The sequence below is a fragment of the Nannobrachium achirus genome (genome assembly GCF_963921795.1).
Source record: "Nannobrachium achirus genome assembly, chromosome: 15".
NCBI classification, from domain to species: domain Eukaryota; kingdom Metazoa; phylum Chordata; class Actinopteri; order Myctophiformes; family Myctophidae; genus Nannobrachium; species Nannobrachium achirus.
The window spans coordinates 47,235,562-47,302,534 of record NC_137822.1 but is presented as its reverse complement, the minus strand read 5'-3'; the positions used below and the strand labels follow the sequence as shown (position 1 = coordinate 47,302,534).

Sequence of the window (66,973 nt, the reverse complement as noted above, 5' to 3'; positions counted from 1 at the left end):
CACCTTAACGATAGTGATTTTTTTTTTCCCAATAATTCTGCAGTGGTTTGTCGTACAGACTTGTGGGTTGGTTTAATTGGGTAATAAGTGTAATATGTAATAGGTGTAATAGATGTAATAGTGTAATAGGTGTAACATGTGTAATAGGTGTAATAGTGTCGATGTAATAGGTGTAAAGTGTAGCTAATAAGTGTAATAGTGTTATAGTGTAAAAGGTGTAATAGTTTAATAGCACAATAAGTGTAATAGTATAATAGTTTAACAGTGTAATAAGTGTAATAGTGCAATAGTTTAACAGTGCAATAAGTGTAATAGTGCAATAATTGTAATAGTGTAATAGGTAGTGTAATACTGTAGGTGTAATAAGTGTAATGAGTGTAATAGTTGTAATAGTGTAATACGTATAATAGCGTTATACGTGTAATAGTGTAATACGTATAATAGTGTTATATGTGTCGTGTAATAGTGTAATACGTATAATAGTGTTATAGGTGTGATAGTGTAAAAGTGCAATAAGTGTAATAGTTGTAATAGTGCAACAGGTATAATAGTGTAATAGTGTAAAGGTGTAATATATGTATTAGGTAGGTGCAATAGTGTAATAAGTGCACAGATGCGTGAGGGCCGGTCAGTGCTGCTTGCAGCTTTAATTGAAAATAGTAATGCAAAGATTCTGCAAGCATTATCAGGGGTTGACACGAAGGTCTCAGAGGCACTTGCCCGTCGGGCAAGTACAGGTCATGTTCTACTTGCCCAAAGGTCATGCCCACTTGCCCGAAAAGTAAATTGTCCTTTAAAATGATAGGTAAGATTTGAATTACTGCTCGATTTAACACAGTCTTGTTTCTTTACTTTCTGGGGGTGATAAAAAATATCATACCTCAATACCTCCAAATCCAATACCAAATACCTACATAGCTATGATTGAATTTGTCTATGGTTTCACACTTGGTATTTTATATTTTTAAGTGTACCAACACTAACACAGCACATTATAGGTAAACAGTGCTCTTATTTTACATTCCACAGACCAGAAGACAGAGCGCTCTGGCCACATTCAGGTCTTTAGACAGATATCTCATGTTGTGTTTGTAGACGCTTGCTTCCCTTCTCAAATGAGCACTTGCCCGGTCGGGCAACCTAAAAGCAAACGTCACCTGCTCCAAAGTTGTATTTACCTGCTGGGGGCAGGTGGGCAAGCCTTAGTGTCAATGCTTGAGCATTGTTATGGCATTTCTCTTTTATGTACTGTTATCAATTATAGCAGGGGTCTTCAACAGGGGGTCCGGGACCCCTAGGGGGTCCTCAGAGTTACTACAGGGGGTCCTCCAAATCTTTGAGTGATAGAAACTTTTTTTCCTCCTTTTTTAACCACTTGAACCCTAGTGTCCATATTCAGAGAACTTTAGCCAACAATAGCAGATCTACAAGCTCACAACGCTCACAAGCTTGTAGATCGGCTATTTCTGGCAAAGAGGTTTTGGTGTAGAGTGGAAAAAAGAGCACACTAAGTACAGAGTGAAATGTCAAGTTTATTAAGTATTGACGGTTCAAGTGGTTAAATATCTGAAAATACAAATTGACATGAATCCAAAATACACTGATGATCGTGTTGTCAAACGATGAAACTATATGGAATCTCTGAAAAGTTTGTGGGGGTCCCTGCTTCATCTCTCTCTCGACTAAGGGGTCCTTGGCCTGAAAACGTTGAAAACCCCTGAATTATAGAATATATGGAAGTTGTGATTCTTCAAAATATACCAACTATTGTAATTATGCACATTTTTATTAGTATTATTTATTTCTTAGCACAGAGTTACATACATTAAGTTTGCGTGTTTTGTTTTTTTGGGTTACTGTATGTCACCACGTTGACGAATGTTTATTTTTTATCTAACTTGTGCCAACATGTTTTCCATGTCTTGGATTAGCTATAGAGAAGAGTTCTATATTCGAAACAATTATATTATTTGGTTAATGTTTTCTTTGTTAATGTATTTTACTGTCCTGCACCTGATGATGATGCTTGATCTGTGCAACATTGTTTTCGCACTCATCAGTAAACAAACCAACATACAGTTTAAGTGTATACAGGGTATCTGCACATGTCTAAACTTACAATGTAATGAACCCAACTGTCCATTTGTCCATTTGGTTGCATTTTACGCTCTCAAGAGTTAAAGATCTGTAAGGTTCCATTTGGTTACAACCGAAGCTCCATCATTTAGCTGGGGACCACCTGGAACCCCTCAAGGACCACTGGTGGTCCCCGGACCACTGGTTGAGAACCACATGCCCTACAGCAGGGTTCCCCAATAGGCGGCCCGCTGGGCCATTTGCGGCCCGCGGGGGGCTACTGTCTGGCCCCCACCAACCCCAGTAATAGTGGTGGTATAAGAGCAGCAACAACACTAGTATATATCGTCGTTGTCGGGTGGAAATCTCGTAACTCCAAATGTGTACATTCTTTCGCAAATCATACAAGGCCCTCGCACAAAAGTAGTGAAAACTGCAGATCTACAAGCACACAACGCCTCGCACCGTGAGGCGTTGTGTGCTTGTACTGTAGATCAGCTGTTTTCACTAGTTTAAATCATTTTTAAAATGATAAATTCAAAACGAACGGTTTTGGACATACAAGATTTTCACCTGACAACGACGAAAACTGACGCTGGAGTAGTGGGAACACCACCGTCGCCCCTTGCAATGTTGTGGCCCTCGGCTTGGTACCCTAGACATAATTCGGCCCTTGGGGAAAACTAATTGGGGAACCCTGCCATACTGCAATGAGTGATCATAGTTCTCCGGTAGGTTTTAATAATAATTGGGATATTTTCAACAACATGGACTGTGCCTGCCTGCTACTGCTCTGTGCACACTGCTTACACAACACTGCCCTCTGCTGACCACTGGCAGTATTATGAACTAGTCTAGTATGTTCTAATAATAATATAGTCAGCAAGGGTCTTCAACAGGGTGTCCGGGACCCCTAGGTGGTCCTCGGAGTTACTACAGGGGGTCCTCCCAATTTATGTGTGATGGAAACCTTTTTCTACTTTTTATTAAAATAACCACCTGAATGTCCATATTCTGAGAACTTTAGCCAAAAATAGCAGATCTACAAGCTCACAACGGCTCGCAGGGCGAGGTGTTGTGAGCTTGTAGATCTGCTATTTTTTGGGGGGGAAAGAGCAGATTATGTACAGAGTGAAAGGGACGTTTCTTAAGTATATGAGTGGTTAAATATCCTAAAACACAAATTGACATGAATCCAAAATGCACTGATGATTGTGCTGTCAAACGATGAAACTATGAACAGGTTGTGGGAATCTATGAACAGGTTGTGGGGGTCCCTGCTTCATCTCTCTCTCAACTAAGGGGTCCTTAATTGGACTGAAAACGTGGAAGACCCCTGATATACAGAGTAATACAAAGGATCAATATTGTAATGTGTGACACTGACACTCTGTTACAAGTAAAAATCCAGTAGTCAAAAGTATTGACATCAAAATATACTTAAAGTACCAAAAGTAAAAGTACTCATTATGCAGAATGTCCTGTTTCATGAGGTATCGCATGTATGTATTAAAATCTTTAAATAGCAGATCTAAAAGCTCACAAAGAAGCGGCCTGCTCACTCCACATGCACTGAAGGAGCATGAGCTCTGTTCGGGGCTCTCCCCAGGTTGGCAGAGGGAGAGCAGAGCCCAGGATTACAGCTTTTAGGTCAATTGGCACTGGGTGAAAAAAAAATGGGTTACAAAATTGTGGGGTACACATTTAAAGATAAAAATTATCAAAAGATTTTTTTGAAAGTGAAATATCCCTTTAAGGTCACTGCTAGAGCATATTGGTAGAACTAGGGCACCTTAGCTGCAAATTGCAACACCAGATATTTTTAAATCGGTTGAATCTAGTGTTGCAATACCTCAAATAGGCAGCCAATGCATCAAAACTGTTTTTTGCTATCTGATTGTATTAAACGACGTCAAACTCACCAATATTGGGACTGTATGGAAAGCTTGGAGGATCCTCTTTCTATCTGCAAAGTGTTTGTTTCATAAAAACCCAGTGTAGACATGTTATGAGTTATATCTGTCAAATAATCCGAGCAGACATGTTTTGTTTTCTAAGTGTTGAACTTCGGAAGCACTCGTCTTCTATAACGCCATGCCTCCTGCATTGTGACATTTAGAACCAAGTGGTACACAGGACCGCTGAGTGACTTCCCGTAAGCGCTTCCAAACTCCAGCACTTAGAACAAATAATCACCTGAACTGAATTTCTTGACAGAAAGTAGCTCATAACATGTCTACGCTGGGTTTTAATGAAACACCTGAACTGAATTTCTTGACAGAAAGTAGCTCATAACATGTCTACGCTGGGTTTTTATGAAACAAACACTTTGCAGATAGAAAGAGGATCCTCCAAGCTTTCCATACAGCCCCGATATTGGTGAGTTTGACATCGTTTAATACAATCAGATATAGCAAAAAAACTGTTTTGATGCATTGGCTGCCTATGGGAGGTATTGCAACACTAGATTCAACCGATCCCAACGACAGGTAACAGGAAAACTCGACCTCAAACAAAGTCGACCCAAACTCGTTTCCCAACTGGTCTGTGGCCTTAAGCTAGATGCAGAATAGACCGAAATATAATCTTTGCTTGCCCTCGACTGCTAGTATAGCCAAAGTACACCTATTTAAGGAGAAAAGAAAATAATAATGATGAAAAAAAAATGAATACATCTTTGTCTATAACATTGCAAAGGTAAGGTGCTTTTGCTGGCACAAAACCCAATAAATAAATAACATCTGGCAGTAAAACTGTTAAGGACCCCCAAAATGTGTTTTTGGCCGCGGACCCCCGTCTTAAAATATTTTGTTCCACGAATGGACCCCTAACGCAAAATATTTTGTTCCAGGGACCCCCAGAAGCAAAGATTAGATTTCGGTCTATTCTGCATCTAGGTTAAGGCCACATGCCTTCATCATACAATGCCGTCGCACAAAAGTAGTGAAAACAGCCGTGCGAGGCGTTGTGTGCTTGTAAATCGGCTGTTTTCACTAGTTTAAATCATTTTTAAAATGATAAATAAAAAACAAACGGTTTTCCACCTGACAACGACTAAATATAACTCATGTACAGTAATTGGCACACTGGCTTGTCACTTGTCATGATCTGAAATGGTAAATCTTTGAGTAGCAGCAGCGCTATAGAGAGAGATCTCTCTCTATAGCGCGCAATGAGGGCCTCTCCAACTCTTTTTCCCGGGCTGAATCAGGGGCCCAGCACGTCCCTGGGGACACCCCTGGTCCCGATCCTCAGTTTGGGGACCACTCAATGTACTTGTGGCTGGGCAGAATGTTTACAAGAGCATGTACTGTTCAAGATGATCAAATATAAATATAACACATAAATATAATTTACAGCTCAACTAAACGATAAAATGGTGCAGGACAGAAGAACAGGTGAAAGAGATAAAAATAGAGTCTGCCCACTGGATAATGCTCCCAACAATATTTATTGTAAAAGTCAAAACCACCAAATGTTATTCTCATTCAAACATAGAACTCTTATTCTAGCAAATCCCAGCCAGCCAAAAGTGAGAGAGAAAAGAAGGGCACAGTTCCATATTAGATGTACGGTACACGAGATTCAATGTGACAACATAAACCCAAAAAAATAAATAAATTACGCAAACATAATGCATGCAAGTCTGCAGAATCTTGGCATTCCTATTTTCAATTAAAGGTTCTATAGAAATGTTAATTACAAGACTGACAAAATGTTTTATTTAGATCAAAAATGTAAAGTTTAACTTAAATCTGCTGTAAATGCCATTAAAGCTACTCAACAAGACATTGTGGACAATTATTCTGTCTCACAGACGTGAAGGCACTCAATTTAACATAACATAGTCTTTGGCTGTAAAAACGAATTAAGTTATTGTGTTTCAATAGATTGTGTGTGTTCGAGTTCAAAGGCTTGACTGACAATGAACCTCATATCAAGAGAAACCTGTAAATGAACCTTTCTACACTCTAAAAACAAAAACTAGGCTCTACTCAATTTTATTGGTGAAACATTTTTACACTCAAAAATATTGAGTAAATATTACTGTTATGAAATCAAGTAGATGATACTCAATTAATTCGAGTAAAAGTAACCAAAACTTTTACGTACTTATTAGCAACTAAAATTGAGTACAATGACCTAAAGAAATTGAGTAGATATAATTAAATTATTCAGTCAATGCCACAAAAGACTACAAGTAAATACATTGAAATATTAAGTAGATCTAATTGAATATTAGAGTATGATTTAACAAAACAAATATGTCACATTTACTCTATTCATTTACTTTTATTGATTTAATTCATATAGTACCATTTACCCCTTTCATTTACTTTAGCTTTTAATCCAGGAGTACATGATGTCAAATGAATACACATGAAATAATTATGCAGATAATTATGTTTTTAATCAACTAATTTTGACCAGTGTAACACCACATCAAGTATGAACATTCAACATACTTTAGTATGTAAATGACATGCAACAATGCCTGCAAAAACAATATGTTTAAAGATAATGATCAGGAAAGGGGTATCCCTGACACTTTTAAAATGTTCTGTTTACTAAAGAGCAGTGTGTGTTCACAATACTGTATATAAGTACCTCTAATTGAACTGTGCATACTGTAAGTAAGCAGTCTGTCAAACATTATGCACCATAAGAACAATGAGCCCATCAAATGAACAGTAAGTCATTACCACAAAATACATTAAAGAAGACAGTCAGAGGCCATTTGGCATGAAAGAAAATCACAACTTGGAATATGAAATAATAAATAAGCATTTACAGTAGCTCAACATTTAAACATATTGACTATGCACACGTGTAATGTCTATATGCTAAATTGACCTGTTTGCATTATGACTCGAATGCACCAGAAACAAACACTTTACATTAACTAATTACTATCAGCAACAAATACCATTGCAAAAATGCTGTTTTGACAATAAATCCACTTTCAGTAGGTTATACCCACTTTCTGAGAGCATCTTGCTGAACAGTAGTCGACAAGCAGACATTTTTTCAGTCTCTGAACTTTGGCTGAAAGATGTCCAGGATCCAACTCAACTAGTACTTTTTGGAACATCTCAAGACCATATCTGAGGTTCTTGGGGTATCTCAGATTAAAGGCATAGAACAGTCCCAACAGATAGCAGCAGACCCCCAAGATTGTTGAGGGCAGTGATGCCCTTAATCACAATACCTACATCAGTAGGTTCATTCATTGAGTCCTCTTGGTTCTGCAGCAGGTAGATCTTCATCTTCATCATCACCTCCTCTGTCAACTTCTCTTCTACTCTGACAGGTGCACCAGCAGCTTCCTTCCTGCACACATTGTGAAGATAATTGTTTAGAGCTCACTTTCAGGCTAAATGTTACAAGACACACAGACACACATTGAGCAATCCTAGCTGTCTCCACACATGCAGCCCTGGGCATAATCTTGAACCAGTTGGACCAGACATGCAACGGATGCAACAGCCATTCAGCCAATGTCACAACCTCATTCTCTGGACATCACTATGCTGTTCCTTTGCATGTGATGGTCTCATCCACGATGACATTAAAACGTCAAAACATTTATTTTACTAACTTGAAAGTCCTTGATCTTGACACTATCTTCTTCCAGATGGTCGATGAGACATCGGATGATGACCTCTCGTGTTCGTTGATTGGGGATTCCTCTCTGCAGAATAGAAAAATAATTATTTGAACAATAAAGAAAAAGTATGACTGCACTTTCATAACTAACATAAACTTTGGCAATACAATTGTTTCCCCAACCCAGTTTTAGCAACGGAAGCTGGGAGACTGTCCTTTGTAGCTATTAAGACATACATTTAGAAATGAATAATCAGGAGAGAGAGTTGCAGGGGATAAAGATGAGTTTAGCATAAATTAATATAGTAATTATTGTCATTAGCCAGGTGAAATATAATTAAAGCAGTTAGAGTAAATGAAAGTTTCATACCTGAAGTACAATACTCATTTGTGCCAAAACTGCCCTTCTTGGACTGGAACATGGACAGTAGTTTGGGGGTATAGAAGTCCAACATTGCCATACATTTTGGCTCAAGATTCAGTGTGGTGATCATCCTGAACTTTGCACTAACCTGGAAGACAGAGATGAGGGGAAGAGAGTAAAAAAGAAGACATGTAGATAATAATGTAGGCCTATACCTGTGCATTTTATCTTCATTGTACACACCATTGTATGCAGCTGTGCATAGCTTGTAATAAATGCAAAAAGTCACAATGACTAGAGGGCTTGCACATTCCCCTCACTGTAACCTTAACTAGCTGCAAACCTTTGTAAAGAACATAAGTTATACCCAATACATTTGTGTAGCCTATATGCACAAAGATACAGTAAATCTACTTACCAATATTTGCAAACACTCTCCAGGTTTCTTGTTGAAGAAGATGTGTGCTGCTGCTGTTTGTTGACAGAATGTTCCAGTAGAACTTTCCCATGAACCCTTGTGTACAATTTTGAATCTTAGTTTTATCTACTCAATTGTTTAAGTTGTTGTGAGAGATGAAAGATTATTAAGTTGGAATGAATAATAATTAAGGGTCTTTTTAAATTGATCCATATAAGTACTCCATACTCAAATATTATGAAGGAAAATTACCAAAACAAATTGAGTATAATTCATGAATAAAATCAGTTGGTCAAATACTAATTTATTCTCATGAAATTAACTCAAATAATATATGTACATCTAACTCAAAAAGAACAGTTGGATTTTTACTCATTTTGTTTGGTGTGACCTACTCAAACAATCACATACATGATATTCAGTGATTTTATTGAGTAAATATAACTTTTTCTAATAGTGCTATTTACTCGGTCACAGAATTCTTTCTTAGAGTGTAGAGTCCCATGTGTTTCTCAAATGAAAACGGACCTTTCCATGTCAAGCCGAGTCTAACTAACCTGTTAGGCCGGGAGCCAATTCTGAAATTGGCACAAATTGGTACCACCCAAGGTGACCGTACGTTTTTTATATTTTCGTCTTCGTACATGTCTCTAGTTTACATTTTGGTATGATAACCCTTTCTGAGACCCAGCTTAATTGATGTTATCAGCCGCTAGAGTCGGTCTCCCATCGACTTTCTATACAGGAGGAAAATACCCAGAAAAGTTTTTTTTTTCTGGGTATTTAAGTGGGATGTGAGGGGTCTAACTAGGGGTTTGTTATGATGCTGAATCCATTGCAGGCATTTGTTTTGCACAAAAAACATTCCGTGGGCTAGAAATGGCCTCAGAAAACAATACACGTCTGCGACATTCGGGGTCGCCACAGCGGACAAATCAAGTTGGGCTCCCATCGACTTTAGTGATGAAAAGTGATGAGTCATCACTTTTCAGAGTTTTGTGGGTGCTGTGGTGACCCCGAAGGTCGCCGACTCGGGCGCCCTAGCTAAATCATTAGAGCATGCCCTGAGCTACATCTGTGCAAAATGTTGCACTTTTAGACTGATTAGCACGAGAAAAAAAACCCTAAGGCCTCCAACTAACATGAATACTCACCCATACGTGTATTGTTTTCTGAGGCCATTTCTAGCCCACAGAATGTTTTTTGTGCAAAACAAATGCCTGCAATGGATTCAGCATCATGACAAACCCCTAGTTAGACCCCTCACATCCCACTTAAATACCCAGAAAAAAAAACTTTTCTGGGTATTTTCCTCCTGTATAGAAAGTCGATGGGAGACCGACTCCAGCGGCTGATAACATCAATTAAGCTGGGTCTCAGAAAGGGTTATCATACCAAAATGTAAACTAGAGACATGTAGGAAGTAAAAAATGTAAAAACGTATGGTCACCTTGGGTGGTACCAATTTGTGCCAATTTCAGAATTGGCTCCCGGCCTATGTGTGATTGACAGGAGAGATGATCAGAGGAGCAGAGTTTTTACCGTCAGCAATAACACATGGACTGAAGTATGGGTAGAGTTTCTCAGTGAAGGAGCAGCCAGTGAAAGAGTAGAGGTGAACTCTGGCCTCCACATCATAAAAGGAGACCAGACCCTCCTCATAATCCACAAACACTCCCACTTTCTGGACCTCATCTCTTACAGCGAGGGGGACAGCAGGGTCAGCATTAGCCTGGTACTCATTTCCATTCCTCAACCTTATAGACCAGTAACCATTGTTGGGGATCAGTCTGATGCTACCCTGTAGATGGACTCTCTGGCCACTCCTAAAGTCCAGCCAATCTTCCCTCTAACCTGAACCTCATAGTAAAACCTTCCTGAGGAGAAGCTTTCTCTTCCTAAGACACAGGGACATAGAGAGAATCTCTCTTTGTTGTCAGGCAGATTCATCCTTACGTTTCCACAGCTCACTTGTTTTCCATCCTCAGACAGGATGAGGTTAGGATGTGCAGTATCAGGATCCAGAGTAACATCCACTTCGTATTGCTGCATCCTCCTCAGCTCAGCATCATGCAGGTTCTCCACCTCTTGAAGGAGTGTCATCACCAGCTGAGCCACAGCCGTCCCCACATATGAAGATCGAGGGACATTGATCTTTGTCCAGTCCTTGGTGGGTGGAGGAGTGCTGATGGATGTGGTGTTCTGGGGGAGGTGGAGGTGGTCTTCAGTGTGTGGCTGTTTCAGCTCAGAGATTCTCTTCTCTAACTGAGCGATTTCTAGTTGAAGTTCTTCAATGAAACCTTCAGCTTGCTTCTCTGTTGTTTTCTGCTCCTCTTCGATGACATTAATGAGCTCAGCCTGGCTTCTCTCAATAGAGCTGATCAGAGTAGTGAAGACCTGCACACAGCCTGCTATCTCTCTGTCTGCATCTTTCTTACTGAGCTCTATTGAGTGTTGGAACCCCTGAATCTTCATGTGTCTCTTGTGTATCATATGCTGAACTTCAGCCACAGCCTTTCTTTCATATTCTATTTTCAACTTGTGAACCCTGAACTGATCGGCCATCTCTGCGAGAACTTTATTAACAGCTAATTCAGGTCTCTTCTGGAAGGCTTTGTTACACAGTGGACACTTGCACACATCCTCAGTGTTCCAGTGCTGTGTGATGCAGGAGTTGCAGTAGTTGTGTCCACATGGAGTGGTGATTGGATCAGTGAACACATCCAGACAGATGGAACACAGGAACTGCTCTTCAGACAGGAGAACGCTGGCAGACGCCATTTCTACAAAACTGAAAATAAAAGTTAAAATAGTTTAGTTTGTTTTCCTCTCTCTCTCTCTCAAATGTATAGTTATCTCCACTTGACCAGGGAGTATGGTGTTTGTGCCCTTGTCCATCATTGTGTCTGTGTCAAGCAGCAAATCTGGGGCACCACTGGACTGACATGCATGAATGACTGTGCTTGCCAGACAAAACACTTTATTTTCCTTGGGTGTCATGGTGACAACTCGAGAAAGTTTGTTTTATAGGGCATAAAACAAACTTTCTGCTACTACTCCTCCTACAGATTTGGTCAAAAACTCACAAATTGGTACACACCAACCTCGCCTACCAGGCTTTCTGGGGGAAAGCTTGGTATTCGTTCACAACAGGCCGTTTGGTTTCCGCCTAACGCAGAAACCACTAGAAGAAGCGACGTCGCTTTGATTTGGTTCCCCCCGTTTGTTTCCCCAATCCCTATTAAAATGCTCGAGTAGCCTAGTGTAGGCTTGCCAGTCGCTACGAGTTGGACTAAAAAAAAGTTGCATATACCAAACAAAAATTTCAAAAGCAAAACTACTCTGCATCAAGGAGTTTATTAGGTAGGCCCTAAAAGTATGTCCTTGAGCGCATTTTTTGGGTTAAAACTGTTTGCGGCTGGATAGTTCCGGCCAAATTGTAGTCTTTGAGTACTACAACATGACGTGTTGTGGTTTCCGCTCCAGACCGGTTACAACCCCGAATAGTGAAGTGATCCCAGACTAGGTACACACCGTCTCTTAAGTCATGTGATCTTTTCCTTTCTGATTGGCTATGATTGACCTCAGGGACGTGCTGGGCCCCTGATTCAGCCCGGGAAAAAGAGTTGTAGAGGCCCTCATTGCTATAGCGCTGCTGCTACTCAAAGATTTGCCATTTCAGATCATGACAAGTGACAAGCCAGTGCATGGGCCAATTACATGAGTTATATTTCGTTGTTGTCGGGTGGAAACATTGTATGTCCAAAACCGTTTGTTTGTTATCAATTTAAAAATGATTTAAACTAGTGAAAACAGCCGATCTACAAGCACACAACACCTCGCGGGGTGCGAGGCGTTGTGTGCTTGTAGATCTGCTGTTTTCAGTATACTTTTGTGCGACGGCCTTGTATGATGAAGCAGGGCTTTGTGAAGAAATCTACAAATTTGAAACTTGGAGATACGAGGTTTCTGCCCAACAGTGACGAACGAAGGCCGACATTTTTTTATTTCATTTTTTTTCCTAATGGCCGGCCTGGACCGGCCGGGAATGAACCGGCCGTTCGGGAGTTGTCCCGCTTTTCCCAATGGCCAGCACGTCCCTGATTGACTTCCAACATGTGCCGGCCCTGGAAAGCCAATCTTCCTCCCCCCAAACACAGGCCAAATGTGTTGGTACAGATAACAAGATCAAGGTTCATTCTGTAGGCTAATTAATGGACAAGTCGTGGTTTTTAAGGGAAAAGGGTTGGACACGTTAGACTGAAGGGGACGAATTATCGTGTCTGGATACATTTTCAATGTAGGCAGGGGTGTCGCACCAAATTCTGGGCCCTGGGGTACAAGGATTCACTGCGGGGCCCCCGTGAATGTTCTTCATAGGGGGAGGGGGTTTAAAAGGACAACTTTAGTTTTTTACAACAAGGGTTCATATTTTAGATTGTAAGTAAAGAATATAAAAGATGAGTGTTAAAATGATTTCATTTACTTCTTTCTATTGTTTTAGAGATTCTTATTTCAGTGGTTGGGGGCATGTCATTTTACACAGAATAAGCCCATTCCCAAGATACAACGCAACCTTTTATGGTTGATGTGACTTATGGGGGCTAGAAGTGTTACTGTAAATAGCAATAAAGAAACTGCTGGCTTATTGTGTCTAAAAATACATATTTAGCCACTTGTACGCATGCCCCCATGCGTACGCATGCCCCACATTTTAGCACGGTAAATGCGATAAAACAATAGAACGAAGCAAATGAAAACATTTTAACACTCAATTTTTCTTTTCTCCAATTAAAATTTAAAATATGAACCCTTGTTGTAAAAAACCAAAGTTGTCCAACCCATTTAGACTGGGAACATACAAGCTCACAGCGCGGCACTCGGCAGCTTGTAGATCTGCTATTTTTGAAAAATCGTGAACATTTGTGAATATTTCAAATCCTTCAAAGGTTTTTTGCGCGTGTCTTGCACGCGCAAAATTTTGCACAGATGTAGCTCAGGGCTTGCTCTAATGATTTAGCTAGGGTGCCCGAGTCTGCGACATTCGGGGTCGCCACAGCGGCCAAATCAAGTTGGGCTCCCATCGACTTTAGTGATGGGAGTGAAGTTTTGTGGGTGTTGTGGTGACCCCGAAGGTCGCCGACCTAGCTAAATCATTAGAGCATGCCCTGAGCTACATCTGTGCAAAATTTTGCACTTTTAGACTGATTAGCACGAAAAAAAAACCCTAAGGCCTCCGACTAACATGAATACTCACCCATACGTGTATTGTTTTCTGAGGCTATTTCTAGCCCACGGAATGTTTTTTGTGCAAAACAAATGCCTGCAATGGATTCAGCATCATGACAAACCCCTAGTTAGACCCCTCAGATCCTCCTTAAATACCCCAAAAAATAATCTTTTTCTGGGTATTTTCCTCCTGTATAGAAAGTCAATGGGAGCCCATGTTTCAGGCATTAAGGGGTTAATAATAAAAAATGCTCAATGGATATCACTGGTCATCCTCTTGAATCCTTAAGAGGTGACCCCAAGCTACAAGAATCAGTTGAGAAAAAAACTTTTACAGGCGAATCCACGTTCACCCCCATTTTTCCCGGACTAAAGTTTAGCTGTACTTGAACAACCGTTCCGGGCTGCCATATCCAGCCGTAGAAACGGGGGGAAAGATATAATGGACTTCTTAAAATAAAGGTATCATGCCTGTTGCTAAGGTATGGCAACATGAGTGGTGTCTTGCACGCGCGCGAAGTTGCCATACCTTAGCTTTTTTCTGAACTGACACCACTGGACACAGCAGGTGAACATACTTATAGCTAATCAGCACATAGTGGCAGCAGTGGTGGAAAGTAACTAAGTACATTTACTTGAGTAATGTAACCTACTTAACCACTTTTTACCTGCATTAATGTCTAAATGATATAAAATAATATGTTCTTTGTGTTTCTGCCATCAATCAGATGCTCTATCAAGTTGAGATAGTCATAGAATTGTGCACAAACAATGAATAATAACTGGTACTTAGTTTCAACAACACTGACTGTGTGCTACTGCCCTGTGCACGCTGCTGACACAACACTGTCCTCTAGTGACAACTGGCAGTATAAGAGCTTGTTCTAATAATATCAAGATTAAGTACAGAGTGAAATGCCAGGTTTGTTAATTATATGACAGTTAAATATCTTAAAACACGAATTGACATGAATCCAAAATACACTGACGATTGTGCTGTCAAACAATTAAACTATATGGACTGAACACATTATGACGCAATATTTTATGCTTTAAATATAACAAAAATAGCAGATATACAAGCTGCGCTGCGAGCTTGTAGATCTGCTATTTTTGAAAAATCGTGAAAATTTGAATTTTGACCCGATTCTATAAGTGTCTTTTGAATCTTTCTAAGATTTTTGGAAAAAACCTATGTTTCTATGTCAGCAATCTGGCCAGCCATCGTCAAAGAAAAGGTCCTTTTCACTTCAACTGGAGCTCAGTTAGTCTGTTCTTGAGAGACTACTATGTCAGTGGTTCTCAAACCTTTTCATGTGAAGGACCCCCAAAATGATATTTATTTGGCCACGGACCCCCATTTCAAAATATCTAGTTCCAGGGACCACCCAGAAGCAAAATTTGAGTTACAAACGTTTGCTTTGAAAATACATAAATATTCAAAGATTTGCACACATTTTCACGACTTTTTCAAAAATAGCAGATCTACAAGCTTGCAGCGCGGCACTCGGTGCCGCGCTGTGAGCTTGTATATCTGCTATTTTTCACTGGTTAAAGCATTCAATAATTCTAGGTCTAAACACATTAAGGAAACAAACTGAAAACAGCTTCATGTCCATCTGTAAGGACAGACCTCAGTGAACACAACGATTGTCATGGAATTATTAAAGGTATATTCAGTGATTGTATTCCATTCAAATAAAAATATAATTGGTACATTTTCCATTCATTCTCCTCACTAGAATGTGTGCTGACCATATAAGGACTTCCACCATGGCCCGTGTTACGAGCATAGCTAGATAAGGTTTTCAGAGGTGGCCAGCCAGTCCTCGACCAATCAGGGTAGAGTATGGCCGTAGTTATGTTATGATGTTTAGTTATGATGGTCAAAATAATAAGTATTGAGAACCACAGACGCTCTGAATTAAGAACGTCTGCTAAATGCCTAGACTGTAAACTACTGAACTCATAAAATGCCACAGTCTGGTAGTAAATCAGTATCATACATATCCTGAAGCTGGAGACGTAGGCCTACCCATATTCAGTGATTGGGTCTAATGATCAAAACGAGAACATTATAATCGTGTACACAATCTATAAAAAACTAAACATTTCCACGCTGTAAGGCCAGTAAGGGACAAGATGACCCCCGGCCACTTTCACTATCACTGAATACACCTTTAATGATGAAATGACGAAGTTACAAAATTAGGTTTTATTCACAAAGTTTAAAGAGAACATTAACAGATTACAGTTGCAATAAATCAGAGGTAGGATAATACTCAGCTGTATATATCATATCAGAGGTAGTTAAGAGGATAATGGTCAGCTGAAATAAAGCCACACTTTGTTGGGCTGGTACTTATTTTGTATTGTTTATTTGGATCCCCATTAGCTACTCTTCCAGGGGTCCACACACATCTATTACATTACAACACATTAATACGCTTTACAGTACAAAAAGAAAACTGTTTAAACACTTTAAAATATAACCAAATGTAAGGAATAATACAAAATAACAATAATAATAATTCATCTAGATTATATGGTATAGTACAGGGGTCTTCAACGTTTTCAGGCCAAGGACCCCTTAGCTGAGAGAGAGATGAAGCAGGGACCCCTTAGCTGAGAGAGAGATGAAGCAGGGACCCCTTAGAGAGACAGATGAAGCAGGGATCCCTTAGCTGAGTGAGAGATGAAGCAGGGACCCCTTAGCTGAGTGAGAGATGAAGCAGGGACCCCTTAGCTGAGAGAGAGATGAAGCAGGGACCCCTTAGAGAGAGAGATGAAGCAGGGACCCCTTAGCTGAGAGAGAGATGAAGCAGGGACCCCTTAGTTGAGAGAGAGATGAAGCAGGGACCCCTTAGTTGAGAGAGAGATGAAGCAGGGACCCCTTAGCTGAGAGAGAGATGAAGCAGGGACCCCTTAGAGAGAGAGAGATGAAGCAGGGACCCCTTAGAGAGAGAGATGAAGCAGGGACCCCTTAGCTGAGAGAGAAATGAAGCAGGGACCCCTTAGTTGAGAGAGAGATGAAGCAGGGACCCCTTAGTTGAGAGAGAGATGAAGCAGGGACCCCTTAGCTGAGAGAGAGATGAAGCAGGGACCCCTTAGCTGAGAGAGAGAGAGAGAGAGAGATGAAGCAGGGACCCCTTAGCTGAGAGAGAGAGAGATGAAGCAGGGACCCCTTAGCTGAGAGAGAGAGATGAAGCAGGGACCCCTTAGCTGAGAGAGAGATGAAGCAGGGACCCCTTAGTTGAGAGAGAGAGAGAGAGAGATGAAGCAGGGACCCCTTAGCTGAGAGAGAGAGATGAAGCAGGGACCCCTTAGCTGAGAGAGAGATGAAGCAGGGACCCCTTAGTTGAGAGAGAGAGAGAGAGAGATGAAGCAGGGACCCCTTAGCTGAGAGAGAGATGAAGCAGGGACCCCTTAGCTGAGAGAGAGATGAAGCAGGGACCCCTAGCTGAGAGAGAGATGAAGCAGGGAACCCTTAGCTGAGAGAGAGATGAAGCAGGGAACCCTTAGCTGAGAGAGAGATGAAGCAGGGACCCCTTAGCTGAGAGAGAGATGAAGCAGGGAACCCTTAGCTGAGAGAGGGGGGTTGGGTTTAGATCACCATTTCTGATTCCCCAGCGCAGCACGGCTGCAGCTTCACCTCTCCAAGAGAAGGTCAAAGGTGGAGAAAACAATGTGTCTGACTGTCACCTCATACCATAATTATCTCTGTCCTCCTCTCCACATAACTCTCCATACCTCTCACTCCCGTATTTGTGTTTAATTGAGTAAATCAGAATTGCGTTGTACAGTCAAATGAATTCACCTCCATATGAGGGGAAACACAAGGACATTGTTGCCATTATTCCCCAAATACATTTGAAATATTATCAAACTAGAAGCAGTGCTCCTCTGAGCACAGGTCTCCACCAGGCCAGGCGTCCTGGTGGTGCTACTGTATAATAGGCCAATGTAAAAAGGATGGCATGTGTTCTTCACCAATCTTAGACCTTTCATGGCAGGCGGACGCTGCATGGATGATATGAGACATTGTGTTCCAAAAATGTGATTTGCTAAAGTCTACCTGCTGGTGGCGCTATAACAGGCCAATGTGAAAAGGGTGACCTTTCACTCTCTGCTCTTCTCCCCCTCCAAAGCTCTTTGCTGAAAATAGCCGATCTACAAGCTCACAACGCCTCACGCTTCGAGGCGTTGTGAGCTTGTAGATCTGCTTTTGTTGGCTGCTAGGGTTCAAGGGTATGGATATGGATGCTGTAGGGTTTAATCCTCACTGACTGACAGCTGACAAATCAACAAGGTTTAAGTGCACAGAGCAGGGCTTCCCAAACCTGTAAATATTATTTTCATCTGAGGCACCCCTTCATCATTTTCACTCCCAACAGCTTATATTTATGCCATAATTTTAGTGATTATGTTGAAAACGTTGAGATAACAGCCATTTTGGTTAGAACTGATTGAAAATAACCTTGTACTTCAAGTTTAAAATGATACTAAACATGCTCTTGTGTCCAAAATTATTATCAAATGATCTCGTGGCACCCCAGGGTGCCCCGTCACCCACTTTGAAAACCCCCTGGCATAGAGGGTAGCATCACCACTGTTGTGGTTAGAGCATGGGTATTGAACTGGCGACTCCGTGGTCAAAGGTGGAGAAAACAATGTGTCTGACTGTTACCTCATACCATAATTATCTCTGTCCAAAACCTCTCCACATAACTCTACATACCTCTCTGTCCATTCCTCTCTGCCTCTCAGCCCCCCCCCCCCCCCCCCCCTCCCCACACACACACAACCCCCCCCCCCCACACACACACACACACACACACACACACACACACACACACACACACACACACACACACACACACACACACACACACACACACACACACACACACACACACAGCTGTCAGTCAGTGAGGATGGGTTTTGATATTAACCACTTGAACCCTATAGCATCCAAATCCATATTCTTGAACCCTAGCAGCCAAAAATAGCAGATCTGCAAGCTCACAACGCCTCGCCTCGCAGGGGGGGAAGGGGGATTGTTATCATGGTAAACATGACATGTGGATCCCTAGCATCCTTTAAAATCGCCCTGAAAAACCACTTACAGGCAGCAGCCGTTCACAACTGGTAAAAAAAAACTAACCTAGCCCAGCCCTACCCTCCCCTGCCCCTTCTTTGTATATACTTACTGTTTGTTTAGACTTACTGTTTCTTTTTTGTTCTTTCATTCTAGTTTCTTTACATATCTACTGCATAGTACTGTGTTCTATCCGTCTGTCATTCAATGTTATATGAGATACTTAAATGGTTTTCTGTGGAAATAAGCTTAGTCTTTTCATGGATCTCCTTTTAGTTGACCTTGTACCAGTGAACTGTACCTTTTCCTATGCAAACTGACAATAAAGTCTTCAATCAATCAAACAAACATGTCTAGAGTTGAACACATGTGATAGCCTTGCACAAAGTGGTAGCTTTATGGGTGCTATCATGCATTTTAGTTTGGGTCTCATGCACTTACTAATACACCAGAGGTCCTCAACAGGGGGTCCTCAGAGTTACTACAGGGGGTCCTCCAAATATTTGTGTGATAGAAACTTTTTTTTCTCCCTTTTTTATATTCCCATTTGAACGCTAGTGTCCATATTCTGATTACTTTAGCCAAAAATAGCCGATCTACAAGCTCACAACGCCTGGCACTGCGAGGCGTTGTGAGCTTGTAGATCGGCTATTTTCAGCAAAGTGCTTTGGTGTAGAGGGGAAAATGAGCAGACTAAGTACAGAGTGAAAGATCAAAAGTTTGAATATTGACGGTTAAATATCTGAAAACACAAATTTAGATGAATCCAAAATACACTGATGATTGTGCTGTAAAACGATGAAATCTATGAGCAGGTTGTGGGGGTCCCTGCTTCATCTCTCTCTAAACTAAGGGGTCCTTGGCCTGAAAACGTTGAAGACCCCTTCTATACACTATACCAGGGTTCTTCAACTTTTTCAGGCCAAGGACCCCTTAGTTGAGAGAGAGATGAAGCAGGGACCCCTTAGCTGAGAGAGAGATGAAGCAGGGACCCCTTAGCTGAGAGAGAGCTGAAGCAGGGACCCCTTAGTTGAGAGAGAGATGAAGCAGGGACCCCCCACAACCTGTTCATAGATTCCATATAGTTTCATTGTTTGACAGCACAATCGTCAGTGTATTTTGGATTCATGTCAGTTTGTGTTTTCAGATTTTTAACCACTTGAACCGTCAATACTTAATAAACTTGACCTTTCACTCTCTGCTCTTCTCCCCCTCCAAAGCTCGTTGCCAAAATAGCAGATCTACAAGCTCACAACTAGGGATGGAGCTGGTTAATTTGTATTGATAACGATCACCTTATTGATCCTGCTTATTGATCCAGGCTTTTATCAGCCCACTGTTGAGCCTTTTATGATATTTTGTGCAAAGATATGAGACGACAAATTCTGAACAGAACTGGTATCTTTATATTGGCCAATTTTTGCAACTGTGAGTTTGTTGCTGACCACCATCTATGAAGATGATAATTCACAAAAGTAACACATATTATTAAGTATCATTAAAACAATCATTCATTAGTGTGCAATAAGTGTTAAATGTCTTTATATTATGAATAGTACTGTAATAATGTCTTGATGTCCTCTTGTATTGATTGTTTAAACATGACATCATGGGCCGCTATGCTCGATAACAAGCTTGATAAGCCTAAAGCTTATTGATACGGGTAATCAATAAATGTGTTATCGGGTTATCGAGCTACCCTTGTTTAGGGCTCCATCCCTACTCACAACGCCTCGCACTGCAAGGCCTTGTGAGCTTGTAGATCTGCTATTTCTGGCTGCTAGGGTTCAAGGGTATGGATATGGATGTTGTAGGGTTCAAGTGGTTAATATAAAAACCCATCCTCATTGACTGACAGCTGACAAACCAACAAGGTTTAAGTGCACAGAGCAGGGCTTCCCAAACCTTTTTGTCTCAGGGCTCCTATAAATATTATCTTCATCTGAGGCTTCATCATTTTCACTCCCAGCAGCTTATATTTATGCCATATTTTAGTGATTATGTTGAAAACGTTGAGATAACAGCCATTTTGGTTAGAACTGACTGAAAATAACCTTGTACTTCAAGTTTAAAATGATACTAAACATGCTCTTGTGTCCAAATTAATTCCAAATATAATCAAATGATCTCGCGGCACCCCAGGGTGCCCCGTCAGCCACTTTGAAAACCCCCTGGCATAGAGGGTAGCATCACCACTGTTGTGGTTAGAGCATGAGTATTGAACCGGCGACTCCGGACCCCTTGGGTTTCTGACGTTGTGACCCCCTGAACAATTTAGTTGAAATCCCCCTGGGCTAGAGTGTCCGCCCTGAGACTGGGAGGTCGGGGGTTCGATTCCCCGGTTGGGTCATAAGACCAAAGACCCGATGCCTCCCTGCTTGGCACTCAGCATCAAGGGTTGGATTGGAGGGTTTAAATCACCATTTCTGATTCCCCAGCGCAGCACGGCTGCAGCTTCACCTCTCCAAGAGAAGGTCAAAGGTGGAGAAAACAATGTGTCTGACTCTTACCTCATACCATAATTATCTCTGTCCTCCTCTCCACATAACTCTACATACCTCTCTGTCCATACCTCCCCCCCACGACCCCACCCAACAACACATTCCCAGTGAGTGAAACCACCACATTGAACACACACACACACACACACACACACACACACACACACACACACACACACACACACACACACACACACACACACACACACATCCTGTAGTGGTTAAAGTTCACGCCCAAATGCATTCGGGTCCCCTTCCGGAATCAATGGAGGTCAATTAAAATGTATTGAAATCAAATGATTGTCTTGGAATGTGACAAATACAAATAAATATAACTGAACTCAAGTCTCATCATAGGTCAGGGGTTCCCAAACTGTTCTGGCTCAGGACCCCCCCCCCCCCCCCCCCCCACACACACACACACACAAACACACACACACAACATATTCATAATTTTCACTCACAGCTTTGTGTTTGATTGAGTAAATCAGAATTGCGTTGTACATTCAAATTAATTCACCTCCATATGAGAGGAAACACAAGGACATTGTTGCCATTATTCCCCAAATAAATTATTCCCCAAACTAGAAGCAGTGCTCTTCCGAGCACAGGTCTCCACCAGGCCAGGCGTCCTGGTGGTGCTACTGTATAATAGGCCAATGTAAAAAAGGCTGGCATGTGTTCTTCACCAATCTTAGACCTTTCATGGCAGTCGGACGCTGCATGCTTGATTTGAGGCATTGTGTTCCAAAAATGTGTTTTGCTAAAGTCTGCCTGCTGGTGGCGCTATAACAGGCCAATGTGAAAAGGGTAGCATTTGTTCCTTGACGTAGTGGGAATATGTGTGGCAAATGTCACCGTAATCGCAAGCTGCGTTGATGATTTGAGGCATTGTTCAAAAACTGAGCAATCCGGCAAACTTTGGAAGCCAATATTAGCCAATCAGGATGGAATATGAAATATCAGACGGATCGGACTTGATCACATGACTATAGAGATACTGTGTACTGATTTGCATGATTGTTGGAGAACATTTGATGGAGTAATAGGAAAGAATGTGTTTTACACAAGTTGTCCTCCTGGTGGCGCTATAAAAGGCAAATATGGCAAATTTCACGAGATTGCACGCTGTGTTCATGATTTGAGTCATTTTGTTCAAAACAGAGCAATCTTGCAAATTTTGGAAGCCAATTGTAGCCAATCAGGATGGGATATGGAAAATCGGACAGATCCATGTTGATCACATGACTGTAGAGATGCTGTCTACCGATTTGTAGGATTTGTGGACAAAATCTCTAAGAGTAGTGTACAGAAATGTGTTTTGCAAACATCGACCTCGTGGTGGCGCTAGAACAGGGCCATTTGAGAAATGTGGGGCAGAGGTTCTGAACTGGCATCCAGGGATGGTGTGTGCTCAGTTTGACAGCGACCGGGCCAACGGTGCCAGAGATTAGCTGGTAACAAACTGGAGGGACGCACGGACGCACGGACAGGGGCGAAAACATACTCTCCCCCATGCCTTCAGCTGGTGGAGACAATTATCTCGCGACACCCCTGTTCCTGGACTGCCATCACAGCACCCCAGGGTGCCCCGTCACCCACTTTGAAAACCCCTGCCAGATACAACTAACTGGTCGCTAGATCATCCTTGGGATAAGAGAGTAAAATAAATGTCACTGTTAAATATTTGTCCAGCCTTGCTGAAAGACAGCCTAAAGGCCCATTCCCACTGGGCCAGATAACAGATATCTGGAGATATTTTTCCATGCAAAGTGGATGGTAGATACAGATACAAAAATGTCTACCACAGATATTTGCCACAGATACTTTTATCTGTGGCAAATTTTTTTTTATCTGTATCTACCATCCACTTTGCATGGAAAAATATCTGGAGAAATATCTCCAGATATCTGTTATCTGGCCCAGTGGGAATGGGCCTTTAGCCTGACAACACTGACAACACATTGCTACAAAACCTGAATATCCACTCATTTATGCACTGATCTAACTAATTACCATGCATGTTAAAACCTGCATTACAAACCATTGTAAACAATGTAGCGATGCTCCCAAAATATGACTTCTGTTCAACCCATTTATTTTGATCAAATCGACCAATGGGCAGATGACAACATCCCCAAAATGATTAAATAGAAGGACTGTACAGTAACTGGATTGATTAAATCCACGGTAACGATATTCAAATTAGGTTGCAACCTTACTGGGTACAAAGACTTGCTATCTGTGCAGCATAACTATTTGTTGTTAGATTGTTCCCTGATTAATATGCAAAAATCACGATACAGTAATATTAACTATATGATGGCAGAGCAAGATACTGTAGCAAGTCTTTGTACAGAGTAACAGTGTAATCTAACTACCATGAATATTCAATCAATCTACCATTTCAATCATTCTTTTTATTTATTTTTAATAATTCTTTGGGAAGAAGGAAAGAAATTAATACAATAAAAAATGACTAAAAATAATTGAAAAAGGTTATCGAAAAAACAGCCTGCTCACGTATTAGGAGAGTAGTATGAGTTACCAGAAAACATAATGGGTGTTTTTAATGAATCTATCATGGTTAGAATGGAGTTTGAAGTTACAATGGGTGTGTGTGGGGAGGGGCCCTGGGCCTGGAGGGCCTGGTAACATTTACATCAAATATCTAAATATTGAATGAAGCAAATTAAAAACTGTTCAGGGTGTTCATAAAAGCCTGATTAGATGATAAAATGACCAAAAGTTTTTTTTAAAGTGAAATATCCCTTTAAGCCCATATCTAACAAGACTTCATAATGGGAATGTCCATATATGGAGGCCACATCGGCCACATACCGCACTAACAGAATCCATATATGGCCAAGACAGATGGCCAAGACAGCCCATATCTGTGTGGCTGGTTCAACAGACAGGGATCTCCATGTATGGGCATAAAAGGGTATGATGTCAGATGTCATAGACATCATAGGACTTTCACATAACGAATGACTGATATATAAATGTCTGACATCTGATGAAGAAATGTGGTAGTACTGAATTGATTTGGACGTCTGAATATCGGTAGGCCTACGTCTCCAGCTTCAGGATATGTATGATACTGATTTACTACGAGACTGTGGCATTTTATGAGTTCAGTAGTTTACAATTGAGGCATTTAGCAGACGTTCTTAATTCAGAGCGACTGTGGTTCTCAAAACCTTTATTTTGACCATCATAACTAACCATCATAACATAACTACGGCCATACTCTACCCTGATTGGTCGAGGACTGGCTGGCCACCTATGAAAACCAAATCTAGCTATGCTCGTAACACAGGCCATGGTGGAAGTCCTTATATGGTCAGCACACATTCTAGTGAGGAGAATGAATGGAAAATGTACCAATTATATTTTTATTTGAATGAAATACAATCACTGTATATATACCTTTAACAATAAATGAGCTAAATTGTTTTTATTGTTCAATTATTATCACGATAATTACAAATATAAGTACACTAGTAAGACGCCTCAGGGCGACATGCAACCTCGCCCTTTAGGCCATGTCTTGGCCATCTGGTCAGTGATGTATATCGGACCAGTTACCCATATATGGAGACCCCTGGTACCCATATATGGAGACCCCTGGTACCCATATATGGAGATCCATGTACTGTATATGGAGATGTGCTGTGAGAGCCCAGTCATGCTTACTCAGTTATTCATGTTTATTACATGAATAAAGCCATCAAAATCATCAGTCAGTCTTCAACTCTTTAATGGTCAGCTGGTCGCTACACCGTTGCTGGGTTAGAGTCAGTGTTGGGGAAGTTAAAGTTACATGTAACTGTGTTACGTAACTAAGTTATATTTTGCTGTAACTTGGTAACTGAGTTACATTCATATTTCTGTAACCCATCAAGTAACTGAGATACGTTTTAGGTCATTTTTGGCTCAAGTTACAAGTTACAAGAAGTTACAAGCGAAGTTATAATTTTACATTTAAGTTTTGTTAAGATTGACGATCAAAATTGTCCTCAACAGATCATCATTTTCTTATTTTTTTAACTTTATTTTAGGAACACAGAAGTTTACTAAAGAAAATGTCAACCTTTTTGAAAAAAACAAACATAAAACTCAGTTGAGAGCAACTTGAGAGACATATTTCTGCTGGCATGTGACTTTTTTGGAGGATATTATATTTTGTTTCATGTACACCAAATGTACATTCTCAATTTAAGTTCTCTGTAACTTGAAACTTTATAAGTTACATTTCTCCAGGGGTATGACTTTAACTTGATCAAGTTACTGCCATGGTGAGTTATTTTTAACTGTACAAGTTACACTTTCAAAGTAACTTCCCCAACACTGGTTATAGTGCAGAACTACAGTGGGTTTTCATAGTCTCCATGAAGGACTTGCATTTTGGTCCAGTATTATGCTTCAGATAATGAATGACATCAGAAGTAGGTCACACATTGTTGTCAGCGCAGAGATTTTGTGCAGGAATTTTTTTAATGACTTTAATGACCTGAACACTCTGTTGTTAATGACTGAACCAACAGGGGGATCCAGACAAACAGCATTCCTATAACAACCATGTCACAAACACCACCAGTTTGTTTGATTGATTGAAGACTTTATTGTCAGTTTGCATAGGAAAAGGTACAGTTTCATGACGGTACAGTTCACTGGTACAAGGTCTACTAAAAGGAGATCCATGAAAAGAGATTGAATTCACATTTTAGGCATTTAGCACAGGGGTTTTCAAAGTGGGTGACGGGGCACCCTGGGGTGCCGTGACGGCAGTCCAGGGGTGCCGCGAGATCATTTGATAATATTTGGAATTTATTTGGACACTTGAAAAAATATTTAGTATCATTTTAAAGTACAAAGTTATTTCCAGTCAGTTCTAACCAAAATGTCTGTTATCTCAACGTTTTCCTCGCAACTTGTCACTGTCAGGCAGAAACCTCATATATCCAAGTTTCAAATGTGTATGTGTGTCTTTTGGTAAAGCAAAGCCCTGCTTCATCATACAAGACTGAAAACAACCGATCTACAAGCAAGGCGTTGTGTGCTTGTAGATCGTCTGTTTTCACTAGTTTAGTGCATTTTATAGATGATAAATAGAAAACGAACGGTTTTGGACATACAAGGTTTCCACCTGATAACGACCATATGCTATAAATATAAGGTGCTGGGAGTGAAAATTATAATGTCGGGTTGCCTCGGATTAAAACAAAATATTTATGGGGTGCCCTGAGACAAAAAAAAGTTTGGGAAGCGCTGATTTAGCAGAGGCTCTTAATAATACAGAGTGACTTTACAATAAGCAAGGACATCACATGATAAAACATCAAATACATGGAAGTAGGAAACTAAAAAGGTAGCTAATCCAAGAACCTATTGGATAAAATCAATAAAATATAAACACCGATAATCTCTACATCCAAGCTATGCACAAAATGGGCTGTATTTTGATTGATGTAAGTACCAGCTCTTATGCCTTAACATTATATACGATAGAGAGTAAACTACAGTCTATCTAGGTCGTCCTCAGACGAGCCCTCCATCGTTGTTTCCAGTCATCTCGGTTCTCCATACATCTGGCCAGCTCATTGGTGTTCTGTGTCCCTACGTCTTCCTTGAGTACGTCCACGTATGTTTTTGTGGGACGTCCTCGCGACCGGTGCCCATGTGTTGGCTCCCACAGTACCAATTTGCTGGCTGGAAGCTCCTGGTGTCTTTGGCAGTGTCCTGCTAGTCTCATTCTTCTGGTGGCAATTTTCTCGCTTACCCTTGGTATACCCTCATACAGGTTCTCGTTGGTAACATGTGCACTCCTGTTGATGTTGAGTACTGCACGCAACATTCTAGTGTAGCACCCATTTAGAGACTTCTGCAGGGTTGGCTTCAGGGTCCAGCATTCACTGCCATATAGGAGAACAGACTCCACTGTTGCGAAGAAGAAGCTGAGTTTGATTTGGCGGGGGAGGTTGGAGTTATACACTGTTCATGCCGTTCAGGGCCCTCCAAGCGAGTGCCTTCCTTACTTTAAGGTCTTTCTCAGTTGAGTCGACCCATGCGCCCAGGTACTTGAAGTCCTTGACTTCCTTCAACACAGCTCCTTCTGTTGTTGTCAGAGGTGAGTGATCAGGTAGGTTATAGGTGATAACCTCAGTTTTCTTAGCATTTAGCCTGAGACCAACTTTGGCACACTCTATCTCCACCCTGTTCAGGAGTTCTTGTGCTTGTTCCATGCTGTCGGAGAGCAGGCTGATGTCGTCCGCATAGTCCAGGTCTGTCAGAACTACTGCGGGATGCCGCCTTGACCTCCTTGGTGTTAGTGTGAAGCCAAGCTCTTGTTCTCGTCCACCTATGGCTTTCCTGAGCGCATAATCTAGAACTATGATGAAGAGGTAGGGGGCTAGGGTGTCTCCTTGCATTACACCAGCTCGGATGTCAAACACCTCACTGCTGCCATCCGGGGTCACCACTCAGTACTGACATTATTATTCATTCTATGTGTTTATTTATCATGCTGATATGAACATGTAGACATATTGATATTATTTATTTACATGTAAGTTACTATGAAAACCTCCACCAGCTGTCTGTCCCTCTGTCTGTCCGTCATGTCACACTTTTGGCCCTACTCTTATCTCCGCCTCCGTTGGCCCTATCCACAACCTCCGCCCCTGATTTCTCACATGGCCCTCTTCTAGCGCCACCATGAGGTTGCTTTTTGCAGACAACATTAATGGACACTGCTCCTACGGATGTTGCCTACAATGCCACTTACAGGACAATGTGTGTGTTGTAGCCAATTTGATCATTTTGATTGCCATGTATTTATTGTAAAGGTGCTTTGGTGAGGTTGCTATGACTACTGGGAATAGGTGGGGTCGAGTCAATTTGGGGGCACAGTTTACTTGAGGAAGTCACTGGGGCACAGGTGGCAGGGGTTGGCAATCAGAGTGGGAAGCCACAAAGTTTTTCTAACGTGCTCTGCGTTTGTTTGTTTTCAGTTCTTTTCTGTTTATTTACAGTCACCAGTTAGTTGTTGATTTACATTTAAACACCCGGCTTTTGTTCATGCTGTCATCATCATCTCATCTGGCTTCAAAATAAACCCTTTTAAATGCACTCAAGACCTGTTTTTCCAGACAACTGCACCACGCGTTGAAAAGAGCTTCAAATATTACCATATCCCTCACTGGCAAGTTTTTGTAGATCGATTGCCTTTACAGTGTGTGTATGCACCCTGACGATGCTGATTAGGGAGTCTAACTGGTTTAACATCCTGATATGAACTTGTAAAGGGGGGGGGGGGGGGGGGAATGTTGACCCCTGACCCTCACAGACTCAGTGATGTCATCTCACTCATTGCTAAATGCCTGAGGATGAGAGGAACGTGACCACACTTCATTCATGACACACATGACACATTATAATGTTAATTCATTCACACATCTATAGTTTCAAATAAGTACAGTTTCATCCCTAAGTAGGATGTGAGGGGACAAACTAGCGGTTTGTCATGATTCTAAACACATTGCAAGCATCTGTTTTGCCCAAAAAACATTCCTTGGGCTGAAAAACGGCCCCACAAGACTATGGTTTAGTGATGAAAAGTGATGAGTCATCACTTTTCACACTTTTGTGGGGGCCGTTTTAGCCCAATGAATGTTTGTTATCGAATCTCCAGTCAGCACTCCATTCCTATGGGTGTCGCTAGCGCACAGCCAGGATATCAGAACCACTCACTCAACTCCCGTAGGACAATTCCCTATTGGCCGAAGGGTGTGTCAATCAAAAGACATGTCCGCTCTGGGCGGACCCCCATAAAACCCGCGACATCCTGTCCATCCCCCTCTTTCTGCTACTGCCTTCACTGGATTGTAGTCTCACTCACTCGCTCCGTCGAAGTTTTGGTTGCATAAAGAATTAATCTACTCTTCGTTCATCTACACTCAGGAGATCATTTCGTCTGAACTGTATTGGCAAGTAAGGTCGAGCCACCCGGTTTCGAGACTTGTCTCCTGTTTGTGCTCTTCATATATTTGCTCAGCCCGTTAGCTTTCTGTTAGCTTGTTGCTCAGCTAGCTTGTTGTTAGCCTAGCCTCGCTAGCTTGTTAGCTTGTTGCTCCGCTCTCCAGTGTCGTGCTCTAGCGTTAGCTTCTCAGTCGTTAGTCTGTGTAGCTTTTTCTCCATGGCTTCCGCGGGCGCCTCCACGTCCCTAGCCGTTCGCTCCTGCTCCAGGATCGGATGCCCTTTCCTCATGGAGCCGGGCGACCCGCACGATCGGTGCGTTCAATGCAGAGGGTGGGACCACGCCGCCTCCGGCCTTAACGCTCACCCAACCCGCTCCGCGCCTCCTCCTCCTCCTTCCTCCGGTTGACGCCACCGCTCTCCTTCCCCAGACTCCAGCGGGGATAGTGACGGCTCCGGTGCGGGCTTCTCCCAGCACCTCCTCAGACAGTGGTCGGATGAAGAGGAGGACGACGTTGAAGAGGAGGACGCCGATCTGGATGACGACGTTCCCACGGTGGAGCCAATGGACACAGGGACTCAAGAGATCACCATCTCTGTCCCCGAGGATGATTCTCCTCTGTCCACTTTTCCCTCCGTTGCTGTTGTCGCTCGAGTCTCCACTCACTCTGCAGCGGAGTCCCTCTCTCCTTCGGTCGGCACAGGACTTCGGGAATTACAGGTAGCCCCCGCTGCCTCCCAGGCCCCGACCGACCCCCCATCTGCCTCCTCCGTCTCCACGGTAGTGCAGATACACCCCCCCCCCCCCCCCCCCCCTTCTACTAGGGGAGAAATTCCGCCTGAAGTGGCCTCCTCCCAGAGAGCCCCTGGACCCGCGCCCGCTTCCTCCGGTGCCACCCCGAGGACCAGCAGCGGATCAAGCAGCGCCCCCCTCCACGCACAGTTCCGCTCCACGAGGGGACGCGGGAAACAGCCATGCAAGTGACATGAAAACCTTCAAATTCAAGATGCTGACTCCCGCCAGCCTTCTACGTTCAGTGAGAGTGAACGACTGGTTCACCTCTCTGGATTTAAAGGACGCGTACACACACGTCTCCATCTATCCCCCCCACCGAAAATTTCGAAGGTTTGCCTTTCAGGGGAAAGTGTACGAGTACACGGTTCTCCCCTTCGGTCTTTCCTTAAGCCCTCGTGTTTTCGTCCTGGTGACGAAGACGGCGCTCGAACCCTTACGGCGCCAGGGCATCAGGATAGCAAACTACCTGGACGACTGGTTAATTTGGGCGAGTTCCAGCCAGGAGGTGGCGCAACACACCAGGTTGGTGTTAGAGCACCTAACGTCCCGGGGATTCAGCATCAATTTCGACAAGAGTGTGCTGTTCCCGTCTCAACGGACCACATTTCTGGGGACCGTTTTAGACTCCTGGTCGATGGTCGCCCGCCCCTCCCCGGAAAGGATAGGAAAGTTTCTTTCTTGTGCAGCTTTCTTCCAGGAAGGGAGCCTAGTCCCTTACGAGAAAGTTATGCGCCTCACGGGGTTCATGGCCTCAGTTCTACACCTCGTGCGGCTGGGTCGGTTTCACATGAGACCGTTTCAACGGTGGATGTTATCCCTTCGGATTCCTGCCACGCAGGGCCGCTCACGGGTGCAGGTTTCACCCAGAACGGTGGAGGCCCTTTTGCCCTGGCGGAAGGCCGGTTTTCTGTCGGCCGGTGTCAGGATGGGAGAGGTGGTTCACCGCAAGGTGATCACCTCGGATGCCAGCCTCTCGGGCCGGGGTGCAACCCAGGAGGGGCGCACGGCGAGGGGCCTTTGGGGCCCGGAGATGCGGCGCCGCCACATCAACTACTTGGAGCTGATGGCGGTGTTCCTGGCTCTCAAACATTTCGAGTCCCTGATCCTGGGTTGGCACGTCCTCATCAGGACGGACAACACCACCACGATGTGTTATGTCAACAAACAGGGGGGGCTACAGTCTCGAGCACTGGACAGTCTTGCTCGGGACTTGGCTCTATGGTGCCACAGTCGACTGCGGTCGATCAGGGCATCTCATGTTCCAGGCCTCCTGAACAGCGGCGCGGACCTGCTGTCCAGGGGAGAGCCCCGGTATGGGGATTGTTCTCTCCGCCCCTCGGTGGCGGAGGAGATCAGGCTCAGGTTTGGCCGCCCACTGGCAGACTTGTTCACGTCGTCAGAGAACGCGAAGTGTTCTCAGTTCTTTGGCCTGACGGGGAACCCTCCCCTGGGCCTGGACGCTCTGTCGCACAGGTGGCCGCGGGGCCTACTTTATGCTTTTCCTCCACTGGAATTGATTCGCCCGACTCTCGAGAGGGTCAGGCTTTACTCTCTGGAGTTGCTCCTGGTGGCACCGAGACAGGGAACCTGGAGCTCCCTGTTAGCTCCTCTTCTAGTCGGGGTGCCCTGGCAACTCCCCCTACTCAGGGACTTGGTGAGCCAGGCGAACCAGGAGATTTTCCACCCGGACCCTCAGCGTCTAGACCTGTGGGTCTGGCACCTGAAAGGGAAAAGCTGAGTGCGGCCGGTTTGGCTCCTGCAGTCATAGAGACTATGCAGAAGGCCAGGGCTCCCGGTACATTGGATGTGTACAGGAGGAAATGGGAAGCCTTTGCTTCTTGGTGCCGCTCGAATCACTCTTCTGTGTCGCCGGCCTCTACCTCGGTTAAGGTTATTCTGGACTTTCTGCAGGACTGCGTGGCCCAGAAGTTAGCAGTCTCTACTATTAGAGGCTATGTGGCAGCCATCGACGTCTGTCATGATGGCTTCGAGGGTTCCAAGCCTTCCAAGAATCCTTGGGTGTCACAGTTTTTGGCAGGTGTCAAACGTGACAACGTTTCGGCTAGACCCTTGGTCCCTTCCTGGGAGTTGGAGGTGGTTCTAAGGGGCTTAAGCCAGTCCCCTTTTGAACCTTTGGAGAGCATCTTGTTGAAGCTACTCAGCCTCAAAACTGCTCTCCTCTTGGCGTTAACTACGGCTAAGAGGGTTAGTGACCTTCATGCCCTTTCGGTGGCTGAAGGTTGCATGAGGTTTTCCAGTGACGACCGTAAGGTTTTGCTGAAACCTCACCTCCAGTTTTTACCCAAGAATGGTGTGGTGCAGGAGGTTCCGGTGGAACTGCTTGCCTTTCATCCTCCTCCCTTCCGCTCGGAAGAGGAGAAACGTCTGAACTGTCTTTGTCCAGTTCGGGCTCTGAGGGTCTACTGTGAGAGGACTAAGGACCGGAGACGGTCGAGTAGACTTTTTGTCTCACATGGTAAGTCCACTGGCAAGACAGAGATCGCCAAGTCGACTCTTTCTGGGTGGATTGTGGAAGCCATTAATTTGGCTCACGATAGTGCGAAGGTGGCTAGGCCCTTTGGCCTGAAAGCCCATTCCACTAGGGGAGTTTCCTCTTCTTGGGGTCTCGCTCAAGGGACCTCCATTCAGGAGGTGTGCATGGCGGCTTTTGCGGCCTACTACCATTTGGACTTGGCGCCTCGCTCCTTGGCACATTCAGTCCTTCAGGTGGCCGCTTCCTCCCCTTCTGTTTGAGGTTTGTACACTTGGCAGTGTGCTTCCTCACTTTGTTTTCCTAGGTGTCTTCACAACTTTTTCTTGGGTGTCTACACACCCTTTTTCATCTTCCTCCCTGACCAGAGGGTAGTGGTCTTTGGGGAGGGGGACCCTTTTCTCCTTTGGTTAACCCTTTGGTTGTACCTTAGGCGGACTAGGATTGAGGTGGGTCTTGGTGGGCCTAGTCCGTAAGGGTCTCTTAATTCCCTATGTTTTTGGTCGTCGTCGCTTTACGGGAGTTTATGTATCCCAAAGGAATGGAGTGCTGACTGGAGATTCGATAACAAACAGAAGTGTTTCGTATGAAACACCTGTTTGTTAAGAATCGGAAGGAAGCACTCCATTCCGCTTATGACCCTGTTCGTGGTTCAGGCAGTGCTCCCAAGAGGGGGATGGACAGGATGTTGCGGGTTTTATGGGAGTCTGCCCAGAGCGGACATGTCTTTTGATTGACACACCCTTCGGCCAATAGGGAATTGCCCTACGGGAGTTGAGTGAGTGGTTCTGATATACTGGCTGCGCATTAGCGACACCCAAAGGAATGGAGTGTTTCCTGCCGATTCTTAACAAACATAAACACGTACGAAACACGTGTATTTTTAATTGAACAGAGAGAACTTGGATAAAAACATTCCACAGTGATATAATGCAGGTTCTGTTCAGTGTGCCACAAAGTTGACTTTTCACATTTTTTTTTTTCATAAAGAAAGAATCAAAGTGAACCACGTGCGTGCAGCGCCATACCTGGTCACCCAGCGGTATTACAGTGCAGCTCATGCTCAGGCTCACTCATACACGCAGACATAGCTACACAGCACACACTCACGCTAAGGAGACGGTGTGACCACTGCTCAAAACATGAAGCACTGATTCTTCCATCACTGCATAATAGTTTGCACTGTGAAGCTGTCATAGACCAGTAGATGGCGGTAATACTGCACCGATTATGCTATGAACTGAATGGAAGCAGTTTATTTGATGCCTTAATGGTCCACGTCACATTGATATAAACCAGTATGCGCACGCCGGTCGGCACCAAATGAACCCCACCGTTCATAGGATGCAATGGATGGCACTCGTGTTTAAAAATGCATTCCATCAAACTTTCAGATGCCGTTTTTCTCCCAGTGTGGAGGAAGAATGCTTAGGATTTTTACTGTAAATTCTCACTCTTGAAATATATAATCCTTAGTTTCTGTTGATTGTAAACAATAATAGCGATGTAAAACAGTTGTCCTTCAAACCCCACCTCTATTCACCGTCATCAGAACAGAGGGAGCGCTCCTCATGATCACCCACCCGATCCACTGGATCACCAGAGCGTCTACTGCTCGCCCAGCTGCAATCCATGAAGCCTAATTTATGCTCCGTCCTGCGACGGTGTCGCGCGCAGAGCCGCAGACCTCCAAGCTCAGAAGGGTTGCATTGGTGACGCGATGTGAGTTTGTATATCAGCTACTCTTGACGCGGAATACCGTTGCGCAATGAAGTATATATGTCTCGATAAGGGCGCTCCCATGGGAGCACCTCACTAGCACACAAGAGGAGGTTTAATAACCAGTGCTCCCCAAAACAACAGGTTTGGGGATCTGTTGGGAATTGATTACATGATACAGTCAGCTGTGCATTCAGTCTCAATGTTTGTAAACAAATAATTGGTCCAGTTCCATATCGCTCCCCTTACTGATTCACTGACTTATAGGTATGATGCATACTCCACTTTTAGAGACAAATTAATTTTGGTTTGGTTCGGGGATTCAATAAATCTCGGCCAGCCCAAGGATTGATTGATTGATTGAAGAATTTATTAGAAGGTTGCATACATAGGAAAAAAGTACAGTTTCAATCAGTACAAATCAAACATTGGTACAAGGTCAACTAAAAGGAGATCCTGGTAAGCTTTTCGGCTTATTTACACAGGAACCACTTCATGTAGCCTATCTCATATAACATTGACAGACAGATGGAGAGAACACAGTACTTTACATAGGATAACATCAATTACAAAAGGGGAGAAAAGAACAGTCATAAAGAAGAAGAAAAAATAAATAAAAGGGAAAATAATTATAATAAAAGGAAATAGAAGATATTTACAGCCAAGGACCTGCTGGCCATTGGGGAAAAAAACTCCCGAAAGGCCAGTTCATTCCCGTCCGGTCCAGGCTGGCCATTAGGAAAAAAATAATAATAAAATGTCGGCCTTCGTTCCATTTTGGGGGCTGGGCGGCCAACAAAGTAAATCGTCAGGCAGAATCCTTGTATCTCCAAGTTTCAAATGTATACATTTTTTCGCAAAGCAAAGCCCTGCTTCATCGTACAAGACTGTTGCACAAAAGTAGTGAAAACAGCAGATCTACAAGCACACAACGCCTCGGGGTGCGAGGCGTTGTGTGCTTGTTTTAACTGGTTTAAATCATTTTTAAAATGATAAATACAAAACAAACGATTTTGGACATACAAGGTTTCCACCCGACAATGACGAAATATGTAATTGGCCCACTGGCTTGTCACTTGTCATGATCTGAAATGGCAAATCTTTGAGTAGCAGCAGCGCTATAGAGAGAGATCTCTCTCTATAGCGCGCAATGAGGGCCTCTCCAACTCTTTTTCCCGGGCTGAATCAGGGGCCCAGCACGTCCCTGTTTACAGCGGACAGGGGGAGGTATTAAAGAATGGGTTTAATCTATTACTAGTTTCGAGTAGTAGCCGACTTGAAGTTAAAATATGCAGTGGTGGAAAAAGTACTCACATTTTATACTTAAGTAAAAGTATCAATACTGCAATGTAGAAATACTCCGTTAGGGTGCCCTCACACCAAAATACCTGTGGGAGTGGAATACGCGTTCCGCCAATGCATTTCAATGAGAGTTAAGCGTTTTTTTGCAGAAATCCTCTGCTGGCTTAAAACCGCTTCACTCTTATTGAAATGCATTGGCGGAACGCGGATTCCACTCTCATAGGTATTTTGGTGTGAGGGCACCCTTACAAGTAAAAAGTCCAGAATTCGAAATGTAGGCCTACTTGAGTAAAAGTAAGACAGTATTTGTATCAAAATTTAGGCCTACTTAAAGTACCAAAGGTAAAAGTACAAAATCATTGAAAATAGCAGATCTACAAGCTCACACAACGAGTCGCGATGCGACACGTTGTGAGCTTGTATAGGCCTATCGGCTATATTTTCCAATAGCCTAGAATATGTAGGGCTATTTTAATGTATGTTTTGTAGTAGGCTATCATAATTATTAACTGCAAAGTAACTAGTAGGCCTAGTATACTATTTTAATGTATGTTTTATAATATTATAATTTATGCAAAGTAACTAGTACTAAAGTTTTCAAATAAACTCAGTGGAGTAAAAGTACAATATTTGCTTCCGAAATGTAGTGGAGACTCCAGCCGTCGCTGACTCAGTAGAAGTACAAGTAGGCCTATTGGAAATTGAAAATACTCAAGTAAAGTACAAATACCTCAAAAGTGTACATTTACTTTACTGTACAGTGAAAACATGATTATTTGGGGGGCCATAACTTGCCTGAAAAGGTTGAGAAGGTGCAGGGAATAAGGGAATGGAAGTGAAGTCCTTGACGGCAGGAGGCAGCATCAGGCTGCCAACCGACATTAACCTCACACGAAGAAGAAGTCGGTTTACATCCGGGTCGAGCTAGCATTAGCCACAGGCTAACCACTAACAACAACAACATCATCGTAGCATAATAATAATAATAAAGAGTTCAATGAGCTTTCAGTTTAAACTGTAAACAATGGAAGTAAACCAGGCCAAACAAGAGCACCTGCTGGCATTAAAAGGTACGCAGTCATGTTTTTATATTAATTATAGCACGCACGACAAAATGTTTTATATTTTAATGTAATCACAGAGTTGCTATGACACAGAAGTGGTTTAATTCTTCAACGTTTTCAGGCCAAGGACCCCTTAGTTGCGAGGGAGATGAAGCAGGGACCACCCACTATATTGCATAGAATTGTGTCGCATATTGAACTTCTCATGGATAGCTTAATATACTTTTTGACTTTGATGATTTCATGTTGTATTTTTTAGATCAGGGGTCTTCAACGTTTTCAGGCCAAGGACCCCTTAGTTGAGATAGCGATGAAGCAGGGACCCCCACAACCTGTTCATAGATTCCATATAGTTTCATCGTTTGACAGCACAATCATCAGTGTATTTTGGATTCATGTCAATTTGTGTTTTCATATATTTAACCACTTGAACTGTCAATACTTAATAAACTTGACCTTTCACTCTGTACTTAGTCTGCTCTTTTCCCCTCTACACCAAAGCTATTTGCCAAAAATAGCCGATCTACAAGCTCACAACGCCTCGCGAGGCTTGTAGGTCTTCTATTTTTGGCTAATGTCCTCCAGAATATGGAATATAAAAAACACAAAGATTTGAAGGACCCCCTGTAGTAACTCTGAGGACCCCCTGTTGAAGACCCTTGTTATAGCATGTAAAATGTTTTATATTTTAATGTAATCCGAATCCCAGAGTTGATGAGATGACACAGAAGTGGTTTAATTCGTGTAAAGACAGGACAGATGTCGTTGGTCATGAATAATAAAATAGTCAGTTTAACAGCATCATATTTATCTGGTTTGTATGGTGTGAAAGTGTGAAACTATTGCAACACAACTTTATAATACTTGTTATTAATGGCGTATAACGCACTTACAGTCTACAGAACGTGTGTCAGTCAGTGTCTGTGTCGTTTTTTTGTGTATTATTGTATTAAATAGATAGATGTGGTTAGCCTTTATAATAATAATGGTATTATAACAATAATAATTATTGCTATATTACAGAGACCTGTAAGGGTCCATTTGGTTCCATTTGTACACTCTCAGAGTTACTGACCTGTTTTTAAGGGTCCATTTGGTAAAGTAACTATCAATCATTTAGCTGGGGACCCTCTTCTATAGGACCCCTGGGGGTCCCCGGACCGCACTTTGAGAACCACAGCTACTGGACTTGTTTTAAACTTAAGCTTTTTTTCACAGTGCAGCACTGTGAGCTTGTAGATCTGCTATTTTTGTAAAATCATGAAACATTAATACATTTTGCAAATCTTTGAATATATAGCCTATAGCGTGCGTGCGTGCGTGCGTGCGTGCGTGCGTGCGTGCTTGTGTATGAATGAATGAATGAATATTTTATTTCCGTGTCTGGACAATATTTGACCCATCCCACATGTGATTATCAGACACAACAAATACATACTGTACATACAGTATAACCTAGGCCTGTGACGATTCATTTTTTCCCGATTCGATTCGATTTAGATTCATAGGGTGACGATTCGATTATATCACGATTATTGCGTTTTCCTGCGATTTGCGATTCGAATCACGATTATTGCGATTTTTCCCCAAAAATTACAGCTTTTTTATATTGAAACATTTTAAAACAATTCTAAACAATATAAAACATTAAAAGTTGAATCATATACTTCAAATCAATGCAGCCAAATAAAGTTAGTCAATCTTTCTGACATTTATTTCAGCCAAAGTGCCAGTGGTACAACATTACAACAACATGTTCCTGGTCAAGATGCCAGAAAACACAGAACACAACAGTCATAAAAACATTAAAAAAGATCGCTGTGCTACAGGCCTACAGCACTGCGCTAGCTTTAGCCATAACATGACATCCTCATGACCTAAAACTGTTCCTTTAGGACCTGTACTTACTCTGACTGAAAGTGGTTATTTCACCAAATTCACCTTCAGGTGAATTTCACCTTAAAAAAAAAAAAAATTCTGACCTTTGAAAATCGATTAATTGAATCGCCAGCATTAACATCACGATAATATAGTGAATCGATTTTTTTGCACAGGCCTAGTATAACCGTGTGTGTGTGTGTGTGTGTGTTTCCCAGTGATGCGGCTGACCAAACCCACCCTCTTCACCAACATGCCAGTGACATGTGAAGACAGAGACCTACCAGGTAAGACTGGACATGAGTAGGCCTGTCACTTTTTTTTCTTCTTCAAATCGATCATTAGTAACTCAAATCTGTCTTTCTCTGGGTCCTTGGAATAATGGATGTTGGGGCTATTTTCTTTATCCCGTTAATATCGTAAATCGCGATTCCTTTGGTCACAATGATCGTGACGTGAAACGTTCGTATCGTCCAATCCTTAGTCCTGGGACAACTGGCTGTGATTCAGTGATGGCCAGGAATTTCATGGAGGCCATGAAGGCAATGGCTGCTGTTGCCCTTCAGTTTGGGCTTGTGTCCCTCCGAAAAATGGCATGACCTGAGGCCACAGTGGCCTTAATGGCATGACCTGAGGCCACAGTGGCCTTAATGGCATGACCTGAGGCCACAGTGGCCTTAATGCCCCAACAGCTTACTGTACTCTCTGTCTCTGTCTGGTCAATATGTAGACACCAGTGTCTCTTTCTTGTCATGTAGTGTCTTTTTGTTGAGTCTCCGTTTTTAAACCAATCCAGTATCTTTGATTGGCGCAGGGCTGAGCATGGATCAGATTGTAAATACCAATCTATTTATTTCCCAGCAGATAGTCTACATTACATTTAAAATCATCCTTAGCCCTTAAAGGTGTATTCAGTGATAATGAAAGTGGCCGGGGTCATCTTGTCCCTTACTGGCCTTACAGCGTGGAAAGGTTTAGTTTTTTAAAGATTTTTTACACCATTATAATGTTCTCGTTTTGATCATTAGACCCAATCACTGGGTCTACGTCTCCAGTCTTCAGTATGTATGATGCTGATTTACAACGAGACTGTGGCATTTTATGAGTTCAGTAGATTACAATCTAGGCATAGCAGACGTTCTTAATTCAGAGTGACTGTGGTTCTCAAAACTTTTATTTTGACCATCATAACTAAACATCATAACATAACTATGGCCCTGATTGGTCAAGGACTGGCTGGCCACCTCTGAAAACTAAATCTAGCTATGCTCGTAACACGGGCCATGGTGGAAGTCCTTATATGGTCACTCAGCACACATTCTAGTGAGGAGAATGAATGGAAAATGTACCAATTATATTTTTATTTGAATGAAATACAATCACTGAATATACCTTTAACTTTAATGACTTCTTTCAATGTGAGGTGTATTGGGACAACAGGCTGTGATTCGGCTCTGTAATGAAATTGAATTGAGTGGAGTTTGCGTCTGGATAATCAACTCTTAATGCTATCAAACCCTGGCTTCTGCACCCGGCTTCCGCGTGACCGCTGGCAGTGTTGCCAGATTAGGCAAGAGAAACAAGCGGCCAGCTCGACAAAAACAAGCCCCAAAAGAAGCGACACAGGAGCTCATAAATAATCACATGTTTTGATGTGTCCGGGTAGCTTTCGCCTTTGGACCACAAGGTCATGTGTTCTCTTTTCCGGACCCATTTTTAATCCATTTACACAAATCTGTGTCACTTTAGAACCACTTTAACCATTATTTCATGCTTTAACTATAAAAAAAAATAACATTAACATTTGTGCAAGTCTTTGAATAATTTTGAACCAAATCTATAAATGTTTTCTAAATCCTTCTTCTAAATCAGTGGTTCTCAAACCCTTTTCATGTCAAGGACCCCCAAAATGACATGTATTTGGCCGAGGACCCCTTATCTCAAAATATGTTGTTCCAGGGAACACCCAGAAGCAAATATTTGAGTTACAAAATGTTCACTTTTAAATTCAAGATATATTCCAAGACTTGCAAAAGAAAATCACATTTCTTTTTCCCAAAAATAGCAGATCTACAAGCTCGCAGCGCGGCACTCGGTGCCGCGCTGTGAGCTTGTATATCTGCTTGCCGCGCTGTGAGCTTGTATATCTGCTTTTTTTTAATAGTTAAGGCATAAAACAAAGTTGAAGTGGAGTGGTACACAGGTATTATACTGGGCCATTACCTGCATCATGTTTTGCTAACAGAAACCAGGCACCAGATTAGCTCCATTAGATTAGCCTCCTTCATCATATGACCTTTGATGATGTTAGATCCTGCTCCCACATTTAGATGCTTGAATTTATGGTGTTAGTTTTACCCAGAGGTGGACAAAGAACTCAACCCTGCAGTACTTTAGAGTAGAGATGTTACCGATCAATCGGCAATGGATCGGATCGGGCCGATCAAAGCGTGATCGGCGATAATCGGTGGTTTAGATCAAAAGGTAAATTCCCGATCCGATCGGTGCATCCGATCAACCAGCCGTTCAGTATGCCCACTTGAGGCCATTTTGGGGTATTGATTTCCACAGTGCTGAAGGAATAATTAGTTACTGCTATGATAATAAATACATAGTAATGCTGGTAAATAACTATAAGGCAAATATATAAATGAATTCATGAGTGAATTAATTAATTAAAGTTAAAACATTAACATTTAGAAAATATAAATAATAACTTGATCGGATCGGTGATTGATCGGTATCGGGTGATCAAACTTTTGTGATTGGTGCTCGGTGATCGGTTCCAAAAAACCTGATCGGACCATCCCTACTTTAGAGTCAAACGCATGCGTAGATACTTGGTGGACAAAAAGTTGCTCTGTCAAAGTTGCTTGTACTTGATTTAAAGGGTAACATGTCCTTAACATGTAACATGTCCTTAGGTCGACCACCAAAACCTAACCGTAACCCTAAACCATTGTTGCCAGATGTAAGATAATTATCGTATTTGTACGATAATTTGACCCTCTGTACGATGTACGATCAATAATTCCAAAAATACCCAAATGTACGATAATTTCGGCATATCGCCAAAAAGAGCGTGAATTCACTATTTCCCCTGGCTGCTGATCTGGGATCTGGTTTGGCTTCTCAAAATAAGCCAGGAAATCAGTCAATCTGACCCTAGATCTGTACTTGGAAGCTCCAGGAAGTTGCCTGCCTCCTCACAGCATATCTTATGCGTTTTTGTCACGTAGGAGTCTCAAACAAGGTTGTTTCTTACACTAAAGACGCATTTTTTGGTGAAATTACGTTTTTTACGTGGGTGATTTCTCTTTTTTGGCTGTGTACGATAGTTTCATGTCAAATACGATAATTCTGAGCCTCCGGTACGATAATTCAACATTTCCCATCTGGCAACACTGCCCTAAACTCAGTAAAACTATGCCTAAACCTAACCCTAACCTGGTAACCTGCCGACGCTGGTGAGTATCTAACCTGCCGACGCTGTTCGACCCAACGGGAGTTCAACCTATGGGCCAGTCCCTGATTTAAAGTGCTTGCTTTTATGTACGGATTGATCAACCCCTTAACCTGTAACCCTGTGATGTGAAAATAAAAGACGCTTGTGTGTTCGCAGGCGATGTGTTCCATCGACTCATGAAGGAAGACCCGTCCACCATTAAAGGAGCAGAGTCGCTAATGCTGGGAGAGATGCTAACTTTACCTCAGAACTTTGGGTAATAAAAACACTTTCTACCACTTTTTGTGGTCACATATCCAGATACTGGATTCTGATTGGCTTAAAACAGTGGTAAATCAGTCAACAACCTTGAGTTGGCTCATGGACCCCACCCACTGTTGTGTTGCAGTTTCCAAGATCTTGCAAGTTACAACTGTTTTCTTTCATGTATATGGTAGAAGTGGTAGAAGTAACCACAACCCTGAAACAGTGATAAATCAGCCAACAACCCACTCCCTCTCATGGTAAATGGCTTACATCTAATGCTGGGAGAGATGCTGACTTTACCTCAGAACTTTGGGTAATAAAATAACTATCTGGGAGAGATGCTAACTTTACCTCAGAACTTTGGGTAATAAAATAACTATCTGGGAGAGATGCTAACTTTACCTCAGAACTTTGGGTAATAAAATAACTATCTGGGAGAGATGCTGACTTTACCTCAGAACTTTGGGTAATAAAATAACTATCTGGGAGAGATGCTAACTTTACCTCAGAACTTTGGGTAATAAAATAACTATCTGGGAGAGATGCTAACTTTACCTCAGAACTTTGGGTAATAAAATAACTATCTGGGAGAGATGCTGACTTTACCTCAGAACTTTGGGTAATAAAATAACTATCTGGGAGAGATGCTAACTTTACCTCAGAACTTTGGGTAATAAAATAACTATCTGGGAGAGATGCTAACTTTACCTCAGATGTTTTAATGCTGGGTGAGATGCTAACTTTACCTCAGAACGTTGGGTGATAAAAAAAACGTCTTGTTCAACAGAGTTAAGGCCCCTTCCTGTTCTTAACACTTATGTTGCAATGATTTTTTCCGGTCAATGTCCCGCGATGCCATGGTCTCCATAGACTTCCATGTAATTTATAGTGCACGGATCGTGCACGCCCATGCCTAGATGATGCGCCACGTGTGTGCACACTGTTCACAGCTTTCAAACAAAAAAATCCGCTTGGAAATCCGTTCAGGCATTCATGATTTATCAGCCATTATGTTTTCTTCAGATGTAAACAAACATGGCTGCCATGTTTGAAAGAATGGGTTGGTATGGGGGTTAAACATGCAATTTCGCGATCGCGATCATGCTTAATACATTTCTGGAGGTCCAAAAATCTTTTTTGAAAAAAAAAAATCTTTGAAAAAAAAAATGTTTTTCTTCAAAAACGGCCCAAACTCGGGAAACTCGGGGTTGGCACAGGGGTGGTACCTTTTCAAACTCGGGAAACTCGGGGTTGGCACCAGATGTGTTAACCAATGGTAAATGTGTTTTCAACAGGAACATCTTCCTGGGTGAGACCTTCTCCAGTTACATCAGTGTTCACAACGACAGCAGCCAGATTGTCAAGGACATTCTGGTGAAGGTAACTCACCTTGATTCTAGGCCTCATAATTATTACATAGTCGTCCAATCACAATTATTTGACATAATCACAATTATTTGACAATTATTTTTGATAATTGTGTTGAAAAATGTTCATATATTTTCAAACATTTTCAAAAATAGTGGAATCTAGCAGATCTACAAGCTCACAACGCGTAGTGATGCAATACGGTGTGAGCTTGTAGATCGGCTATTTCCACTATCAATGTTCTTTTAGTATCGTAGTTTAGTAATGTATAAAGTTGTCAAATATTTCAGTCATGTCTTGAGGTTATGTGTCATATTATCTTCAATGTGCAACTTCAAAGCCTACAAGCCAAACAGAAACGTAATTGTTAACGTAAAAAAAAAGCAATTTCAATCAATGAGTTATTTCAATAAAACCATTGTTGGAAAATGGAAATAAGATATTTAATGTCTTATTCTATGTGTTCTGTGCAGTGTGCATGCATGGATATGCTATTCATTATCTGGGTTAGGCAGGCAGTGGACCTAAAGCAGAAAAACAGCAGATCTACAAGCACACAACGCCTCGCATCGCGAGGCGTTGTGTGCTTGTAGATCGGCTGTTTTTGCTAGTTTTGTGTGACAGTCTTGTATGATGAAGCAGGGCTTTGCTTTACCAAAAGACGTACACATTTGAAACTTGGAGATACGAGGTTTCTGCCTAACAGTGACGATATTTTAGTGATTATGTTGCAAGGAAAACATTGGGATAACAGCCATTTTGGTTAGAACTGACTGAAAATAACTTTGTGCTTCAAGTTTAAAATGATACTACATATTTTTTCAAATGTCCAAATAAATTCCAAATATTATCAAATGATCTCGCGGCACCCCTGGACTGCCGTCGCGGCACCCCAGGGTGCCCCGTCACCCACTTTGAAAACCCCTGCTCTAGACTAACCTGTGTGTTGTCTTTTAGGCTGACCTACAGACCAGCTCCCAGAGGCTCAACCTGTCGGCCTCCAACTCCACCGTCAGCGAGCTGAAGCCGGAGAGCTGCATCGATGACGTCATCCACCACGAAGTCAAGGAGATCGGCACGCACATGTATGTCTTTATTATGCTCAAATGTAGACTGATAATACTTAAAGCTATACTGTGTAAGTTGCTCAACTAGTGGTCAGTAGCGTCCGCGTCTTTCGGCCGTTTTTCGCCGCGGACCGGGCCTCACACCCCCGCGTCACCCCCGCGTCTGCCTCCACCTCGCCGAGATCTATCTTTAGAGGGGTCCCTGGTTCCTGTGCGTTCAGGCATTCCGGAGAAACGGAGTGTTTCACCCGAGTATAGATAGAGACACACGGGCGCCTACAAATATGGCCGCCATATTGTGATAGCTAGCGACCCCACTTCAAGATGCGCTGTGATTGGCCGGCAGTGTATAACCCTCGCTGTGATTGGCCGGTAGTGTATGATGACGTAATTTTTGCGCGAAAACCGGACCCCGGTCAGGATCATAGAAAACATATAAAGAGAAGGCTTCAGAAGCTGAAAATAACGGAGTGGGTGATCTAAAACTTTAGCGATTTAAGAGTTAGGACAATTTTAAGATTTGTTTTATAAAAAAAGTTACATGGTATAACTTTAAAGGACAACTCTGCCCTAAATCACATCTAGGCTCATTTTCCTACTTATATTGATCCAAAAAGACTGTCCTTGAGGTCTATTAGGCAGAAATGCCCCTGTTGTCCAGTTTCCTCAGCAGAACCCAGCAGCCCTCATAGCATAGAGTGGAGCCTATAAGCCTATCACTGTTACACTATTTGTTGCGGTCAAAAGTGTTTTTATTTTCCATGAATGTGGTACTATTTGTCATTACAAACACATCCATGTTATCGTTGTCCCACACAAGCCATCACACGCTGCTAAACAGATGTTATGCTTTTATGTGTTTTGTCAAGTCCCCAGAAAAGATGCCCTGTGATTGGCCAGTACAGTCACTTTGATTAGCACTTGTGCCGTGAAAATAGACGATCTTCAAGCTCTCAACCTTGAGCTTGTAGATCTGTTATTGTTACCAGTTTGGGTCCCGGGGGAATGTCTCATTTCTCTTTTGAATGCCAGGCTAAAAGGTTTGGGAACCTTTTTTCTGCAACACCAGTCCTGCACTTGCTTCCACTTCCACACTATGCACAAATGCATAGAGATGCTCACACATGTCATGGGAAATCACTACATTTTATCCTTCCAGCTCATTTCATATTTACTGTACAGTTTGTATTTTTATGCAACTACTGTATATTATTGTGCACACGCACCCTTTCAGAGCTACACAAAATGTGTCCGCCTTTCCCAACTAGATCTCCATATATGGCCATATCAGTTGGATCACTGGTGCAACACAGCTGTGAGGGCCCGATCTCTAGATGTGAGCTTAAGCTTCACCGGCTGTCCGTCCGTCAGTTAGTCAGTGTGTCCGTCACGTCACGTCACACTTTTGCTCTACTCTTATCTCTGGCGCCGTTGGCCCTATCCATGCCAAACTTTGCACACACACTCCTTGGCTGCCAAACCACAACCTCCCCTGATTTCTCACATGGCCCTCCCTAGCGCCACCACCAGGCAGATTTTTGCAAAACAATTTTTTTTTGGACACTGCTCCTCCAGATTTTGCCCTAAAATCACGCAAAGCGGTACACAGTGTCTCTAAAGTCATGTCATCAACATGGATCTGTCCCATTTCCCATCTTCCCTCCTGATTGGCTACCATTGCCTTCTAAAGTTTGTGTATGCGACGTGACGGTTGCTTATCTCCCGATTAGGGAGTCTTACTTGTAATAGTGAAAAGAGCAGATCTTAATTTTTCAATAGTTAAAGCATTCAATAATTCTAGGCCTAAATGGGTTAATTTACAGTTTAATTATGGAGATACTTACTGTATGAGCGTACTGTTTGACAGCACATGCCTTTACACTCAGTTAAAGAGTGTCAAATTATCACAGAATACGATTTTGCTACGCTGAACATTTCTCTCTGTCTCTCCTCTCATCTTTAGCCTGGTGTGTGCAGTCAGCTATACAACACAGTTCGGGGAGAAACTCTATTTCAGAAAATTCTTCAAATTTCAGGTGAGTCGTGTGTGAACTTTCTATTCCTCAAATGGCAGAGCCTGGACAACGATGCAGAACTTGTTTTAACGAATGAAACGTTGTTTGAACCAATCTGGTGGACCAGTGCTTTTCAATCCTTTTCATATTATTTATTCAGCATTTGAGCCACTGAACCACCGTTTGATGAGATTTAGCATCTCAGACCCAACATGGACAATATCTTGTTATTGTTGGATAGGATCTTGTCCACAATGCCATGCTGTATTGATGTTGGTAACATAGGAGAGATATTAAGAGGCAGAAAGTTTACATTTATTGAATCGGGTCAAAAAACAAAGACTTGCAAAAATAGCAGATCTACAAGCGAGCTTGTATATCTGCTATTTTTCAATGGCTAAAGCATAAAAGAATGCCAGGGCCCTAAACGGGTTAAAGTGTGTGTTGATAGGACTCTGAGAAATGTCACAAGTCTACAATAGAGCTGAAAAGCAATTAGCATACAGGCTATGGGCTTTGTGCCGCGGCGGAGAGACACTCTCTCACACTCTGTGTGGGAAAGCACTTCCAACTGTTGAGTGTCCTTTTAGACACACAGTTGGAAGAGTATCGTTAGAACTACTTTCATTACAATCGTCCACTTTCAGCTTCTTTGTCTTTTATTTATAAGGATTTCTAATGTTGATGATACATTACTAGACACTGTGTATATTTTTTTTTCACGTTTAATTTGTGTTGCTTATGAATGGAGGAACTCGGTGAGAAGACAACGGCGTTTAGCTTGCAATCTATTTTCAATCAGGTCTTGAAGCCCCTGGATGTAAAAACCAAGTTCTACAATGCAGAGGTAAGCTTTATGAAATCTTATGTCTTATATGTTAGGAACTGTACTGTATAGACAGTATTATGACGTATGGTTGGCAACAGTGGTGGAAGCAGTACTTTTTCTTTTACTTAAAGGAGTAGTTCACCCCTAAAATGCCTTTTTTTCCCTTCTATTGATTACTCACGCCATTTAAAAAAGGCTCCTTTAAGTAATAGGGCTAGTATCAATACCATATAATTACTCTGTTAGAAGTAAAACGGCTTGTATTCAAAATTTGATTTGAGTGAAAGTATTGAAGTATTGGCATCAAAATATGCTTACGGTGCCAAAGTTTATCAAAGTGCAAAAAAGTTGTTTTTTGAAAATAGACGATCTACAAGCTCACTACACGCTGTCACGTGACGCTTTGTGAGCTTGTTGATTGTCCATTTTTGAACAGTCGTAAGTATTTAATAGTGCTTACGTATGTTTTGTACTAATGTGAAATCTGCAAAGCAACAAGTAACTAAAGCTAACATGTAATCATAGTGGAGTAAAATGTGCAATATTAGCCTATGAGATGTATTGGAGCAGAAGTATATATAAAATAATTGGAAATGCTTAAGTAAAATACCTCACCGTTGTACTCAAGCACAGTACGGGCACGTCCTGATAAGCCAAACGCCGATAAGGCAAACGCCAATAAGCCAAACTCATTTTGTTATGGTGAAATGTGAGCTCACCTGCATCGCGTTTCATTCCATTCATGCGTTTATCGTGCCTTACGGACTGGGCATAAATATAACGATTGCATTCACCACGGCTAGGTGGTGAATGCCTGCGGCGCTCGAGCGCGAAGAGCCGGACCAAGGTCCGCTGGCCTTCGCGCCGCTTGCAATGTCGTGGACAATAACCGTGACATATAACCATTGTATTGCTAAAAATAAGGAGGCTACTCTGTTTCCTTAACGGGACAGCAGAAGATCACTACGGTAGGAGACCCGGGCATTACATTTGCGTTTGCCTTATCAGCGTTTGCCTTATCGGCGTTTGGTTTGACTTAGCAGGATTTCCCCGCACAGTACTACAGTACCTATAGTTAGTTTCCACCACTGGCTGTCAACCGTGATTTTTGTCAACTCATCTCATCACCATGGCTTTCTGCCTGTTAAAAACTGTATTTTATTTATATTAGTTTCTTTATAATAATCGTCATTGTATCGTTATGCCAGTGGTTCTCAAAGTGTTTCATGGCAATTAGATTATCTTTGCACCAGGGGGACCCCCAACATATGTGTTGTATAAAATATTTCAAATTATTTGTATTTTTTTAATATCCAATGTATGTTGGCTTAAAGTGGTTGATTTCGATGCTCTATTAACTCATTTTGCTGGGGACCCCCTGGAACCCTCCCAAGGACCCCTGGGGGTCCCCGGACCCCACTTTGAGAACCACTGCATTACATATCATGCCTCATGTCATGTTTATTTATTTTGTGTTTGGGAACGTTTTTCTATAGTAAATGCTAATATAGAGAGTAGTTTGAGTCCTGTAAAAACCTTGTATCTCCAGAAAATTACAAAATTCCCTGTCACTGTCAGGGTGGAGACCCTGTATGTCCAAAAGCGTTACTTTTCAGGAAATGGGAAAAAAAGGAAACAATGTAGTTATTATTTATAGTCCCTGTTATGTTCATTAAAATGTGGTTAACCACATTTAGGCCTGGATAGCTTAAATATGTTGTTAAACCTTTCAATCTGGGTGTCATTTTAGTTTTTACGAGGGATGGGTATCGTCTGCGATACTTTTAATGGTATCGATTGCATGACATCGATACTATCGTGTATCGGTTCACGTAAAAACGAACGATACCTCGTTTTGATACTCTGGAACGCACCCCTGGCCGGTCGCATCTGTAACAGTTGGGCTACTGAGAGTTTAATGACTGCTTTAGTAGGCTACACTCGTTACTGTGGAAAATGGCCGACAATATCCTATAATGTTTATTATTATGATGATTATCCAACGTCTATAGTCTCCACTCCGCCACACTGTGTGATCATCATCATCAACTCTCTGCGGTAGAGCAGTTAAACTTAAAACTTGCAAGTGAGAGCAAAGGCAGATTTCAGTCACCATAGTTGGAGATCCAGGGTTTTTACAAGGCAACGAAATGTAGCTTTTCTCCCCCCCCCCCCCATTTTTTATTTTACTTTTCATTTGCATACCTGTAGCATTTTGTATTGTAATGCAAATGATTTCATTCATGGTCATTGTGTCTTTGGCATGTTAACTTCATTCATGTTTATACGATGTCTTGTATTTTTTTATTTTCTCCATTAGAGTGACCTCAGTTCAGTGGTAATTGTTTTTATGTTTTATTTTTACCTCTGTTCTCATCGCTGAACATTAATTAATCAGCTTCATTAATTAATCTCCACACGGCGGCGGTTTGTCTCTTCTCTCTCCGGGGGGCCGCTAAGAAGGAGCAAAAGTAATATTGTGAAATATGTGGAAAATCATTTTACTATGTTAAATACACATCAAAAATAAAATCCCTGTATTGGCCTCCCTATTCTAGGACAAACGTGAGGCTTGAGAATTGGCAGATCTACAAGCTCACAACTAGGGATGGGACCATACGAAAATGTCATGTCACGGTTATTGTGACCAACATAATCGCACATTTACGATATTATCACGATAATCAGAAAATATGCCTAATACTCGCTGCATATCCGGTACCATTTAAACCCTCTATAATTGGTAAAAGGTACTTCAAATATACATACTTGATGCAGTCTTTTTTAAACTCTCTATCAAACGTCTTTGCCAAAAAATAGCCGATCTACCGTGTCGCGTTGTGAGCTTGTAGATCTGCTATTTTTTTTGGCAAATGTTCCGCCCCAGCATAATGGATTTTGATTATCGCGATAATATCTTAAATCGCGTTTTCTTTTGTCACAATAACCGTGATATGACATTTTCATATGGTCCCATCCCTAAAAGAGGCCTACAGTATCTGATCAAATTAATATATATCATTATATTGAATCAGGCTACTTTAAAACTAGTTTTAACGTGAATTACTTTGGTAAATGACTGACCACATGGACTTTCCACTATATTTTAAACGTTTGCTCTTTCTCTGGATGCTACTGCACTCTTTGCTAACTCATCTCACACAGCAGGGCTAACCGTCTGATTAACACTCTAATTACTGGACTTATTTTATTGGTGGGTTTCTTGCTGCTGAATGGCAGAGGGCTGGGGTGATTGTAGCTCTGGTCCATAGAGTCAGCTGCACTGACACTCTGACAGACTGCTGGCTAAAAGACTAGACCAGGATATCTGTACCCCTACGAGGGCTCAACTTCAGTCAAAATAAACTAAACTACGTCACTACTCACCAAACCAAAGGTAGTGTTGCGTGTTTGAAAGTCTATTCTCTGCGGTGGGAAACCTCTCAGCACTAGCCTGATTTCAGACTCAGCTCACGCTTTAGTCTGAAACTGTGCCCTATTCGAAACGATTTACGGGGGAGGGACTTTTTTATAAGCGTGCACGACCGCGCGCGAGTGATCGCGATGCACGGCCGCGGCGTGTGTGTGTGTGTGTGCGTGTGCGTGTGTGTGTGTGTGTGTGTGTGTGTGTGTGTGTGTGTGTGTTTGTGTGTGTCTCTGTCTGTGCCAGTGACTGCTTCCACACAGAACTGCGACCAGAAACATGTAATCAACATTAACAGCTTGGTGAACTCAGCGCGTGCGTGTGTGTGTATGCGTGCCTGTCGTGTGTGAACTTCGTTTGAAATCGTTTCAACTGCTGCGCTGATTGGATATTCGTTAGACCCACCCACACCCCCCGCGCTCATTGGATCAGCCGACAATTTTGGCAGCTAAACTGCCTATTCATGTACTCAGCTCCAGACCAGAGAAAGAGTCCACTCTGAGAGTGGGCGGGGTCTATGGGCTGGAACCAGGCAATCTCAGCACCCCACCCACTCTGTAAAATACACTATTTTTGTCATGAAATAAAATGCAGCCACCCCGAGCCACCGCAGACACGACCCGGAAATAAGCGGCGGTCGAGTTGGAAGCGTTTTATTTCATGACAAAAATAATGTATTTTACAGAGTGGTTGGGGTGCTGAGAGGTTTCCCACCGCGGAGAATAGACTTTCAACAACGCAAAACTACCTTTGGTTTGGTGAGCAGCGAAGTAGTTTAGTTTATTTTGACTGAAGTTGAGCCCTCGTACAAATCCTGGTCTAGTCTTTTAGTCAGCCGCATCAGACACTCTGGACCAGAGCTGGGATGATTGCACTGATCACACACTGGGGGAAAACCTGCCTGTCGGTTTATCATATGATCATTGTTGTTGGGATTATGATTATAATGATGTCTCTAATCATTTGACGTGGTTTCTTAAAGGATCAACATATCTCTGCTGTCGGGCCGAAACCTCCTAACTCCAAAATGTTCATTTTCGGGAAAATGAGCTCAAGTGGAGTTAGGAGGTTTTGACCGAAGAGCTTTTTACTGCGTTTCATTGGTTCAATATTATTTTAACCAACACACAGACGTAAAGGGTGTTCAATAGCACACATTTATGAAAAAAAGAGAGGGCCAATCGGGTGGAGTTAGCTGGTTTGGCAGAAAGTGTGGAGTTAGGAGGTTTTGTCCAAAGCACTTTTTACTACTTTCCAGTGGTTCAATAATTTTAACCAACACACAGACGTAAAGGGTGTTCAATAGCCCTGATTTATGAAAAAATTGAGTTAAGAGGTTTTGGGCAGACAGTGACGATATAGTCAATCACCTTGACTCAACAAGCAGAAAAGACAAAACATAATTTATGGATAAATCTTAGTGTGCCCGTTGGGCAGATCTTTATGCCCATATATGGACGATATGATAGTTAGATACCATGGTGGCGACACTGTTTAGTATCAGTGATGACAGCATGCAGACAGACGGTCAGACATTCGGAAAATTAATAGTTAGATAGTGTAGTTAATTTTGTCTGAGATTTGACAGTTGGTGTAAGGTTTATGAGGCACGGGACATTATGGTGATGATTTTAACATGAATTATTATTATAATGAACCCCCGGTCAGAATATTGGACAGGTCTGCTGTTTCTCTGCAGGCATGAAACTAATCTTTTTGCTTCTTACTCATTACTGTATACTAGAGGTTGCACTGAGAATTACAGCAGTTGATTTATGATAATCCAACTTTACAGAACCGTCTGTGAAATTCTGTGTTTATTTTCGTTTCCATAATAAGGTGCGTCATGAAATAAGTGAAAATAGCAGAACTTCTATTTTTTGCCATTTTAGAAATAAAATAGAACTGCACTCTGTCGAGGTGCCAACTTGCGTCACGTGCACAAGTAGAGCACATCATGAGGTGTACTCACCACTGGCATCACCAGGAATGCTGGAACCTCATTGGCTTTTAATGATGACTTTGCCAGAAATGTTGGTCCCTGATTGGGCTACGGGCTTAAACGGACAGGACACCAACATATATACATACATACATAACGCAGCCGGCGCAAGTAATCAATTAATACATTTAATTTATACAAAGTCCAGTATTCAAAATGCACTTGAGTAAAAGTACAAAAGTATTGGGGTCAAAATATACTTAAAGGACCAAAAGTAAAAGTACTCGTTATCGTTATGCATAGTGAAAGTGTTCAAAATGTACACACAATCTTTAGAAAATAGCCAAAGTTTACGAGAATAAAAGTAAGTAAGTAAGTAATAATAACAATAACAGTTAGTGCAACCCCTACTGTATACCCTGTTGATCAGCACTGTACTACTAACTGCACCGTAACCTTGACGGGACGCTGACTGGGCACCGTTTGTGAGGTTTGTATTTAAAGGTAGAGAGCACCGAAGTCTGACCTCATTCACACATCCTACCTGGCTCGCCTGGAATTCTGAATTCCCATAGACTTATTTGTTCTCCATATCGTGTCAAATAAGAACTGTGTTCCAAAAATAAACATGACGTGATCGCAGCCGTTCAACTTTGTTTTATTATTGATGTGAAGAATCAACTAACGGAGAGAAAATGCTAATGTTACTGCTGCCGAATGAGTTACAGGACGGATCTTCATATAATTGGTCCTCACTAATGTTCATGATAAAATGGCACATCATGTTTTCTACTCAGTCTGGGTCTCATAGGAGGGCTGTGGGCAGTTCAGAAACCTGTCTACCAGTGACATCATCGATGGGGAAGTCAAGCTAATAGAAACTGCAGGCTTTCTATTCCTGAAAATTGTGTTTAAAAGAAAATCTGCCAAACAATGATGGCACTGGCAGATTTCTGAACTCCTAGAGACACAGACCAAGTAGGACAACTTTTTTGCTGTTTTATCATGAACATTAGTGAGGACCAATTAGGCCTATATGAAGATAGGTTGAAAAGTGGTTAAGTCCTCCTTTAAAAAAGAAAACAATATTGCCATACAGAGTCACCTCCCCGACAATATTGCGGAGACAGTTTGTTTATGTTTGGACCACAATGCTTATATGAGACGATTCTAAGATGACACAATGTTATTCTCCATAGAAGAACAAAAACGCGACACAAGGGAATGAACAAGTGACGTCAGGACTTCGGTACTCTAGTTTAAGTGGTATTTATTTGTTAAAACGAGTATTAAATAGCTCTACATTTTGATAGTATTCATTGCTACATAGAATGTTTGTTGTTCAATAACAGAATTCCCAGAATCTCCAGTGCTTCACTTGTGATCCTTTCACTCTTAATTCCTACCCTGGAGGTTGTTGTTGTTGTTATCAGTTAGTTAGCGGTTAGCTGCAAGCGGTTAGCAGCTAGCTAACTTGGCGCTGCGCGGTGCGTTGTTGTTATGGTCCATTCCTTCCAGACAGACGAGGTGTTCCTGGAGGCTCAGATCCAGAACATCACCACGTCTCCCATGTTCATGGAGAAAGTCTCCCTGGAACCTTCCATCATGTACAACGTCACCGAGCTCAACACAGTGGCCTCCACTGGACAGGAAGGGTAAGTACAACCTCGTGGGCTTAATGATGAGTTGGTTTGTGTGGGCCACCGTGGCAAAGTCGCTGTGGGCGCTGGGGAAGTGTTCTCTCCTCCGCGTCATCAGTGCACACACCCTAGGTGGGGTGGGCGAAAAGGGCCTTTCTGTGTGGAGTTTGCATGTTCTCCCCATATCAGCCTAGGACAAGCTCACAATGCAATGCGTTGTCAGCTTGTAGATCGGCTATTTCCACTGTCAATGTTGTATTTAAAGTTTAGATAGAACCTGGGTAGTTGATCCCAAAATGTGCGACGCGCACATGTTGGTGAAATCCCAAGGTTGGCACGTCAGTTAGTAATTTATTTATATATTTATGTCTTATAATTCCTAATATATATGAGTTAAGTAAAAAAATCGAATTCAACAAAATGAGGGGGGAGTGCATTAAGAATTTAACAGATTAAAAACGTCTAGTTTGTGGTTTACAGTCTGGTAAATCAAAGAAATATCTATATTCAAAATGTTAAAATATGGACTTTTGGTCTCAGGTACTCAAATTGTCAACGACTAAAACACAAATATCGCAACTATTTGTGTGACAATTAATCATCATGTGAAATGTCATAAGCGTGACGGCCCTAGTCTTAATGGGTCAAGTCAATTAACAGTTGTCTTCTGTCCCGTGTGCCATGTGGTCTCCCCGGTCGCTCAGAATGTCCACGTTCGGTAAGATGTCGTACCTGCAGCCCATGGACACCAGACAGTACCTCTACTGCCTCAAACCCAAGCCCGAGTTCGCCGAGAAGGCGGGCGTCATCAAGGGCGTGACGGTCATTGGGAAGCTGGACATCGTGTGGAAGACCAACCTGGGGGAGCGAGGCAGGCTGCAGACCAGCCAGCTGCAGAGGATGGTAGGAAGGATTTAATGCTTTAGCTATTGGAAAATAGCAGATATACAAGCTCACAGCGTGGCACCGAGTGCCGCGCTGTGAGCTTGTATATCTGCTATTTTGGAAAAGAGTCGTGAAAATGTGTGCAAATCTTTGAATATAATGTATTTTTAAAGGGAACGTTTGTAACTCAAATTCTGCTTCTGGGGGGGGGGGGGTCCTTATTTTGAGATGGGAGTCTGTGGCCAAATACATATCATTTTGGGGGTCCTTCACATGAAAAAGAACCACTGACATAGTAGTCTCTCAAGAACAGACTAACTGATCTCCAGTTAAGTGACTCACTTTTCTTTGACGATGGCTGGCCAGATTGCTGACATAGAAACATAGGTTTTTCAAAAAACCTTAGAACTATTCAAAAGACACTAATAGATTCAGGTCAAAATTGGGTCAAAATTCAAAATGTTCATTATTTTTCAAAAATAGCATAGATCTACAAGCTTGCAGCGCGGCTGTGAGCTTGTATATCTGCTATTTTTTAATAGTTAAATACAATAATAATACACAATATAGTGTACCCATTCTGAATGGGTTAAAGCTGGATTTAAAGCTGCTTTTTTGCTTTGTGATTACTATGTTATTTAATCGATAACTGCCGAGTGGCAACAGTCACTTTGAAAAACCAGAATGAGTTCATAGTGTAAAAAACATCACAAGGATGCAGCTGGGACGTATCATCAGTGATGTAGCCTGGGGTCGACGGGTGTTTCGGGTCTCGCAACATCATACACCCTCGCCCAGGTGACCCAGCCGGGGTTGATCAAGTCCCGACTTACGTCCCAGTAGCTATCCACGATCAGTCCTATTAGGGAAAGACAGGGTCACTCAATGTGCAGCACCGGAACTACTCTGCCAGGACTGGGGAGCCATTCTGGCGCGTGGAAGAACTAGGATCTATGGGTTGACTCCTGGCCGGGCTCCTCCTACGTCTTACCAGGTCCTCTCCTGCTCTCACCAGGTTCAGAACCTGTGCGTTGCACCAGACCCCAATCCAAACATTCCATTCAGCTGCTGCAATTGAATGGCCCTCCTAAAGGCCTCACCGTGGATTTGTTGGGCTTCTTCCTCACGGAAGACACAGGCTGGGGCGCTAACCCAACCTGCTCCCGGGTGCCGTCTAAATTCCGGCCGTCAACCGAGTCTCCGGTGGTCACCAAACTATTCCTGGTTGTCACATAGTCTATTCCTATGAGCCACTATAAATAGAACTAATAGTGTAAAAAACATCACAAGGATGCAGCTGGGACGTATCATCAGTGATGTAGCCTGGGGTCGACGGGTGTTTCGGGTCTCGCAACATCATACACCCTCGCCCAGGTGACCCAGCCGGGGTTGATCAAGTCCCGACTTACGTCCCAGTAGCTATCCACGATCAGTCCTATTAGGGAAAGACAGGGTCATGAATAGCCTATAATATTTCATGGAGCTGGAATGCACTTGCCTGTCGGGCAACCTGAAAGCAAACTCCACTTTGCCCCAACGTTCTATTTACTTGCTACTTGCCATCTATCCCTTGAGAAAGCAGGCAGGCTTTTAATAGCTTTGTGGTTAACTCATTTGCTGCCATTTAACAATACCTTCGTACTCTCATATGCCCCTGTCTCCATAGACTTCCATGTAATTCATAGTGCACGGATCATGCACACCCATGCCTAGATAATGCACCACGTGTGTCCACATTGCTCACAGCTTTCAAACAAAAAAATCAGAATGGAAATCCGTTCAGGCATTCATGAGATAGCAGCCATTATGTTTTCCTAAAATGTAAACAAAGATGGCTGCCATGTTTGAAAGATGGGGTTGCTATGGGGGTTAAACATGCAATTTCGCGATTGCTATCATGCCTACTACATTTTTTGGGGTCAAAATTATTATTATTTTTTTTCAAAAACAGGAAATTCTCGGGTTCCTCGGGCATGGCAGGGCTGTACATCATTAAGAAAAAAAAGATAAATCTCAGCACTTGCGCAGGAGACCTCGCTTCAAAATTGTAGCGTAGCATGTCAAAGAGAACATAAAATATATGTACATATACAGTATAAACATTACACACATAGGAGCAACAGGTATAGTATGTACATGGGGTTAAGCATGAACACATTGGTACAGTAGGTCCACATGTATTACTAGAGTCTAGTCCCCACTGTGCCTGGGGACCTTTGGTGTGGCCCAGTATTGTATTTATCATTTTTAAAATGATTTAAACTAGTGAAAACAGCCGATCTACAAGCACACAACGCCTCGCAGTGCGAGGCGTTGTGTGCTTGTGGATCTGCTGTTTTCACTACTGTTGTGCGACAGCCTTGTATGATGAAGCAGGGTGTTACTTAGCGAAGAAACTTACAAATTTGAAACTTGGAGATAGAAGGTTTCTTCCCGACAGTGACGATATTTACACCCCCGTATTATGTTGGTGTGCCCATGGATTCTTGGGACATGAAAAGTGTGGCCATGCAGAAAAAAGGTTGAGAAACACTGGTCTATGGGGACATCAGACCAGGACTTTATTCAATGAGTGTTTTGTTGTGTCCTCTCCAGGCTCCTGGCTACGGGGACATCAGACTGTCTCTGGAGATGATTCCAGACACTGTCAACCTGGAGGAACCCTTCGACATCATCTGCAAGATCACCAACTGCAGGTCAGACCTTCACTCTTTTCACTCTGCTCCTCCTTTCCTTGGGTCCATGTGTTGTGCTGTGCATCAAAACCAAAACAGACAGGGACACGATAACAGCATGGCTCCAAAGAAAGCCACGCAGAAAACAAAAAAATAGCCAACATAACCAGTAAGACTCCCTAATCAGGAGATAAGCAACTGTCAGGTCGCATACAAACTTTAGAAGGCAATCATAGCCAATCAGGAGGGAATATGGGAAATGGGACAGATCCATGTTGATGACATGACTTTAGAGATACTGTGTACCGCTTTGCGTGATTTTAGGGCAAAATCTGTAGGAGCAGTGTCCAAAAATGTGTTTTCAAAAATGGGCCAGACTAGATGGGACAGATGTATTTTGATGACATGACTGTAGACATACTGTGTACCGCTTTGCGTGATTTTAGGGCAAAATCTGTTGAATCTGCCTTGTGGTGGCGCTAGAAGAGGGCCAATGGGCCATGTGAGAAATGAGGGGTTTGGCAGCCAAGGAGTGTGTGTACAAAGTTTGGCATGGATAGGGGCAACGGTGGCGGAGATATGAGTACCAAAACATCCCTCCCTCTCGACCAATCCCTGAGCTTCCATGCTGCTGGTGTCAAGTCCCCAACAACACTCCCTCTCATTGGCCAGAAGCTCGGCTACAACTTGGCTATGAGTCCTGTGAAATGTCCTAATGTGTGATTCCCTTCTCTGTCGTGTTGTGACAGCCAATTTCACTCGTATAGTCGATGAGTCCCCGACCACTTCAATATGTAGTGTGTTCCTGCCTTAACGCCAGGTCTATCCACTAGAGGGGAGTGTTGTACTAACATTATGTTCTGTATTAACAGTGAAAGGACCATGGACCTGGTTCTAGAGATGTGTAATACCAGGTCTATCCACTGGTGTGGCGTGTCGGGCAGACAGCTGGGGAAAGTGGGTCCTAGTGCCTTCCTGTCGCTGCCTCTCAAACTGCTGTCTTCCGTCCAGGGGTTGCAGGTGAGAATCCACACCTTTCTTCTCTGCTTGACTTGAAAGTGTCTGCTAAAATGCATACATCAGTGATCCGACTTTTCTTTATTAAAGTGTCATGCTTCCAAGGAAGCCCACCCCATATGTGGACTTAGAGGACACTTTTACTTTTCATTTCATTTGACATAAACAATTGGCCAACATAACAACTTTTTTTTGTGGCAATAAAGTATAATTATTATCCATGACGGAGGAGCGCCGTCCCAGGCGACCTTGAGACCTGTGAGGCCCCGTGAGCGAGTATGTGCCGTTATGGACAGAATAGTAAATATTGACCTGGGGACTGCTTCTGCGTCCGAATGCGGCTCGTACATGGTAATGTAAATGTAGGCAGCTAGAGTGCAGTGCAGTGCAGTGAACACAGCGACTGCTCTGAGAACAAACAACCGGTCATTCAATCTAAGTGGTGTGGTTTTGTCGTTATCCTGTCTCTTTCAGAGTATCTCTGGCCTCAGGCTCACAGACACCTTCCTGAAGAGGACGTATGAGTATGACGACATCGCCCAGGTGTGTGTGGTTTGTCCGTACAGCAGCCGAGAGAGCTGAGACCAGCCAGGAGAAATACATTCTGCTAGGATGGGCCACAAGTACTGTACAGCACCGTCAAGGACATTTATTTTTCTTTAATATTATCTTATTTTTATTGTTTTCAAAATTACATTATGTATAAAGACCCACCCTTCTCTTAAAAAAAACATATTCTACCACTTTTTCTAGTCACATGTTCAAATACTGAATTCTGATTGGTTTAAAACAGTGGTAAATAGGCCAACAACCTTGAGTTGGCTCATGGACCCTGCCCACTGAAACAATTAATGATTATAACTAAAGATCCTTGCAAGTTACAACTGTGTTTTCTTTCATTTATATGGAAAAAGTGGTAGAAAAGCAATTTAACATTCGAGGTCGTTGTTTCAGGGTTGTTTGCCACTCGCCTGCGGCTCGTGGCACAACCCTGAAACAGTGGTAAATCAGCCAACAACCCACTCCCTCTCATGGTAAATGGCTTATTTTGCCTTTGGTTACAATTACAATTTAGGCATTTAGCAGACACTCTTAATTGAGAGCGATTTACAATTATCAACTTACAAAGCAATGTCTATTCGAAGATTAGCTAAGTAGTTTCTTCATCCATCCATCGTCAACCGCTTATCCGGAATCGGGTCGCGAGGGTAACAACTGAGATTTCCAGATGAGATTTCCTTATCCCGAGCAACTTCCTCCACTCCCTCTGGGAGTATACCAAGGCGTTCCCAAGCCAGTTTGGAGATATAATCCTTCCATCTGGTCTTTGGTCTGCCACGGGGTCTCCTCCCAGTGGGACGCGCATCGAGGACCTTCCTAGGAAGGCGCTCGGGGGGCATCCGTACTAGATGCCCCAACCACCTAAGCTGACTCCTTTCCAATTGAAGGAGCAGTGGTTCTACTCCAAGTCTCTCTCGGGTGACTGAACTTCTCACCCTATCTCTAAGGGAGATACCAGCCCTGAATGCAGACAACAATGAAATAAGTTTATCTTCAATTTAAATTATTGGAAGATTTCAACGAATAATCCGAACACTTACATTCTAATATATACTTTCATTATTTATGCTGTTAAAAAAAATCAAAAGAAAAGAAAAATGGCTGTGCGCTACTTGTGTCACATTCTAGCAGACCCTGCAAATAGTTTTTTTTTTCATGAAACTAGGCATTTTACATTTGAATGGACCAACTGTGGATTTCTGCATGTAGCTTGTTCTCCTGTGATTCTCACATAATCAATGTTTGTACTTGTTTTGATGAGCGTGTATATAAATATATATAAATAAATCTGTTAATGTGCAAGAGCAGAATAAAAGCACTAACTCTGGATTTCATGGTGATGTTTCAATAATCTGTGTCCAGTAGTGGTCAAAAGTTAATGTTAGGAACCAATGAACCAAATGTACATATTTGGTTCTATGTTGTGTAACGTTTGGGGAAATCCTGCAAGCAAAATGGTACAAAACATTCCGAATGCATTTAGAAACAAAGACTAAGGCATCAGGACCAGCTGGGGAAAGCAATATTGAAGAGGGGGTTTGAAGGACTGGAGGGTGCGGGGGCTTCTCTGATAGTCAGGGGGAGTGCATCAAAATGTACTTGAATAAAAGTATGGAAGTGTTGGTGTCAAAATATACTTAAAGTACCAAAAGTACAAAAATGTTTGACAATACCAGATCTACACGCTCACAACAGCTTGTAGATAGGCCACTGTAGAATAGGGCTAAAGTGTTTTATGTATGTTTTATAATAATATCACTTATATCTGCAAAGTGACTAAAGTTTTCAAATAAATGGTGCATTTATATAGCGCTTTTATCCAAGGCGCTTTACATAGATTGTGCATTACATTCACCCATTCGTTCATACACACATTCATACACCGATGGCAGAGGAAACCATGCAAGGCACCAACCTGCTCACCGGGAGCAACTAGAGGTTCAGAGTCTTGCTCAAGGACTCTTCGACATTAACTCGGGGAGCCCGGATTCGAACTGGGAACCCTTCGTGCTCTAATAACGGTTTCTCTACCCCTGAGCTATGCCGCCCCAAATAAATGTAGTGGAGTAAAAATACAGTATTTGGAACCGAGATGTAGTGGAGTAGAAGTAAAAGCATTGGTAATTGGAAATACTCAAGTAGATTAAAATAGTACTTAAGTACTTTACTTAAGTAAATGTTACTTACTTTACACCACTGACCAGTAGTCTCTATACCATGGCTCAAGTACTGGAGTTGATCGATCATAAGACATAAGATTTGACATTATTTTGTAAAGAAAACAAAATTGAAGGAAATGTCCCGAAACTAAAAAGGAAAAGTGAGATGTACATTGAAGATGACAACAAACGGTTCAACTGTAAGACATTTATTGACATGTTTTAGACAAAACAAAGCCGCTCTAGCATAATCGATTGGCTTCCATAAAAGCATCTCGGCTACAAATATCAGATTTTATTTCAGAGCATGCAAAAAACCAACCCTCTCCTCTGAGCCAGTTCTATACACTATAGTCCAGTGGTTCTCAACCTGGGGCCGGGACCCCCAGGGGGGTCCCCCGAATTATTTTAGGGGTCCCCAGATGATTAGCTTAATTAATGTGAAATATTGTTTTCTCACACAACAGTAAACAGACCAACATACATTTTAATTTATAGAGGGTATCTGCACATTTCTAGAGTGACAATTTAAGGACTTCAAAGACCTTTTTAAAACCTCTGGTCAAACATTGGTGAAATTGTCAAATATTAGAGGAATAAATTGTGAAAATAGCAGATCTACATGCTCACAACGTTGTGAGCATATAGATCGGCTATTTTCGCAACGGAACAGATCGAGTCAAACTAAATGTAATGCCAACTCCTACAAGTGCTTGTCAGGGTGGGGGGGTCCCCAGTTGAAATATGATTACTGTGGAGGTCGCGGCCTGAAAAGGTTGAGAACCACTGTTCTACGCTAATAGTCAACGAGCATTAAGGAAATAGAGGCAAAAAAGGGCAATAATGGCATCGACGTAACGTCCGCTATAAAGTGCAATAATAACATGATTCTGGTTGCAAACATCGCTCTTCTTCTACAGTGACACAAAGTCTGGTCGGAATATAAATTAGCATTCAGTAATTAAAGTGAATTATTTCCATCTGTTTCAAGGATTCAACGCTCTGTTCAAACAACATAAGAAATTCGATAGAGAAAAAAAAACATTTATACAATGCAATGCATGAGAAAAAGAGTTAAAGGTAGTGTAAAGCTGGTTGCACACTGCTGCGTTTTTCGGGCCGAATATCGGAGTGAATTTCGGAGCACGCAAATAAAAAAATCAAACTCACGTTATGTCAGTCACGTTTGCACTCTGCCGTCCGTTTCGCGCACCACTCTGTCCCTTGCTCTCTCTATCTCTCTCTCTCTCCTTGCCCTGAAAAACGCATTTCGCAACGAAAAACGCAGCAGTGTGCAACCACCTTAAGTGATATTTCTGGTTAAAACAATGTTATTTTTGTTTTATCAAAAGGTAATAGCTCTATGTTGTGGATAGTAATCATTGCTACAGTAAAGAGCAGGGGTGGGTGACTTTGGCCACTGTATTTTCACACTCACTCCACAATGCATATACAGTCAAAACTGACATCACTGACTGACATCACTACAGTGCCCAAATTTGGAGATGACATCACAGACTGGTCTGGACACGGAACACCATATATGGGCATAAAAGAGTGCCAGCCATACAGACGGATACAACGGGTATTGCACAACTGGACATGGTGACTGTTCTGCCCAGCGGGCACCAGTCTGGGTTCTCCTACATTACTTCTGACTGAGACTCCTACATTCAATCCCTCGTCGCACACCCCCGGGCACAGTTTTTATTTCATTTAAAATGCATTATGTTCTTATGTTAACTTTATGAACTTAAATACAAATACATTGGGCATAAAAAAAGGACTAGTACTAGCCACAAAGCTACTAATATAGACTGAGGTAATTAAAGCGGGTCATGTTTGCATGTTTGGAATTGTAACCCTTTTTAGTTTCCACCACTTCCAATTTCACTTGTTTATCCTGTATCCTGTTTTATAGTTCTCTCACCAGATTGGATGCATTCGGTATCCCGACGTGAAAGAAGTATTCTGTGTTTACCAAAGAGCTGGAAAGACAGGGGAGAGACTTATGTTACTGAACAGACACTCTATATCAGGGGTGGGCAACTTTGATGTTGGAGAGGGCCACTATATTTCCACCTTCACTCCAGAGGGCCACATTGCATATTGCTACGTCCTAATTTGTCATTCTAGTATCTCATACAAAAGAAGCAAAAATAGGTGATCTACAAGCTCAAAACGCATCGCAGTTGAATTGGAATCGTGAATACTTTTTTGTTATTTTTTAATTGGAATCCTGAAATGTTACATCTTGATTTTATTTCAAACGCATTTAGTTATATACTCATGTTAAATGTATGAACTTAAATACAAATACATTGGACACTAGACACTATACTACGTAGTCATTAAGCTACTAATATAGACTGACGGAATTAAAGCAGGTCATGTTTGGAATTGACACAGCTGAAATCAATAATATATCAGTATTCCGGTATTAACCTGCGGGCCGCATTAAGCGAAGGTGGGGGCCGCATGTGGCCCCCGGGTCGCCAGTTGCCCATGTATGCTCTATAGCAATGATTACTATCACAATACAGAGATATTTAACACTTCTTCTTTTAACCAGAAATATCACGGCACATTTTAAAGGTAATGCTGTGTGTAGCATGTGAGCGTTCAATAGAAACATTTCTTTCACTGTTTTCTTCTTTTTCTTGAAAAACCTGACAGGAATCATGAAGTATACACGAGCAAGGCGGTGTTTTTACCAACCTCGACACAAAACGGCCACAAATATAAAATACACAATCCTGTCAAAATGAACCGGTTCAACCTTAACCTGTCAAAATGAACCGGTTCAACCATAACCTCGCGTCACCAAGAAACAATGAAAAGAAACGGTGGTTTGCGTTTGGCGTCGCATTGCTTTCATTCACCACACGTCATGCGAATCAATTGGTTTAGTCTCGTGAGTCGCGCTACGAGCGCCCAAAATGACACAGATCCCAGGATAAGGAAATATTAGCGGACCTGAAAACAACTTATTCTGGTGTTTTTGTTTCTACGTCAGTGAAATTCTCAAAGTACGGTGCAAGCTTGTACATCTGCTATGTAAGAAAATGTAGAATCATTTTGTCATTTTTTAACAGAAATCTTCTCTTCTGGAGGTTCGGTCCCCTGGCACTAAACATTATCAGATGGGGGTCCACGGCCAAATACATATCACTTCGGTGGTCCTTGACTTGGTTTGAGAACTACTACTGCCTTCACTACTAACTAACTGTCTAACTCTGAGAGTTATATGGCGGTACTTGAAATTAAACTATATTAAACAAGTTATTAAAGTTAAACAAAAAACTTTGTCAGATGGGGGTCTATTCAGGGGTCCTTGACTTGAAAAGGTTTGAGAACCGTTTGTACTGCCTTTACAGGGTCTGTAACTCTGAGAGTTATATGGCGGTACTTGAAATTAAAACAGTAAAAAGAAAATGTTTGAAAACCTCTGGTCTATTATGAAACATGTCATGCTCTCCTATATCGTTCTGCCTGTCTAGAATCCTCTCTGCGTGGCTCTTAGTCTCCCCAAAGCCCTCCTTAAGTTCTCACGCTTTTAAAGTGCCTTCAGTCCCATCCACACGCTGTGGTCTGTCTGTTCAGTGCAGCTACAGTATAATAAACGTTACGCCGCGGTTGTGAGGTGAACAAAACGGCTACAGAGATCACGTAATCACGTTGTATAGGGTCGCCGCCTTAAGCGCAGATACATGCTCCTTCCGAACGTTTTCTTTTTTTTTCGGAAAAGGAGGACGATATGACTACAAATCGGCGTAATTCCGAACTTCCGATGGCCCGGCCTCAGAACTTTTCTCTCAGAACTCTCCGACTCTGAAATATCCGAGTCCGTTTTTTTTTTTTTTTTTTATGTTTTGATCCGATGTCCGGAAAGGAGCATGCATTTTGTCTTTTAGTCTGGTAGAAAACGTGATAACTGGAATTTTTAAAGGGAAAAAAAGGATGTTATTTGTATATCGTTCAGTGATATCTCTTCACATTTGGGGTGTTCTCATGAGTGCTCCTCGGCGCTGCCGCTGAAGGAACGGCTGCGGATGTGGTTTCTCAACTGTTCTATCAGCTCTGGGTTCTGCTGCTGGATCTGCTGGGCAAACTGTTGGCCTCTGGGAGAGAGTGAGAGAGAGACAGAGAGAGAGACAGAGAGATACAGAGAAGCCAGACAGAGAGAGAGAGAGAGAGAGAAAGGTTCAACTTGGTGTCTGTTTTGGCCATGTGATATAGGGCAGTGGTTCCCTGGTAAATCTAAGCAAATATTGGTTTAACAAAACTGCAGAAAAAAGTATATAAATAAGACTTAAGGCCCTTTTCCACTGGCAGCGATAACGATGACGATAACGATTTAAAAAAGTGGGTTTTCAATTGAAGTGGATCGGCAGCATCCACCCAACACCGATACAGACAACGATAGCCGACAACTACATCGTTAGGATCAACAACGATGTGGTTAACACTTATGTTGCAATGATTTTTTCTCTTCAATGTCTCGCGTTGCCATGGTTACCATAGACTTCCATGTAATTGTGCAATTGTGTAAAAAGTGCACGCCCATGCCTAGATGATGCACCACGTGTGTAGATGCTGTTCACAGCTTTCAAACAAAAAAATCCGCTTGGAAATCCGTTCAGGCATTCATGATTTATGGGCCATTATGTTTTCTTCAGATGTAAACAAACATGGCTGCCATGTTTGAAAGAATGGGTTGGTATGGGGGTTAAACATGCAATTTCGCGATCGCGATCATGCCTAATACATTTCTGGAGGTCCCAAATTTTTTTTTGAAAAATCTTTTTTTGAAAAAAAAAAAAAATTTTTTTTTTCAAAAACGGCCCAAACTCGGGAAACTCGGGGTTGGCACAGCGTTGGTATCAATACAAACTCGGGAAACTCGGGGTTGGCACCAGATGTGTTTTAAGATCACAGTGATATGGAACTGTGTCTCTGACAAACAGCTCGAGGTGCGCTCTGCGCGATCAGCGGCTGTTAATTGGCGCCTCTTCACATTGATGTCCGATAACTTTATCGGACATCAATGTGAAGGCATAATTATCGCTGTGATATTTTATGGCTATCGTCATCGTTATCGCTGCCGATGGAAAAGGGCCTTAAGTGTAGTAGTTCCTCTACTCACGCTTCAATCA

At 42.3% G+C, this 66,973-nt stretch overlaps 2 protein-coding genes and 1 pseudogene across 5 annotated transcripts in view; 1 reads left to right on the top strand and 2 right to left on the bottom strand.

Moving 5' to 3' along the window:
• Nucleotides 1–9,960: 9,960 nt before the first annotated feature.
• LOC308299090 (zinc finger protein RFP-like) lies at nt 9,961–11,030 on the bottom strand (annotated as a pseudogene). Its single transcript has one exon. The product of its transcript is annotated as a zinc finger protein RFP-like (transcript).
• A 25,484-nt stretch (nt 11,031–36,514) lies between these two features.
• Nucleotides 36,515–60,987, top strand: trappc13 (trafficking protein particle complex subunit 13). 3 transcript variants are annotated; one of them, XM_080742734.1, is made up of 13 exons: nt 36,515–36,651; nt 38,742–38,810; nt 42,146–42,245; nt 43,531–43,615; nt 44,561–44,688; nt 46,634–46,706; nt 47,488–47,532; nt 49,835–49,852; nt 54,399–54,535; nt 55,225–55,423; nt 58,001–58,101; nt 58,953–59,100; nt 59,572–60,987. In XM_080742734.1, the coding sequence occupies exons 1-13, from the start codon at nt 36,606–36,608 to the stop codon at nt 59,677–59,679; spliced, it is 1,257 nt and encodes a 418-aa protein (XP_080598860.1). In that variant the 5' UTR covers nt 36,515–36,605; the 3' UTR covers nt 59,680–60,987. The 3 variants fall into 3 exon arrangements, with proteins under 3 accessions (XP_080598860.1, XP_080598861.1, XP_080598862.1); XM_080742735.1 differs by lacking the exon at nt 49,835–49,852; XM_080742736.1 differs by lacking the exons at nt 36,515–36,651; nt 38,742–38,810; nt 42,146–42,245 and adding an exon at nt 42,877–42,905.
• A 3,184-nt stretch (nt 60,988–64,171) lies between these two features.
• The window catches only part of sgtb (small glutamine rich tetratricopeptide repeat co-chaperone beta), a 19,373-nt gene continuing 16,571 nt past the window's right edge, over nt 64,172–66,973 (bottom strand). Inside the window, exons 10-11 of the mRNA XM_080743798.1 lie at nt 66,964–66,973; nt 64,172–65,938 (exon numbers count right to left, since the gene is read on the bottom strand). The exon at nt 66,964–66,973 is cut by the window's right edge and continues 74 nt beyond it. Coding sequence (XP_080599924.1) covers nt 65,827–65,938; nt 66,964–66,973 — 122 coding nt within the window. The 3' untranslated portion in view covers nt 64,172–65,826. The remainder of the gene's footprint in view (nt 65,939–66,963) is intronic.

Bases quoted from the DNA above. Each gene is read 5' to 3' on its own strand.
- trappc13 (XM_080742734.1), top strand. From the start codon at position 36,606: ATGGAAGTAAACCAGGCCAAACAAGAGCACCTGCTGGCATTAAAAG. The intron at 38,811-42,145 runs GTAAGACTGGAC...GTGTGTTCGCAG, and splicing joins TGAAGACAGAGACCTACCAG to GCGATGTGTTCCATCGACTC. The intron at 44,689-46,633 runs GTATGTCTTTAT...TCTCATCTTTAG, and splicing joins AAGGAGATCGGCACGCACAT to CCTGGTGTGTGCAGTCAGCT.